The sequence below is a fragment of the Beta vulgaris genome, chromosome 3 (assembly GCF_026745355.1).
Source record: "Beta vulgaris subsp. vulgaris cultivar EL10 chromosome 3, EL10.2, whole genome shotgun sequence".
NCBI classification, from domain to species: Eukaryota; Viridiplantae; Streptophyta; class Magnoliopsida; order Caryophyllales; family Amaranthaceae; genus Beta; species Beta vulgaris.
The window spans coordinates 20,386,973-20,459,061 of record NC_079204.1 but is presented as its reverse complement, the minus strand read 5'-3'; the positions used below and the strand labels follow the sequence as shown (position 1 = coordinate 20,459,061).

The 72,089-nt window shown below is 35.3% G+C and overlaps 1 protein-coding gene, 1 non-coding gene and 1 pseudogene across 4 annotated transcripts; 2 read left to right on the top strand and 1 right to left on the bottom strand.

Moving 5' to 3' along the window:
• Positions 1–12,732: 12,732 nt before the first annotated feature.
• LOC104906966 (uncharacterized) lies at positions 12,733–20,640 on the top strand (annotated as a pseudogene).
• A 12,081-nt stretch (positions 20,641–32,721) lies between these two features.
• LOC104906947 (pre-mRNA-splicing factor ATP-dependent RNA helicase DEAH1) lies at positions 32,722–52,861 on the top strand. 3 transcript variants are annotated; one of them, XM_010695781.3, is made up of 28 exons: positions 32,722–32,886; positions 33,129–33,243; positions 33,329–33,459; positions 34,446–34,655; positions 34,772–34,849; positions 36,323–36,409; positions 36,952–36,985; positions 37,134–37,188; positions 39,741–39,800; positions 39,920–39,991; positions 40,816–40,882; positions 41,235–41,314; positions 41,443–41,513; positions 41,610–41,667; positions 41,761–41,818; positions 41,905–41,973; positions 44,115–44,183; positions 44,272–44,361; positions 47,542–47,628; positions 48,515–48,630; positions 48,721–48,787; positions 49,063–50,103; positions 50,570–50,632; positions 50,809–50,932; positions 51,036–51,136; positions 52,241–52,309; positions 52,415–52,487; positions 52,614–52,861. In XM_010695781.3, exons 2-28 carry the CDS (start codon positions 33,144–33,146, stop codon positions 52,661–52,663), a joined length of 3,180 nt encoding a protein of 1,059 aa, XP_010694083.2. In that variant the 5' UTR covers positions 32,722–32,886; positions 33,129–33,143; the 3' UTR covers positions 52,664–52,861. The 3 variants fall into 3 exon arrangements, with proteins under 3 accessions (XP_010694083.2, XP_010694088.2, XP_048497219.1); XM_010695786.4 differs by lacking the exons at positions 32,722–32,886; positions 33,129–33,243; positions 33,329–33,459 and having other exon boundaries at positions 34,563–34,702; XM_048641262.1 differs by lacking the exons at positions 32,722–32,886; positions 33,129–33,243; positions 33,329–33,459; positions 34,446–34,655 and having other exon boundaries at positions 34,815–34,859.
• A 16,193-nt stretch (positions 52,862–69,054) lies between these two features.
• On the bottom strand, positions 69,055–69,161 carry LOC125496155 (small nucleolar RNA R71). Its single transcript, XR_007272858.1, has one exon. It is a non-coding gene; the product is annotated as a small nucleolar RNA R71 (small nucleolar RNA).
• Positions 69,162–72,089: the final 2,928 nt, after the last annotated feature.

Sequence of the window (72,089 nt, the reverse complement as noted above, 5' to 3'; positions counted from 1 at the left end):
ATTTTTCGAATTCAACATAGATTAACGCATTTTAAATCAAACCTACAATCTTGGGCCAAGAATAAGTATAACCACAACAATAATGAACTTGTCCAAATTGATCAGCGAATTTCATAACTTGAACAACTGGCATAAGCCTTTTAATCCTATTCTTATCAATTATATGAACCACTTGATCCGACAATTAATAAAAGCTCTTAGTCTTAGGTCAAATCACTTGACCTCTTAGAACCGTAAGTTAGGCTAACCCAAGGGGATTGCAATAGCAGATTTTTTCATAACAAAATGAAACTCAAACTTACTAACACTTTCATCTTTTGACTTAAATATTCCTTAAATGATTGGTTAAATTCCCCCTCTGAAATCTCTAATTTCCTGGTGAATTATTTCAAAAAACGTTTTCATTCCACTTCTAACCCGGAGAGAGTTATCAATCTTAGTCATACTAAACCTATTATAAGTAATGATGACTCCGCCTCGCTCTTAGGGCCAGTCTTTAATCTTGAGATCAAAGATGCTTTCTTTTCAATGAACCCACTTAAATCCTTGAGGTTTGATGGATTTGGAGCAAAAAAAATTCAAGCCTACTGGCCCATCATTGGTTGTGATATATGTTTAACCATCAAAAGCTTGATCTCCCATGGCAAACTTCCTACTTCGCTGAACAACATTATTATCACACTCATTTTGAAACAGGAGATTATTGAAACGTCATACCACATTCTTCCAAAAAGCCTTGTTAACTCAATTTACAAGGCCATATTTTAGCTTCTTGTACTCCAATTATGCCCCTTCTTACAGAGGCATATCAACCCTCTTCAAAACGCTTTCTCTCAAGATTGTTCTATTCATGCTAATTGTTCATGAAATTCTCAATACCTTTCATAAATCTATAAACAAAAACTGGTTGGTGCACTTTTAAGTTAGACATAAAAAAATTGTACGATAGAAATGAATTAGATCTTTTGGAAAACTCTCCGGACGCTAGTTTTTTCCACCCAATGGATCTCATGGATTAAGGAATGTGTTACGAGTATCTTCTACTCTCTTAAAAATTAACGGGTCAACTACCCAATGGTTTACACCCTTTAGAGAGTTAAGTCAAGAAGACTCACTCTCCCCATATCTCATTATTTTATGCATGGATGTGCTCATCTAAAATCTCTCATTTGAAAGCAATAAACCTAAGTCAGGTCTGGGTTTCAAACTCTGCTCCAGTTTCCCCCCAAATTCCATGCATGCTTGTTTGCTGATGATAGTCTTGTTTTCTGCAAACCTACGGCTACCGCCTGCAATAATTTGAAATCCATCGTTGACTCATTTTGTCGGTATTCTGGTCCAACGTATTGATTTTCACAAATCGACCATCATCTGCTCTAAGATGACCCCCCCCCGCCGGTCACAAATCTTCCTTAGCCAGCTTTTTAACACGAGTCTTAAATCCTATCGTGGTTGCTACTTAGACGTCTACTTTAGCTCGTACTACCCCAAAAAGAGTGATTTCCTTCACATCCTACCGAAAACCCAAGCGCGAATCCAATAATGGGAATAGAGTTCCTCTCTAAAGTAGGGAGATATACCCTTATTCAATCTAATTTGGAAGACCTCCCTATCTACACTTGCTTCTCTCTTTTACTCCCAAAAAACATTTGTCATTCCATTGGTTCTATGTATCGAAAGTTCTTTTGAAATCAACATAAGAAGAAGAATATCGTTACCTCTCATAGCGTGGAAAACTGTTTGTATAGCCTAAATCCCAAGGTGGCTTGGGGCTCCAAAAATCCTACCCACTTAATCAAGCTTTGAAAGCTAAATTTGGATGGGGAATTCTCTTAGAGCCACGCAATTTTTGGGTTAAGCTCATCAAAGCCAAATACCTTTCCAAATATCCATTTTTTCATTGTTCTCCCAAACTGAAAGACTCCCCCATATAGCGTGGGATTCTTGCTGAAAGAGAAATTCTTCTGGATCGATAATTAGGTTTCAAGCGAACCGTTTGCCAAAGTTGGATCTCGAAATATCTCCACATCAATTTGATCCAAATCTTAAGGTCAATGCTTTTGTTCTTTCTAACGCTACTTGGAACATTGCAAAGCTGAAAACTCTGGTTCCCCCTTACTTAGTTAACAAAATTAAAGGCATCCCACTGCTCTCGCACTCTATGGTGGATACACTTATATGGGGACCCACTTCCAATTGGATTTCTCAGTTAAATCGACTACTTCACTTGCGCACAACTTACCATCCGCTGGTGCATGCTTATTTTTTGAAAAAAATTAAACATAAATTTTAGACTTTTCACTAGTGGAAAAAAAACGGAAGAGTTGCAGTCAAAACAACCCTAAGGGCTGCGTTTTTTGCCAGCAGCCCTTTCCGTAACAGCCCTTCACTAAAACTGAAGGGATGCATTTTTAAACCGTAACCCTTCACAACGAAGGGTTGCAATTGAGGCCCAAAAACGCAGCCCTTCCGATATGGAAGGAAACCAACCCTTCTTTGTACAAAGGGTTGCGGTTTTGACCATAACCGCAGCCCTTTTGACCCAAAAAAAATATTTTTTTTTTGCATTTTTTTACTAAACAGCATGATTAACTTTAGTTTCAAGCACTAAAGAGAGGGATGAAATTACAATAGCTAATACTGACCTATAATGCTTGCTTAACGCAATTGCAAGTCCAGTAAAATAAACTTAAACATCTTTGGATACTATATACTTGACTCAAGTAAAAAAGAGAAAGTTATAACATCAGGAATGAATCAATATATATTTATTTCCATCATAATACAGTAGTACAGAACAAGTTAAAAGCAAGAATACTATGGTTCCTTATTACAAGATGACAGAATTACAGTAATTCAATTAATTGAAGATGCTCACTCTGTCATGTTGTTGTTTCTTTTTTTCGCTCCTTTTGGACTTCGTGTAACAGAAGCAGGAACACTATGGGAATTCCAGCATGAACTTCATCTTCTTCGTCTACGCTTCTGGTATGAAGTCTCTGAAGGGTACAAAACAAGAACTACTTCCATCTTTCCATTTCCTACATATATAAATCCTTGGATTCTACATAAATAAGGAACAAAAATAAAAAAAAAACGAACGGAAATGAAAAAAAAATGAACGAAAGTGAACAAAAATGAAAAAAAACGAACAAAAATGGAAAAAAAAAACGAACGAAAATACAAAAGAGAAAAATTATAGATCTGAAATTACATGAACATTCATCAAAACTAAGATCATGAAATTATAGATCTGAAAAACGAAAAATCTATCACTTGTTGCTGTCATTGTCGGAGTTCGACGATGAAAAAAATGGCCGGAGTTCGACTCGAAGAAGGTCGAAAGACGAACGGAGAAGGACCCGGAGAAGGGCATCGCGAGTGCTGGTGGCGTAGGTAGAGCAGTGGCCAAGGGTTTAGAGTGGTTGTTATGTTCATCTCCTTTTTCTTGTAATGATGCTCGATTTCATTAGTGATGGACGTGAGAGAGAAGAGGGAGGGTGAGAGAGAAGGGAGGAAGGTGAGAGAGAAGAGGGAGAACGAAGGAGGCGTAAGAGAGAAGAGGGAGTTTAAATTGTGAGAAACCCTTAGCCCAGCAATTCTTTTTAAATTAAAGTTATTTAAAAAAACGCCCATAAAGGGCTACGTTTTTTTTAAAAACCGCAGCCTTTTATTACTTATAGGGCTGCGATTTTCGACTAACCGCAACCCTTCACTAAAAGGGTTGCGGTTTTTGCATTGACCGCAACCCTTTATTACTTATAGTGCTGCAGTTTTCGGCTAACCGCAACCCTTCACTATTAAGGACTGCATTTTTAGAAAAACACAGCCCTTGCACCGCAGCCCTTCCGTTTTTTTCCCCTAGTATTTTGCGAATAAATAAATAGTGGTAACAATTTCATTAGTTTCTAGCAACTTGAAGAATCTATCATTGCTTGATTTTTAAAAAAATGAATTGTTGGCACTTTGTTTTCAACTAACAAATAGTTTACTTTACATTGTTTGCATATGATAAATGAAAAGCATCGCTAAATTTTGTTTATCATGGAGCTGATTGGTGATACATATTAGGTTATAGAATTTTGAAATTCCAATTGAGTTGCTCCTTTGAGTTGCTTAAAAGTGGTGTCAGCATTTGTTTATATTTTGTTTATTAGAGTAAACATATGGCTTTGAACTTGTATAAATATGACTAAATGCAAACCCAAAATGAAGGCCTTGTTTATCCTAAATGTTCATCTCATAATTTATAAAGTTTGGAGAGAATCTTCTGAAAGAGGGGAGCTAAATAACTAAGCTTAATTTCTTATTTCCGCGATAATAAATTACCAAGTAGAGTGAAGAGGTATGTCTAATTTATATTTGCGGTAGCTAACATAATGTTAGAATATCAAGTACCTACATAACTAACTCTAACTAACTTGAATGTTATTACCACTCATAGCTTATGCTTTAACTAATTTCTTATGCTAGAACCTAGATATTTTCTGTTGTTTGCTGTTCTTTTGGAGGGTAAGAAAAAAGAAGGTTAAGAGACCCTCCGCACGAGGGGAGCTCCAACCTTATCGTTTACAAGAATAGAAGAAAGAAATGAATTAATACAACTTTCTATATTAAACTGAGAATCAACTTAATGGCTCATTGGCTATATCCAGTTTGCTGCTTTATTTGCTTCCCAGTAGACATGCCGGAAATTCCAAGAAGTGAAAGAAAATAATAGAGCTTGAATATCTTTGATAATATGAGCAATCTGCCAAGGGGGAGACCAAAGACCTTTAAGTGCATTATTAAGGACCAAAAGATTATCTCCTCCAATGAAAAGGCATTGGATGTTATTTTGAATTGCGAGACAGATCCCTTGATAGAGCGCATAGGCCTCGATAATAAAGACTTGGGAAAACCTAAGGTTGAAGGTCGCAACTTTGTGGAGATGACTATTAAGAGAATCCCTGATAATAACACCTGCTGCTACGTAGTTTGCACAAACCGAACCGTCAAAATTAAGTTTGAAGAAGGGGTTGGGAGGTGGCTCCAAAGCTCCAAGGATGGAGGAGGTGTACGCCGGGGTGGAAGGATGAAGAGTAGAGTGATGAAACGGGGAGCCTGAAGAAATGCAGTCGTCCATCACATTCCTCGATTACCATTATGAACATAAAAATTTGGCTTTATGAATTCTCCTATAGATATTAAGAGAAGCATTGTGGAAGATTATGCCATTTCTTTCTTTTCAGATACTCCATATAAGAAAAACATATTTGGCCATGGAGGTTTTGTCTTTTCTTATTTTTGAGAGAGACACTAAGATAGTTGTTGCTTTTAATGATGTTCGTTGCTCTTTCTACGACAGAATCATAAGAAAGCAAAGGGATTGTATGGGGTTCCCTTTCTTCATTATGACACACTTGCTGAAATTTACTCCAAAGATAAAGCAATCGGAAATGCTAGTGAGTCTGTTATAGGAGTTATCAACACATGGATGCTGAGGTTGCTAATGAACCATTGATGATAGAGTGTGATGAAGAAGATGATGCAGATTCTGTGGCTCATTCCAAGAAGCATTCAATAAAAAAGAGTTCAATAATCCAACTCCTTCGAGAAAAACAAAGTTTAAAGATTTCAAGGGAAAAAGGAAAGGGACATGGTAAAGTAAGTGATGTCGATGGATTAGTTAGTTCTATTCAAAGTGTTTCAACTAATATCCAGAAGACATTTGAGAAAATCAATGCAAACTTAGGAACTATGGCTTGTGCTTGGTCGAAAGCGGAAGAAAGAGAGCAAAAGTTGGATGACAAGGTAAACAAAGTGCTAGAAGAAGTAATGAACTTAGATGGCATTTCTGCTTTCGAAGCTTTGGAAGTGGCTACAATTCTCATGGCGGAAGAACACAACCTTCACATAGTTTATCAAGCTCCAATGAACATGAAAAGACAATATGTAATCGATCTTCTCAAGAAAAAGTAGAGCTAGTACAAGACTAATATTACTTAATGCAGAAATCGTATAAGTTGTCATGTTTATAGTTTGATCCATCATACTTTTGATCATATAGTAGTTGTTGATGGTGGATTAAGGAATAGTAGTTAATAGTAGCGATGGACCCTTTAAAAAAGGCTTATGAGAATTCTACATTGTGTTTTATCGCATGTGAAACAAAGAAAAAAAATATCATTAAGTATGAGTTAAACTTTTGTTATTTTCTATTTATAATATATATTAGCTAAAGTAGAAAGCTTGATTTCTTGTTATCAAACTTGTGTACCAAACAAGAAGAAAAGGAATCCTTTACAATTTATAACTGATTAGTTTCAACATTGTTAAACCAAACACTCACTAAAAGTAACAACTATTGTTACCATTCCTTTCGTCTACTTGATTCCATCCCCTTTCCATTCCTACATTTGAACCAAACACTTGCAAATTAGTAGGTGCATATGTCTGTATGGTGAGTAAGATGCGTTCCATGTACATAAGTAATAGGCAATGAATATAAAGATGAATCAATAAACATATACTAATAGATATGTGCATATATTTATTTGACTTGTTATTCATGTATATGAATTCATTTAACTTATTATTCATGTGCATTTGGCTTATTAGTAATGTAAATGTGCGCACATGATTCACTATAGAGACGTTGTGCACCCAACCCCCTACCTCGAAGTATCGATTGGACAGTACCGCTCCTAAATTTCTCCCCCTCTATCTCTGCTACATCACCAAAACACAACTAGCATCTTCTACTTCTCTTACGATCTCTATCACCACCGCATCACCACCTCCAACCATCGCACACAGTCATGCCTCACCGTCGTCGTAACCGCTGCACCACTCACTTTTTGTATGTCGCTACCACAACACGACTGCACCACACCACCTTTCGGCCCTCCGTCCCTGAATGTTGCACTCGTAATTCCCTAACTAGTAAGCTTTGATCACTGTTAAAGTGTTCGAATCCCTTACCCCCCAGTTTTCACTTTCTCTTTCCCCGAACTTCCAATTTTTCACTGTCCTAATCTCCATATCTCGAACAGTTAATCCGTTATGCAGAAAAACCAAGGCATATGTCAGTAGTAATGTCTTAAATAAACTCAAGTGTTGTACTTTGTAGAGAAAATGATGTATATATAAGTACTTTTGTTACATGTTTAGGCCTTGTTTGGTTGTATATGGGAAGTCATACTTCCTAGGAAGTTATTTTTTCCATGTATTTGAAATTCCTAGGAAGTGTAAAATTGTGTTTGGTTGATAATGGGAAGTAGAACTTCCTATGGGAAGCTCTACTTACCTAGGGGGGCCTAGGTAAGTAACTTCCTTCATTTTGGAGGAAGTAGAACTTCCTAGGAAGTGTAAATTCCCATGGTTTTGTCAACTAAACAACTTCACATACTTCTACTTCCTAGGAATTTGCACTTCCCATGATTTGTTTTGTCAACCAAACAAGGCCTTAATTTATATATGTTGTGTTCATGTGGTTTTGTTTGAAGGGATATAAATAAGAGTGGCGGAGCCACATGGTAACAATAATCTGTCGACCGTGCTCCCGGGAGCACCATGTGCTTTGTGCTCCCAGCACAAAATGCAACTTCTAGCAAGCAAAACGCAAACTCTAAAAACTGTAAATATCCAATAGAACATTTAGTGAAACAATATAGAACATATTCTGCGCGGAAAAACAAAGATTAAAAATCAACGTATAAAACCCCAAACTCAATGGAAACTTCCATTTCACTCACTTCCACAAACCAATCACCTTCGAAAAACCTCCATTTTCTCTCACTTTCTCTCTCAATAAAACTCACCATTTTCTCTCATTTTCTCTCTTAAAATCAAATTTCGAGAAATTATATATAAAACGGAAGATAAATCGAAAAAGCAAATTGCACAACAATATGTCAAAACAAAAAGGTATAAACATTGATTATCATCTTCAATTTTACTTTTGATCTTACTTTCGAATTAATATTCTAATTTAGTAAAAATGTCAATGAGAATTTTCGTTGTAACTGAACAGAAAACAAAGTGAAAAATCTGCAAGTTCTATGCAAGAAACTGAAGTGTAAGTTCTACTATGTCGAATGTTCTATTTTCATTACCTATATGTTCTATTTAATATGTTCAAATTTTGTGATCTGAAGTTTCTTTTGATGTTCTATTTTTATATGGTGAATGTTCAGATTCGTATGTTCTATTTCGTATGTGCTATATTGTAAACTGAATGTTTTATTTTCGTATGTTCTATATTCTAAACTAAATGTTCTATTTCATATGTTCTATTTTGTAAACTGAATGTTCTATTTCGTATATTCTATTTTATAAACTGAATGTTCTATTTTTGTATGTTCTATTTTCTAAAGTAATTGTTCTATTTCATATGTTCTATTTTCAAAAATAAATGTTTTATTTCATATGGTCTATTTTGTAAACTAAATGTTCTATTTTGTATGTTCAGTCTTGTAAACTCAATGTTCTATTTTCGTATGTTCTATTTTCTAAAGTAAGTGTTCTATTTCGTATGTTCTATTTTGTAAACTCAATGTTCTATTTTCATATGTTCTATTTTGTAAACTCAATGTTCTATTTTCTAAAGTAAGTTTATATTTCATATGTTCTATTTTGTAATCTAAATATTCTATTTCGTATGTTCTATTTTGTAAATTGAATGTGTTATTGCATATGTTCTATTTTCTAAACTAAATGTTCTATTTCATATGTTCTATTTTGTAAACTGAATGTTTTATTTCGTATGAACTATTTTCTAAAGTAAGTGATCTATTTCATATGTTCTATTTTGTAAACTAAATGTTCTATTTCGTATGTTCTATTCTCTAAACTGAATGTCCTATTACGTGTGTTCTATTTTCTAAACTAAATGTTCTATCACGTGTGTTCAAATTATGTAAAGTCAATGTTCTTTTTGCTATGTTCTATTTTTATTGAACAAATGTTTTATTACATATATTTTGTTATTAAAAGTAGATGTTCTATAACATGTTTCTTTTTAATGACCTAAATGTTCTTTTAAAAATATTCAAATTATAATTTCTATATAACATGTGTTTTTAATGACCTAAATGTTCAATAGAGTATGTTTTAACTGTATGAACTAAATGTTCTAATTATATATGCTTCTTGTTCTAATTCTATGGACTAAATGTTCTAAACTCATATCGACCTATTCACTATTTCAGTGACAAAGAAACACAACAACCAGATATTCTAGTCAATCCAGATATTCTAAAGGAAATTCAAAGGACAGATGCTGAATCATCACAAGAAACCGACCTGTATGTTTTAATTTCTTATGTTCTATTTTGTTGAGATAAATGTTCTTTTGATATTCTACTTTTATCCCTTCAATTTCTATTAGATATTTTCTATTTTCAAGAATTGACTGAATGCACAATTAGATATGCTCTATGTTTTATGTTCTTATTCATGAACTCAATGTTCTATTTCATGAACTAAATGTTCTATTCTTCTGGTATCACTTATTTATTTCAGCAATGCTTCAAATCAAGATATGTTAACAGCACAGTCTGGATCATTACCATCACAGACTTCAACTCTGCCACTAACTCAACCTACACAAACTGATCAAACACAGCCAATCCTAACTGATCAGTCTCAAACACAATCAATAACCTAAACTCAAACACAAGCATTTCTACAAACTCAACCATTAATTGAACCAACACAACCCGCCGAATCAACATCGATACCTATAGAAAAGCCAACTGAAACACACAAAAGAAAGAAACGATAAGAACAGATTGAAGAACCAAAAATAAGAAGGTCAAGAGCACAATGAAAAATGAAGAACAACCAAAATGTGAAGCACCACCATAATCACAACCACAAACAAAGCAATCCTACAACGCAAGACACACATCTTCAAGGTTCATGGAAGTAGCAAAACAACTCACAAATGAGCAAAAGCAAGAAGTGCATGAAATGGGTTTTGCACCACTATTAGACCTTGACTTCCCATAATACAGCACAACATTCACATAATACCTTGTCGACCACTTCAATATTAGTAGATGTTCAATTATGCTGGAAAAATAAGAAGAGCTCACAATAAATGAACAAGATGCACATTGTGTGTATGAACTACCAATTGGTGATCAAGAGGTAAAGGAGGTCACATCAAAAAAATGTGTTGAACCACATGGAGTTTATGACACTTTGGAGACAACATCTAGGTATTAGAAGTGTTAGTCCAACCATTCAACAATTGGAGGCACATTTAAAGGCAAATGTACTTGTGACTGAGCACTTCAAGACAGACTTCCTTGTCTTTGTTGTAAACTGTCTTATCAAGTCAACGACAAATGCAAGAGTTAACACAAAATTTCTGAAATCTGTAATAAATGCAGATGAAATAAGATATCTGGACTGGTCCAGATATGTTGTTGACAGCTTGATAATGTTAGTTAACGAACTGAGTAATGATGGTAAGAGTTATTTCACTGGACCAGTGCCCTTCATGATGGTAAATTCCTTTTTCTCTAAAAAATTTTTATATTATGTATCATAATGTTCTGTTTAAATAGGCATGTTCTAAGTATATATACTAACTGTTTTATATAGCATGTTCTACTTTTATAACCTATATGTTCAATAGAGTATGTTCAATTGAATATTCTATGTTCTAATTATATTGAGTAAATGTTCTAATTGTATGAACTAATTGTTCTAGTTCTATGAATGTTGAGACAGTGTTCTTTTTATGATTTATGTTCTATTTAATAAGATAAATGTTTTATGCCTTGAATAATATTCTATTACATATGTTATATTTTCAAGAACTGATTGGACAACTAGACATGTTTTATGATTATGTTCTATTTTATAAGCTGGATATTCTATTTCATATGTTTCATGTTCTATTTCCTATGTTCTACTCTCAATAGCTCCATGTTATATTTCGTGTGTTCAAATTTTGTAAAGTTAATGTTTTTTTTGCTATGTTCTATTTTTGTTGAACCAATGTTCTACATCATTTGTTCTATTTTGATTAGTTACATTTTCTTTTTAATATGTTCTAATTATATGCACTGAATGTTCTATTTTTATTAAACCAATGTTCTTGTGTTCTAAGTATATATACTACAACTTCTATATATATATAACATGTTCTACTTTCATAACCTATATGTCCAATAGAGTATGTTTAATTGAATATTCTATGCTCTAATTCCATAGAGTAAATGTTCTAATTGTATGAACTAATTATTCTAATTCTATTAATGCTGAGAAAATGTTCCTTTTTATGTCATGTTTGTTCCACTTAGACAATAACCTCTAAATTCCTTTTTTGATTACCAAAAGCTTTGCTATTTTGACCGTGTGAGGGTTCAAAATAAGATATTTCCAAGAGAATCCCAATCATATCATGCTGGAAGAAGAATATGATCAGACAAAAAATGAGAATAGATCAGTAGCAACAGGAATTTGGAAAAGGTCTTCTTCAGCAAGAATTGCGCAACAACCACAACAAGAATCTGTCATTTTACCATCCGCATTTACCGTCCGTTTAAATTTGCAGATGGTAAAGTAAAAATTACCGTCTGAATTAAACCAGAAGCTAAATACCGTTCGATTTCTAAAATTTACCGTCCGTTATGTTGTCCGACACTATTTACCGTCCGCCTTAGACCATTTACCGTCCAGGGGACGGACGGTAATTTTGAGGGTAATGAAAAAGGACGTGACGCTAAATTAAAAAAGTCGGATGCTAAATATTTATCGTCCGCCAAACGGACGGTTTTTGTAGAATTAGCGACCAAGGGTTTTGCATCAGCCTTTTAGCGTCCATTGGCGGACGCTATCCTTATTACCGTCCGATCCCGCATTTTTAGCGTCCAATTTTGGCGGACGGAAAAGAGTGATATTCTTGTTGTGAACATCAAGCAGTTTATGTACTACCATAGCCGCCGCCACCACCACCACAACAACCAACTATGCAACAACAACAAATTCAACATGATGTTCATCAACCTATCCAACAACCATAACAACTCCCACCACCACAACAACAAGTAACAACAAGCACCCACCAAAAGAATGTTGAACAACAATATCAGCCTCCATCAAATTTGAAGTTATGAATGTTCAAACGATAGACAAATTATGTTCTACATAACTTGCATAATTGTTCTAATGAAAATGAAGATGTTCTTTTTCCATACATGTGCAATGTGAAGCTGCAAATCGATCTAAATTTTTAAGGTCTAAAATGTTCTATCCTAAGATCGTATTTTCTTCTAAATGAAATGAAAAATTATTCTAACTGAAAATCAAAAATGTTCTTTTTGACTAAATGTTCTAATTCAAGCTTTATAATATTTTAAATTTACTTCTAAAATGTTCTATCTTAATTGTTAAATGTTCTAAATGAGATGTACAATTGTTCAGAATCTTGTATTATTTTCTTTTCAGGATTTCATAGAGGAGTTCAGTAATTTGATAAAGAATATTGGAGGAAGCTTTTCAAGATTTGCCTACTTATTAAACCTTTCCCAACAAATATTCAAAAACAACCAAATTGAAGATGTAATTAATGGCAAATGTTTTAAATGAGATGTGGGACAAGTGTGCACACAAAGTGAAGCTTTCACAAAGTAGCCAAGAGAAGACCCGAAATATTCTTAGCCAAGATGAGGAACTGTTTGCTAGTGATGAAAATTTTTTTGAAAACAAGCTACCGACACATACTCAGTTTTTAAAATGACTCCTCCATCCTTTTCTCTAGAAATTGATTCCAACCAAACACCACAACCAAGAGAGCTAAATGTTCAACAGCCAAGCTTAGACTTGAAGTTGGGTTTTGACGACTTGGATAATATGATTTCTACGCCAGAACACACTTCAATTGAACACCTCTTTGAAAAAGAAATGCAAGATCTTGGAATAGACCACAATGACAGGTAACTTAATGTCAAAAATTGTCAACTTTTTGTTATAACTTATAGTGATTTTGTACTGATATGAAATAGCAAACATGAAGATGAATTACTAATAAAAATGTCATTTTGTATGGTATAAATATTAATCAGTTCAAAGCTGGTCTTCTATTGAAAAATGTTCTTTCTTAATTTCTGTTTGTTCTATTTCAACTCAAGAATGTTCTATTTTTATATATATTCTATCATACAATTACATGTTCCATTTGAAAAGAAGAAATGTCTTATTTTACTATCCTCTATTCCTTTTGAACTTTCAATGAGAATAGTTTTCTATTCAATATTTAAGCGGTAAATGTTATATATTCAATGCATATATGTCTTAATTATCATGTAAGGATTTGATGAAAAAAAGCAAACGTCCTAAGCAGATAGTAGAAAATCTGCCACCATACTTTCGTTCTCCATTCCTTGCAAAATACGAAAACCTTTTCAAGAACATGAAAGGATTATCAGACTATGCATTTCAAGAAGAAAATGAAGACAAAGTGTAAGTGGTCAATTACAATTGTTCTAAATTAGTATATATAAATACATGCCTAATGGCTTTTTCTTCAATCTTGCGTAGGGAGATTTTGTACCATGATGGGATGGCAATAATCACTAGGAGTGATACGCAAAGTCTATCATTCGAAAATGAAGTGATGAACAATGTAATTAATGCATGGACAATTATACTCAACAACAGAAACAAGCAACGTGCAACAGATGCACCAAACAAAATTTTCTTTGAGACTAATGCATTTGTAAGTGTGTCAATTCTTTCATAGCCAATAATTAAAGTACAATAACAAACAAAATGTTATTTTCTAGTTATTGTTGTGCACAAATAACTATAATGATGAGAAGGTTGATATCCAAGCAAGGACCAAACAATCCATTAAAACGTTGGATAATTAAATGAAAGAAAAAAAAACATACAAAATATTGATCAATTTGATCTGGTAAGTCATAATTCAGATTTGTTGCAAACTGATTTTTAAATATTCTACTATGGAAGTGAATGTTTTATTACAAAGATTTCACTTTAGAAAATGTTTTATTACATATGTTCTATCTTCTATGTTATATTACATATGTTCTATCTTCTATGTTCTATGACAAATGTTCCACCTTAGAATTGAATGTTCTACAAATTCTATTGAATATTCTACATGTTCAATTAAATGTTCTATTTTCAAGCAGTGAATGTTTTTATACATATGTTATGTATTTCTTATGTTCTATTCTAGTGGACAAAATGTTCTACTTTATCCATGTAATTAATTTATAAACTGAAACTTTATACAGATATTCTTCCCCATCCTTGCAAGTGAACACTACTATATCTTCTGCATCAACATGGTCAACCATGAGTGGATAATAGACATAATTGACAACACAAAGTTGGTTAGGAACATCAACTGCAGATCAAAGTACAAAGACTATCCAAAAAAGATGGTAAATATTTATTACTATTGAAAATATATTGTACAGAACACAAAATGTTCTAAATAAAATGAAATATGAACTTTAATAAAAAAAAAATATTCTAATGTTATGTGTAATTTAACATTTGTGTTTTTATTGTATACAGAAAAATGCATTTCAAGAGTTTGTGAAAAAAAAGGGATTAACAACAAGTGATTTGCTTAAGCAAATGAGGTCAAGGATAATAAAGATCAGGGTCGGCCAATGGCCTATGCAAACAGACCATCAGCACAGGGCCCCAAAATTTTGAGGGCTCAATTCCTAAATATTGCAGCCCAGCTTTTAAAAAAAAAAAATTGGGTTTAATTCTCTGTCTTCATCCTTCAATCTCGCGTGCAAACTGCAAACTGCAAACCCAAACCACGTTCTTCTGTAACTTTCCCTAAATTCTCTTCCTTATTTTCAGAAATTTGTTATCTTTTGAAAATCTTCTAAATTCTTAATTTTTCTATTTCTCTTAACAACTTCCCAAAATTCTCTTACTCATTCCTTATCAACCGTTGCAAAAATATGAAAATATCAATTCAAATTTCTCCATTCAATCTTCAATTAACGGCTAATTTTTTCACTCTTTATATATTTCGAATTCATTTCTATTTTTTCATCAATTATCAATTAATTATGAGACAAAAGAAATTAAAATTCATATCTTCAACTTTTTGTTATTATTTCTGGAAATTTGGGGAGGAAGAAGAAGTTGTGAATTCTGAAGATTCTCGGCGTTGTGGCGTTGTGAATATTCTTGAGAAATTGTGAAGATTATGAGACAAAAGAAGTTGTGAAGGCTGTGGGTGAAGATTTTTGGCGTTCGGTCAACTGCTTGTGGGTGTTGATTTTTGGCGTGTGGTCGACTGCCTGTGGCTAGTTATCATTGAGTTGTAACAATGGTAGATTTTTTGAAGGTCAGTGGTTGTTTCTTCATTTAGGGTTTCTTAAACTCTTATAATTTCCTTGAAAAGCATATGTGCAATTAAATTTATTTTTTTTAGGTGAATTGATTCTACTTGGTTTAGGAAAAATTATATTATAATCACAATTTGTTTTTGTGAATTCTTGATGTTTTCTGTTCTCTAATTAGATTCGAAGGTTTAGAAATTTTCATGAGATCATGCTATGCTTCAATTTGTTTTAAAAAATTTGGCGTTGATTTGTGTAATTTGGCGATCTAAATATGTTGTGAATATGAATCGATTGACTATTGTCGGTACCTGTGAGAAATTGTTGCAGACTCATAGATTGAGGTTTTGTTCATTCTTGATTGATTTACGAAGTAAAATCCTCTTGATTTACCCAAGTTTGCTAAAATATTAAGCTCAATTAGGTATTAGAAGAATGCATTTGCAAGAGATTGATAATGTTGATTTTACTTAATTCATTCTTCTAACAATTCATTCGTTGACCATGATAATTGGAGGTTGTGAATATGAATCGATTTTGATTATGAGGTGCTAAATGTATAATTAATTCTATTGGAGGTTGTGTTGGCTTTTGATGTTTATAAGGAGTAATAGACATGATTATCAAAGCTTTTATATGGGGGAATCTCCTCTTTTAAAAAAAATTTAACAAAATCTTCTAGTAAGAATATGTATATTTTCAGCATATACATTTCAGAATGAGAAAGCAATAATGAGATCACAATTATTTTTATAATTTTAAGGATTAATGGTATTGTGTATATTTTAATTTAATGAGATTTTTTTCTTTGATTTTTTTAGGTTGAAATCATTGGATAATAATTAATTAATTGGGGAATATTCATCACAAATTGGAGTATTATTACTTAATTGTCAGGTTGTTTTGCTCCTTTTTTTTACTTACGTGTTAAATTGTTGATCGTGTGATTTACACCTTAGTTGTTTTTTTTCTATACCTCCTAAAACTAGAAAGTATCACTAGTAGAATAATTGATTATTGCTGCGGTGGTATTGCTGCGGTTTTATCCATACGCAACAATATATCACGTAAAAAGAAAATATAAAATATAAAATAAAGATATTGCGTGCTGCGGTTTTTACGAAAAACCACAGCAATATGGTTTCAGTGAAATTTTTTTGAAAAAAAAATTGACTTTTTGACTAAACATATTGCTGCGATTTTTCGTAAAAACCGCAGCAATATATTAAAAAATAATATTTTAATATCCTCATGAATATTGTTGCGGTTCCTCCTAATACCCATAGCAATATATTATTCTTGTTTATAAAAGAGGAGCGCGCGACCCGGTTAGGGTTTCTTTAAAATTCATTAATATAAAATAGGAGAGAGGAGCGCGCGACCTCATCAGCCGTTTTCATCTTCTTAGAACCGTTCCTCTTCCTCACTCTCCTCTTCCTCTCTCATCCTAACTTCTCATCCTTCCTCCATTTCCAAACACGAAAGTTGTGATTCGCATCCTTCCTCATCCTTCCAAACTTCTCATCCTTCCTCTTCCTCACTCTCCTCTTCCTCTCTCATCCTAACTTCTCATCCTTCCTCCGGTTAGGGTTTCTTTGGGACCGTTCGTCGGCTGTGATTCGCTAGGAAGTATTGTTCGACGGCTGTAACTCGCTCGGATCTTGTTGTCGGATGTGATTCGCTCGGATCTTGTTCGTCGGCTGTGACTCACTCGGATCTTGTTCGTCCACCGTGCTTCACAGTTCGAAGTTTCACTACGAGGAGTGATGAATGACGAACAACTATCGTGGTGCGACAGAGACAACAAAACTTCCGGCGATCTTTAAATTTCCGGCGATGGTAAATTTCACTACGAGGAGTGATTAATGGCGACACCTACCGTGTTTTCTTTATTTCGTTTTTCGTTTTTTTGTAGATCTGTAAATTGTTTTTAGGGTTTTTTTATTCAGTTTCTTATTTTCTAATATATTTTTTTATTTTATTATATTTTTTTGTAATTAATCATTTAGTTATAATTATTGTTTTTTATTTTTGCTTTTTTATTTGGGGTGTAAATTTGTGATCGACTAGTTTTAAGGATTTTTTTTGTAGTTCTGATCCACTAGTTATCATTTGCTTTCTCATTTGTGATCCATTTTACAGGATTTTTTTTTTGCTCACTCACATTGTTTTTTTATTTTTATATATTTATGAGATTTACATGTCATTTCATTTTCAGTTTGTCTGCTATCTTGGTGGATAGTGAATGAGTTAGTTGCATGGTTTAATCTTTCAAATTTAATTGCGAAATGCAAAAAAAAAAATTCACTTGTACCAGGACCTATTGCTGCGGTTTTAGCTCAAAACCGCAGAAATACATTGTACTTTTTAAATATAAAATACTTATATTGCTGCGGTTTTACCTAGAAACCGCATCAATATGTTCTAATATTGCTGCGGTTTAAAACCGCAGCAATATAATTATTACCTATTGTTGGCCCCTTAATTGTTGCGCGCCCAAAACCGCAGCAATAGGCCACTTTTTTACCGCAACAATAAGCATTTATTCTACTAGTGTATCAATTTGGGTATGAAAAACGAAAGAAAAAAAAAGGCTTGAGGAGTTAACCCAATCCCAAAAAGGAGCTCTTGATAAACTTATTATAAAAGAGCCTCATATTCACGTTGATATCAAAATATCAAGAAGGGAAGTGATGAATTTCTTGAAAATGAGGTTACTAACGAGAATGTTAATATGGAGAATCAAAATGTGGACTCGGAAAATAGAGGTAATATGCCTATTGAAATTGATAATTAAAATGTTGTTTCTAACAATGACTATGATGAGGATGTGGAGGATAATAATAGTAATGATAATGAAAAGCAAGAAACCCCATTTAAACCTTTGTTTGATATATTTGATCCAAGAAACTGGGATGCCCTTAATTCTAAAATGATTGATGTACTAGTAATGAAAGGTCCTAAAAGAGATGATCTATTGTGAAGGGTCCTAAAGACAAATTTTCTAGACGATTTACTGCTAATTTATACACTAGAGTTTTATCTAATGGGGAGAAGTGCGATAGAGATTGGCTTGTCTATTCAAAAGAGCTTGATAAAGTATTTGTTTTTCTTGTAAGGTTTTCAAAAGAGGGATTGGTAGAGGTCAATTGACGAACGAGGGTTTTAGTGATTGGGCACATATTGGTGAAAGACTTAGAGAGCACGAGACAGGAATGGAACATGTTAATAATATGGCTATTTGGTATGAACTGCGTTTGAGGCTAAATAAGAATGAAACTATAGATAAAACAGCTCAAATTCTAATTGAAAAAGAGAAAGAGCATAGGAAGAATGTTTTGAAAAAATAATTTCAATAGTGAAATTCCTTGCTAAACATAGTTTGGCCTTTCGGGGTTCTAAAGAGAAATTGTACCAAAATAGCAATGGTAACTTTTTGGGTTTAATTGAAATGTTAGCAGAGTTTGACCCTGTTGTTCAAGAACATGTAAGACGTGTTACAAATGACGATGTTCACTTGCATTATCTTGGCCATAACATCCAAAACGAGTTAATACTTTTGCTTGCTTGTGCAATAAAAACTGAAATCATTAAAAAAATCAAACAAGCAAAATATTTCTCCGTGATACTCGATTGTACACCCGATGTTAGCCACCAAGAGCAAATGTCTTTGATAATAAGATATGTTGATGTTTTTCAAATTCTGTTAGCATTGAGGAATCTTTTTTAGGATTTTTAAATGTGAATGATACAACTGGCCAAGGACTTTTTAATGTTTTACAAAGCGAGCTGAAAAATCTTGATCTTAACATATTTGATGCACGAGGACAAGGATATGATAATGGATCAAATATGAAAGGAAAACATCAAGGTGTTCAATAGGAGTTATTAGACATTAATCCAGAGCATTTTATACTCCTTGTGGTTGTCATAGTCTTAATTTAGCATTGTGTGATATGGCTAACTCATGTGGTAAAGCTAAAGATTTTTTTGGAGTTATTCAACGAATTTATACAATTTTTGCAAATTCTACTAAAAGGTGGCAAATTTTGAAAGATAATGTAAAAGGATTGACTCCAAAGTCATTGTCATCCACTCGTTGGGAGAGTCGTGTAGATAGTGTTAAAGCTATAAGATCTCAAATGTCAGATTTATAGAAGCTTTACTTGAAGTATCAGAAAATGATCTTGATTCTAAAATAAAAAGTGAAGCTAAATCCTTAGCGACAAATGAGCTCGGTGATTTTGAGTTCTTAATGGCAATAATCATTTGGTTTGAGATATTATCGCAATTAATATGGTTAGCAAGCTCTTACAATCAAAAGATATGCTTATTGATGTTGCTATGGAAAAAATAAAGGGGCTAATATATTTTTTGAAGGATATAAAGAAACTGTCTTTTATAATGCATTAGACAATGCTAAGGAAATTGCTATTGAAATGAATATTGAGCCAATATTTCCTCAAAGACGTATAATTAAAAGAAAAAGAAATTTTGATGAGGATTCAGATAACCCATCAGTTGAGCTATCTGGGGAGGAGTCTTTTAGAGTTACCTACTTTCTTTACCTTGTTGATCAAGCCGTTGTTTCCCTTGAGAAGAGATTTGAGCAATATCAAGAGTATGAGAGTATTTTTGGATTCTTGTTTGACTTGCGCAAGTTACAATCATTGGATCATCTAACTTTGTTGTCTTGTTGTAATAATTTTGAAGAGGCATTAAAACATAATGATCAATCTGATATCAATGGGAGAGAATTATATGTGGAGTTAGATTTTCTAAGAGGAATATTGCCCAAAGAAAAAATGGGACCTATTGATATATTAAATTTTTTGAAGGGTATAGATTGTTTTCCTAATGTAAGTGCTGCGTATAGAATTTATTGACTATTCCTGTGACAGTTGCTTCTGCAGAAAGAAGCTTTTCAAAATTGAAGTTGTTGAAGTCTTACTTGCGGTCCACCATGGTACAAGAAAGGCTTAATGGATTAGCTTTGATAGCAATTGAGAATGATCTTTTGGAGACCATACAAGGACAACATCAACCATACAAACTGTGGAGTGTTTGTCATGAGACACATGAAAACATATATTGGAGAAGGAGTAGAAGAATGATATTGTGGATTTGGGGTACAAAATATAGGTTCATACTCAATTTTCTGTAACTTTCTCTACTTGTTCTTTTTATAACTGAATAGTCTATTTCTAATGCATGGTGTGCAACATTTGTACAGGAAGAAAAGATAAAAAAGTTGAGAGTTGAATATTGTGCAGAAATCATTTTGAGTAACAACAACCTCCATTGAGATGAAGTGCAGAAAAAGGCAAAAGCAAAGACCAGAGCAAGATCTATCAATTAGCAAATGTTATATTTAAGAGCTAAATACTCTATCTACATTTGCAAATGTTCCATTTGTAAAAGTACAGTGTTCTATCTTAAATAGGAAAAATAGTTGTAAATGTTTCATTCTAAAAGTACAATGTTCTATCTTAAATAGGAGTTCAGTTCTACATCTAGCTGTAAATATTCTAAATCTGTTTGTAATATGTTCTATCTATATAGTTAAATGTCCTATTTCTATCTTTCTATAAAACATGTTTAATTTCTAAAAGTATAATGTTCTAGTTTAAAATGTTTTTTTGTCTTATCTTCTTATAAACAGATGTCCCTTTTACATGAAGAAATGTTCTATTTAAAAAATGTGAATGTTCCTTTACTAATGGAGCAAAGTCTTGTTTCACTATGATAATACTTTATATTTCATAACACATGATCTTCAAAAAGAATTAAGATAGAAATAATTTATCTAAAAATTATACAATATCAAATAATAACAATGGTTCTAAATATATTGCAAAACCCTGTAAAAAAAAAGAACTGAATTGTTCTAAACTCTGAAATGTTCTACATTATATTGTTCTATTTCATATGTTCTATTTTCTAAACTAAATGTTCTATTTCATATGTTTTTTTTTGTAAACTGAATGTTCTATTTCGTATGTTCTGTTTTGTAAACTCAATAATATATATCGTATGTTCTATTTTCTAAAGTAAGTGCTCTATTTTTTTAAAGTAAGTGTTCTATTTTCTAAAGTAAGTGTTTTATTTTGTATGTTCTATTTTGTAAACTCAATGTTCTATTTTCGTATGTTCTATTTTGTAAACTCAATGTTCTATTTTCATATGTTCTATTTTGTAAACTAAATGTTCTATTTTGTATGTTCTATTTTTGTAAACTGGATGTTCTATTTTCGTATGTTCTATTTTCTAAAGTAAGTGTTTATTTTCTAAACTAAATGTTCTATTTCATATGTTCTATTTCGTAAACTAAATGTTCTATTTTGTATGTTTTATTTTGTAAACTCAATGTTCTATTTTCTAAAGTAAGTGTTCTATTTCGTATGTTCTATTTTTATATGTTCTATTTTGTAAACTCAATGTTCTATTTTCGTATGTTCTATTTTCTAAAGTAAGTGTTCTATTTTCTAAAGTAAGTGTTCTATTTCATATGTTCTATTTTGTAAACTGAATGTTCTATTTCGTATGTTCTATTTTCTAAACTAAATCTTCTATAAGAATACAAAATTGTTCTAAATAGAAAAGAAAAATGTTCTACATCAAATATATTATGTTCTACATATAATATTCTTTTTTATATAAGCATATGTTCGTTTTAGAAAGTTACTTGTTCCATTTATAATGATAAAATATTCTGAAGCTAAGTTGATAAATGTTCCTTTTATGAAATAAATATGTTCTATAAATAACAAATAAAGAAATAATATTCTAGTATAAGAGCATATGTTCTTATAAAATATATTGCAAAATCTTGTAAAAAAAACATTGTATGGTTGTGAATTTTAACTATAGTTATAATGTATTAGAAAAAATACAATTTGGTATGATAGTAATTCCAAAAATAGTGAACAAATTGTAACTATATTTATAATATATTTGAAAATTAGAGAACCAATACCATCAGATTGTTCAAAAAAATCCTACAAACTTCTTATGTATTGACCGTTGTTGTAATAGTAACTCCAAAATATTCATCTACACCACATTGATTAAGTTGAGATCCAGTACTTGGATGAATTAAATTGGAACCAGCCAGTAAACTCATCTGCAAAACAAAATATTCCAAACCAAAATTAACAATGTTCCAACCAAGATTAACATGTTCAAAAATAAATAGGGCCATGTTCCAACTTATATATATATTGTTCCAACATGCAATACAAAATGTTCTAATTTGTATGAATAGGGTTCTAATATGAAACTAGAAATGTTCTAAATTACCTTAATAACAGTTTGAGCATTATTCTTTACTTTCAAAGCATTTGCAGCAAATTTCTTCCTCCATCCTTTAGCCTGATTGAATTTCTTCTCAATAATGCTCTTTGGTCGGCTATTGCTTTGATACTTTGGTCGTTGATTTGGATTTTCAACTTTTACACCACTAACACTCTCAACATCTTCTGCAACCAAGACTTCACCAACCTTACCAATAATACTCTCAACTTTCTCCTTAGTACTAGTAAAAGCAAGATCTAATTCATACCTTGCATTAGGATTAGATTGACTAGCTGTTATCAAACGCACAAAATTCCGTGTGATTTGAGCCCTCCAAACAAAAGAAGACACAGAATCAGAATCCCTAGCTTTACTCTTCTACTTTTAAGCACATAACTGATCATGTCCACATCAACAAAAATGTATTGATCAAGAATTTTAGAAACACAATGCAAGTGATCAACATGAAGAGAGTAAAAACACAAAATCCCAACCTCACTATAGTAGTTGCAAGTGCACTCAATGTGATGTGTTACTTCATTATAACCAACTGGATGCATGATCAAATCAACATCGGGACGCCAAATATGGTATATAACAATGGGATATTGACGAAAAAATACCTTCTGAGCACACTCAGTTCCTTTAATAAACTTGTCTTCAAAAATCTTATACACCTCAGTTGTGTAAACCTGACTAGCATGCTCCAACAACTTCAAATGAGCAAATGTCAAATGTCGGTTACCCTTATTACATTGGAAATCCTGACCACTTTCCTTACTTCTCCATTCACCAATGACATCAAGAAATAAGTTGTAGAAATCACATAAATCATGTGTCTTACAAAGTCTCCTTTTCACAGATTTATTTGTTGTCTCATTTCTTTGTGATGAAAGAATACCACCAGAAAAGAACTTTTTAGAATACGCAGAGCTCCACTTCTCCCTAAGCTCATACAAATTATTGAGCCACTTTTTTGTAGAACAATTAAATTGAGTCATCATCCTAAAATGAAAAATAACAAATCAGAGATAGTGTTCTAATATAATAGCATATGTTCTTTTTATAAAGTAAAATGTTCTACAGCTAAGTTGTTGCATGTTCCATTTATAAAACCAAATTGTTCTAAACTCTGAAATATTCTACATTATATTGGGGCTTCTTCTACATCGAATTCAATATGTTCTACATGAGTAAATAATTGTTCTATATAGAAAAAGAAAATGTTGTAAATCAAAAATTCATTATGTTCTGCATATAATGTTCTTTTTTATAAAAGCTTATGTTCTTTTTAGAAAGTTACTTGTTTCATTTATAATGGTAAAATGTTCCGAAGCTAAGCTATTAAATGTTCCTTTTCTGAAGTAAAAATGTTGGGGCTTATTCTACATCGAATTCAATATGTTCTACATGAGTAAACAATTGTTCTAAATAGAAAAAGAAAATGTTCTACATCAAATTCATTATGTTATGCATATAATGTTCTTTTTTTATAAAAGCATATATTTTTTTTAGAAAGTTACTTGTTTCATTTATAATGGTAAAATGTTCTGAAGCTAAGCTCTTAAATGTTCCTTTTCTGAAATAAAAATATTCTATAAATAACAAAATAAGAGATAATGTTCTAGTATAAGAGCATATGCTCTTTTAATAATGGTTACATGTTCCATTTCTAATAGAGGGTGTTCTACATCGAATTCATTATGTTTTACATGAATAAGTTCTAACTAGAAAAATGAAATGTTCCACATCAAATGCATGATTGTTCTACATGAATACACATTTGTTCTAAATGGAGAAAGAAAATGTTCTACATAAAAAAGCAATGTTCATTTCCTGACAGAACTACGTTCAACATATAAACACATTAAATGAGAAAATAAAATAGCAGAAGAATCAAATTATACCTTTTCCAATCGAATTTGAACTCCGCAATTGTATCACTGTACTTCAGAATAGTATTAAACACATCAACAAAATCATCTTGTGCCCTCAAATATGGAATGCTCTTCTTTGAATTCTGACCAATATGGCAAGTACATAGACGATGGTTCATTGATGGCAAAACATCTCTCAATGCCGCTGCCATTGTTGCACACTGATCAATCATCATAGTGATTGGTTTTTTTCCACCCATTGATCTCACAAATGAAGCAAATAGCGAAACGAATGAATCAATTTTCTCATTGAGCAGGATAGCACATCCAAACATGATATCGTTTATGTGATGATTCATCCCTACAAACAATGCACATATCAACTCATACTTATTTATACGATATGTCATATCATGAATCACAACATCACCAAAAATCAAATAATCTCTTTTCATCCTCCCATCTCTGAAAAAAAAACTAACCAAATTCCCACAATTATCCAACTGCACGTCATAATAAAAATCAGCCTCACTTGCTTGCCTTTGTGCAAAAAACTTTATCAACTGATTTGATTCTTAAAAATCAATACTTTTAAACTTCTCAGCAGCAAGAGCATTATAGGCATCACCAGCAGTAAAAATTAGGAGAACCCCAACTTCTTTCCTCATAACCCGAATAACATCCGCTACAGGAATTCCACTTCTCTTCAAGTTTGAAATAAATGCCAACTGCTCAGAACGCACTAATCTATGTGACCTAATATAATGACGCTCATGAAGTGGAACCATTCCATGATTATGTCCCATTACATGTGCAACCAAAGTGTAAACACCATCTTAATCAACATGAAATTGCACATAAGCTCTGCAACCAGTTCTATAATCAACTTTTGAATACAGTTTTTGTCCTACATTATTCACATTCTTGAAACCAACCCTCTAACAAACCATTTGTCTCATACAAACACTACCATCTTTGACCCTGCACCTTGTTTTACCCTTACCAACACCAAAACCAAACTTAAAAACATACTCATTGTACAATTTAAAAGCTTCTTCATCATTTTTCACTTGCTTCTATAGCAACTCAGATTCAAAATCTTCCTCAAACTCAACAACATAAGTCTTCTTCCCTAAATCACAAAATAAAATAAATATGTCGGGATGTTCTACATGAAATTTGTACATGTTCTAAATGAAAATGACAAATGTTCTTTTTCATATATGTAGTTATGTACTGTTTCAAACATTAGAAGTTCTTGATAAGCGCGTTTTTAACGCACTTTACAGACTCCTTTTAGCTTATTTTGATCCTCTTTTTTCTCCATTTCCCCTTCTATTTCATGCACTTTATCATAATGATATTTTACTAGATTTTCAGTCATTTTGACCAAATTTCTAGTAGATATGCTTTCACCATGTTTTATATTCTTAATATAGGTGGAACTACCTAAGATGGATATGAGTTGTAGAGTTGGAAAAATGAAGCAATGAAAATAGATCACACGTTGAGAAATGTTGTGCTTGCACCATGCCCCATGTCCGCTCGCACAAAGGAGCACATAGTGCTATAAAATCTTGTATGAGGAAATTCAAATGGATACAACTTTCCAACCACAAATCAGATGAAGGTAATTCTAGTTGGAGGTGAAAGCTCGTTTCGATATCTAATCCAACGGCTGGTCATAAGCTTGATTTGGATATAAAATGAAGAAGTTATGCTCGTTTAAGTTGAACTGTCCGACCAGAACAGACAGTTTGGTGCGCCCGCACTACATTTTGGTGCATCCGCACTGCATTTTGGTGCGCCCGCACCATCTGACGAGAGATTTTAGTTTTGAGGCAGAAGGCTGAGGTGCGCCCGCACCGTTCGTTTCCGGAAAAGAAAAATTTGAGCTTTATTAAAAATGATAGTTTGGTTTTAGTTAAGAACTTATGCTTTATTCTAGAGTTTTTAGAGAGTATTGCTAGGGTTTATACTAGAGATATAAACACTTTAGTTTTATTGAGATTTGATATTAATTAATCATAGTTTGTGATTCTGATAACATTCAAGGTACTTTTCATTCAATTTAATTTGAAGTTTCAGTTTTTATTTCATTCTTTTCGTGGTTGTTCTTGTTCTTCCTTGTTATTAGTTCTTCATTCTCATAGTCTCATAATTGTTATTTCTATAAGTTCAATTATCTCTTAATCATGTTTAGGCTTAGATTAGTCATAGATTTTATGTTTAATTGCTTAGAATCCATGATTAGTGAGTAGTTTCATATCTAGGGTAGGGTGAAAGTATGGATTAGGGTTTTAAATGTTTTGCTAATGTGATTGTGATGTTTTAAAGAAGTTTATGCATTGATCTTGGTGTTTTGAGACCTTAGGATAGATATTTATCACATTTAAACTTTGGTATTTTGAATTCAAATGTTCTTAAATCGAAATTTGAACTCTTTCATCATCCCCAAGAATCAACTTAATTTCTAAGCCAAGATATTGGGTAGAAATTAAGGGGATCCTTTATTAGGGGTTTTTCGAATTTATCGAATCTCTTAATCAATTGACTAAAGACCATTCGAAAGAGGATTTAGTTGATTGATTAAGTGATTATTCTTGAGGACCATTCGAGAGAGGACTCGAGTATTTTAGAGGAAAACTAAACCTTGCATAATCATCTCCGTTTCTTCACAATCACATTAACATTCATTGTCCATTCTTATTCATACTAGTAACCTTAACCCTAGTGTCTTCATATCTGTTATTTTAACTCGTGCTATTTGCTTGTTCTTGTTATTAGCTAGTCATAGTTGTTACCAAATCTTTTCAAACCCCCAAATACCCTTCAATTAGGTTATTTAGACTTGATAGACTTTAATTAATCTCATTTTTCCTGTGGATCGACCCTTGACTTGCCCTTACTATTTTCCTAGTATTGTTTGTTAGGCTTCATAAATATTGTTTGAAAAGCGATTTTTGGTGCCTTAACGACACATTAAAATCCTCTTATCAGTTCTACAGAAATGTCTCATTGTTCTATATTAAAATGATAATATGTTCTACAAAAATGCCTCATTGTTCAAAATTAAAAGGAAATAAGTCTCATTTCAAGAAAATTGTATTATGTTCCACATCAAACTAATAAATGTTCTACATGTCATGATCGAATATTTGTTCAAAATGAAAACGAAAAATGGTCTTTTTAATTTGAATGAAATAGAAAATTCTATTATGTTTTACATTAAATATATAGTTGTTCAAAATTAACATAGACAATGTTCTAACACCAAACAATAATGTTCAAATTGAAAAATGTTCACATCAAGCTCATTAAGTTCTACATAGTTACTTTAAGTATGCTCTACTTCAATTGGCAATTTGTTCTAAATTGAAAGATACTTATTTTAGTTCAATATATAACGAAAACGAAAAATGTTCTTTTTAGTTTGAATAAAAAAGAAAATTCTATTATGTTCTACATTAAATACATACTTGTTCAAAATGAACATAGACAATGTTCTAAAACCAAACAATAATGTTCAAAATGAAAAATGTTCACATCAAACTCATTAAGTTCTACATAATTACTTTAAGCATGTTCTACTTCAATTCACAATTTGTTCTAAATTGAAAGATACTTGTTCTAATTCAATAACGTATAATGTTCTACACTTTTATATTCAATTATGAATTGATTCACAAAAATAACAGAAAAAATTCATAAAAATTGTAAGCACAAGATGTTATGAAATTACTCAAGATTAAAATCATAGAATTATTCAAAAACTTATCAATTGATTTTGAATTACTCACAATTGAACTAGCAAATTGTGTAGAAGAATTAACAACACAACCTATAATTCGATCGCAAAAAATAACATACAATTCACAAAATCAGCAACAACACAATGCAATTAGCAGCAATTCAACAACAAATTGCAAAACCCAACAACAATAAACCAACAATAAGCAATTAAAATCATTCCAAAGTTACAAATTGATTTCGAATTAGGCAAAATTGAATTAGCATCTTCTGTCGAACTTCCAACAAAAATAGCAGAAGCTAAATTCACAAAGATCGACGAGCAATGATCATCATGAAATCAATAATTCGCAAAGAGAAGAGAGCATTAGAGAAGAGAGAGAATTTCGAACATAAATGTTCCCTAGAGAAATAAATGTTCTATTTGACTATTTTTATAGGTTTCTAATAAAACACAAAACAGTGTCGTTTTGGTATCGGGAGCCCATGTGCTACATGCTCCCGGGAGCACAATAAAATTTTCATGGTAACAACAGATAGCACATGCTACCCCTGTTTTTTCAAAAAAAAAATAAAGAAATTAAAACTTTCTTCTCCGTCGTTTCATTTCACATTTTTCACTCTCTCAAATTGAGTTACTCTCTGACTCGGTGGTAGCCACTCCAAAAACTGATTATCTTTTTTATGCTTATCTTTATTTACAAAAACTGCCCTGTAATTAAAGCAGTTAAGAAAATAAGTGGACAAAAAGTTTAAATCTTTACTTATAAATATATGTGTACAGATACAACATATATGAAGGTCAGGAATGGATTTTACTCATCTATCTATATTTCGTCCAATAGCTCCAACATATAGACCATTTCCCATAAAATGCCCAAATCATCACAAAGCATTAGATATTATATCTGGAGATAGAGATGAGTTCATAAAGGAAGAATCTATTAAATGGAATGTCACAATCAGTAAATGTTTTGGCAATAATCCTATTATACAAAAGGATCCAAAACATGTAAACAAATCTAAGACCTTTCAAATAGGGTCAGATTTAGATTTAATGCAAGAATGAATATTGCCAAAACTAGATAAAGATGATAAAGTCCCTTCCTTATTGGTATGCAAATCATGGGGTAAAACCATAATGGAAGAGATTTGGCAACCTGATATGCCCTGAAGATATCTAAGAAGACTTTTTGTTAAAGGAAACACAAAGAGCATAAAAGTCTTTGGAATGGTGGGTGGATCATCTTCAAGAGATATGGTACAATATATATATGTACATGCCAAATATGGCATAATCTCATGATCCTTGATGCAGATCCCTACTGGATGTTAAATTATCTCATAGGATCACGTCCTAGACATACTTCTTAATGGATTTCACATTGGCTAGAAGAAAAAGGGATGGAATACATGATAAATTATTCTTTTCAACTAAATGCAGCCATCCTAAAGAGAGATTTGTCGATCACCTTAGAATAATGAAAGAAGCTACTTTTAGAATACTATTAAAACAAATTGGTTATAGCCATTGACCATAATTCTCTACTAATAATTCGTGGGTTATGAGCACATCACCTCACAAATCAGGGGGTAATTTGTTACCACCATTACAAAATGGCTAGCATTTATTATGATACATTGTATTAAGCCCCAAAGGGTTTAATGTTTATGTAAATATGGAGGCCCAATCATACTAAGAAGTCCGTAATAAATAGTTAACAACTAGAAGCCCATAAAAGAAAGCTCATAAGTCAAGAATGTTCAGGAGATGGAAGTCAAACAACGCCAAAATGTGGACACAGACGTGGGTAACTATCAACTTGATTATGGAGCATGCAAGTTAGGTGGGTAAAGAGACGTGGCCACTATGGCGCCAGAAGGAAGCAATTATGATTTGAACCATAGATGATTCAAATCATTTCCCTCCAAAAAGGCAAGGAAGTTACGCGTGGTTATGAAGTATAAATACAAGAAGAATGATCAATTGAAAGACAACAAACACAACACACAACAACGTGCAAATTTACTTCCTTTCTAGCGTAGCTTTAACCTAGAGTAGCCAACCCCCTATGGGGTTATAGTTTAGTTCCTAACCTAGACCTAGAGCATGTACTAAGTGATACATTTGTTCATCTCCAGTTTTAGCCGTTACTCATGGAGGTACTCCTCTTCGTGTTTTCCCTTTAATTGTCCAGCCTGGTTTATCTTCATGTGTGTTATGAAGAATCTTTCTAGAAGTTTGTGATATGAGTGGGAATATTCAGCTTTTATTAATAGATTAATTATTGCGTTGATTGTCTTATTTAATACCTATCGCATGAATTTATGAGGCGTTATAGTTTGATTACCATAAGTTATAACAAAGTACGTTAGTAATATTTATCTAATTTAAACTAGTAACCCCCAGGGACTAAGACTCTCGTGGCGCTTAGTATATCTAACTATTGGGTGTGCATTGACTTGTTTGCAAAGTCATCCAACTAATTGTGCACCAACAGGTGCGTTCGATGTACATAAGTAATAGGTTATGAATATAAAGATGAATCAATAAACATATACTAACAGATATGTATATATATTCATTTGACTTGTTAGTCATGTACATGTATTCAATTAACTTATTATTCATGTACATTTGGCTTATTAGTAATGTAAATGTGCGCACATTATTCACTATAGAGACGTTGTGCACCCAACCCCCTACCTAAAAGTATCGATTGGACAGTCCCGCTTATAGAGGCGTCTCTCTCTGCTGCATCACCAAGACACAACCTAACATCTTCTACTCCTCTTCAGGTCTCTGTCACCACCGCATCACCTATCCAACCATCGCAAGCAGTCACGCCCCACCACCGTCACAACCGCTGTACCACTCACTTTCTGTGTGCCGCTACTGTAACACGTTTGTACAACACCACCACCTTTCCGCCCTCCGCCCCTGAATGCTGCACTCGTAATTTCCCAACTAGTAAGCTTTAGTCACTGTTAAAGTTTTCGAATCCCTTACCACCCCTAATTTGCACTTTTTCTTTCCCCGAACTTCCAATATTTCACTATCCTAATCTCCATATCTCGAACCGTTAATCCCTTATGCATGAAAAACAACCCATATGCCAGTCGCAATGTCGTAAATAAATCCTAGTGTTGTACTTTGTAGAGAAAATGTCGTATGTATAAGTACATTTGTTACATGTTTAATTTATATACTCCCTCCGTCCCAAAATATAATTTCTATTTCTTTTTTGTCACGGTAATTTATGCAAGTAGAATCTAAGAGAGATAGTAAAGATTTTTTTTTTATTTAAATAAATGTTGTATGAGAAAATATGATTTTAGGAGAGAGAATGAAGAATAATTGGTGAAAGAACATTAATTGTAAAATTTTGGTTGAATAAACAAAGGATAAAACAAAATTCAAGGAGCAAATAGATGATCGGACACGGTTTTTCTAGATAAACTAGTTATTAGGCCCGGGATATGCCCCGAGTAAGAAATTTTTTATTTATTAATATAATATTTTATGATAATAACACTAAATACAACTTAGTCTAGTGGTTAGAACTTTAGTATATGTACTTGAGGTCTCGAGATCAAACTCTCTACTATGCAATTTCTTAATTTTTTTATTGTACATGAATTACATGAACTGAAACTCCCTAGGAAGAGCGCCACGTGGCACAGTTTCTTGTTTTCGCACGCCTTTTAATATATTTGTATAGATTATGGAAAAGTATGGAACTAAATATGCAAATGGGAACTATATTTTGGGACACCTAAAATGAAAATATCTCATGCATTTAAAGGTTAACCAAACAAGCTCAAAGTGTTGCTGCTTTGATACTTTTGTGTCAAGTGACACTGCTTTGATGAAAGAGAAAATATTATTTTATTACAAATATTGTAAAAGTTATGTATATCTTGAAAAATACAATACCAAAAAATAAAATAAAAAAATATCATTGGTTTTATTTTGTAGAGCTCTTAGAAATCTACATTGCTAGATTTTACAAATATTTTTTTCTCCATATATATATATATATATATATATATGATCTTTTTACTTTTAGTCATTGTTAAAGAAACATATCAAAAAAATCATAGGATGAAATTGTATAGAGAGATAAAGAGGAGAGAGAAATGGATGATTTTTATTTTAAGATCACTATAAGTTGCTCTTAGCTAATATTCTCGAGTTAAGTATAAATAGTAAGAAATTAATTTTTTGGTTATATAAATGCAATGAAGGACCTAAGTTTTTGATGTAATTAATACAATGAAGGACTTAACTTTTCTTTTTTAAGGACTTTAACTTTTCGCTGAACTCAGGTGAGTTAAATGGGATGAGATTTAACTCTAGGTCCTTAAAGGTGAAAAAACAATTCTTAAAGGTGAAAAATATCAAATGTTAAGTCCTGTATTTATGCTTAACTTTTTTAAACAAAAATCGAAAAATCAGGAAAAAGCAAAACTTTGTTCTCCGCCGTTTCATTTCACATTTTCACTCTCTCAAACTGAGTTACTTACCGGCGACTCGACGAGGCCTCTTGCCCTCTTCCACTTCATTTTAGCCTCTTTGCCATCTCAACACCACTGGCAGCTTCGCACGACCGCACCTGGCAAGTGGCAAGGTATCATCTCTCTCCTTCCCCATCTTCTTCTTCTTATTTGTTGTTAATTTTCTCATGTTTTTGTGTAAGTAGGAAGTTGGTGCTAAATTTATCTCTACCTTAAATGTTTAATGCCTCTTATGATTTTTGAGCTGGATTTTTGGGGTTTCTTTTTTGATTTCTCATGAATTTATAATTGTCCTTGATTGTAATTCAGTTTTGATTAAATAACAATATAGTTTTAAATGGGTTGATTTGTGCAGCTTCAACTTGCTGTTATGGGGAGTGAAGCGAACTTAAAATCATGGGTCTCCGACAAATTGATCTCCCTTCTCGGTTATTCTCAGCCTACCGTCGTCCAATACGTTATTGGTTTAAGTGAGTGCTGAATTTTTTTTGTTATATATTCTTATTTTAGGTAAAAAGAAGATATTTGAAGTTGTTAATTTTGTTTATATGGCAGCTAAGCAAGCTGCTTCCCCTGGTGATGTTGTGGGTAAGCTTGTGGAGTTTGGGCTTTCAACGTCTAATGAAACGCGTGCTTTTGCTGAAGAGATATATGCCCGGGTTCCTCGTAAAAATGCTGGAGTTAATGTAAGTTTGGCTTTGAATTGGATGTAAAATTTTCAGTTGTGATGGTTAGTAGTGGTAGTTTTGGACTTGTGTAATACACATGATACTATTACTAAGGAGGTGTAAATAGAAATAATATTCTTTCATTTTTAAAAATTTTTAGTGCTTTTGTTGGGTTTAATATTGCTAGCAAATTATCTTCTTGCCTTCAGGATTTTTAATAATCTAGTTGAAAATTTTCCAATCAGCCAATACATTTGAATAGACCCTATTTCGTCGTAAAGTCATAGTTTTGGATATTTTTAACTGTGTTGTTTGATACTAGAGATTGTGTTTTGATATTTTTGAATGTGAAACTCATTACTTACAACAATTATTGAATCTCTCTAATCCAAAAGTTGTCCCACCTGGTTGATACTGAGTTGTTCCTAACTCAATGAGGATATAGATGAGAGATAGATAAGCTTATGGATTTGCGATTGAGTTGAAATAAGTAAAGATGAATCATAAGAAAGCCGTTAAAATTTTTGGTGAGAGGGTCAGATGAAGAACAAGTTTGTGTTTTTACATGCTAGTGCTATTAAGACTATTAACGAGAAAAACATATATTACCATAATGTGCTACCATCATAACCGATAATGAGTAACGGGGCTCCTTTCGTAAGCTTGGTTTGCCTAAGTCTTTATAAAAAATAGGTGTGATATTTCGATATTTTGGTTGATCAATCTTGAAGCTGAAGTATTTCCAAGAGTAGATTTTTCAGCTCTGTTGTGTTGACATTTGTTATACTTGGTGTACCTTGTGGTTGACATGGAAGCATGGGTAATCTGTGGTCATAGGCAGTGTTGGTTAGGAACATAAGTTTCCTGTTCCATTTTATTCCCGCTGTTATTTGTCATGGTTACAGATTATCCTGACATGATTCGTTAATTGTTGGAAAAGAGGATAGAGCAGAAACTATAGATCTTTCAAAAACTAATCAAGTTTGTACTGTATCTTCTATCAGCTTTATCAGAAGCAAGAAAGGGAGGCAGCAATGTTGGCGAGGAAACAGAAGTCTTATCAGCTATTAGATGCTGATGATGACGATGATGAAATGCCAATTACTGAGAAAACATCTTCTACTACCGTTGTTTCCGAGTCAAAGAAGCTAGATTCTCGTAAGAAACGGTTCAGGAAGAAGAATGACGATCTTGACGATGATGATGATGATGAGGCATAGTGTTAACCTTTTTACTGATTGATTCAGTTTTCTTTAGTATGGTAAGCTGCTAGATGATTTAATTATGTATTAACTTGTCACCTTTCTGTTGACTTAATACCATACTGCAGGCCATGGCAAGCAGAGAACAAGAAAGACAAGTGAAGAGAAAAACTTCTGATGTCGATGATGACGATGATGGTTCTGAGGTATGCACAGGTTGTTATGTCTCAATTCAGTGTATCTGTCCTCCTTTCCACTATTCTCATTAGTCTGTATCTTTTTTTAGTACTTATTACTTATTAGGGAAAATGTGATTGGTCCATGGAAATTGATTTTACAGTAGTGACCTAATTACTTACTTTTCAAGTGATCCTATTTTTTGTGAGGATTTATATTGGGATAAAATAATTTAGTTTCTCGTTGTGGACATGGAAGTGGTGATTATATAGCCTTCTCTTACCAATGTTTAGTGAGTTAGGGTATCTCTAATTTATACTCTTGCTTATTGGAAATTGTTAAGTTAATTCGCCAATAAGGTTATGAAAACACCGTCTATAGAATCCTACAAGACTGGCTTACATGAAGAACAACCAAACATGTTTCCACAGCTAGGGTCTGGACACATGAAAAGCACGCTAATGGTGCAAAACGATAAGGGTGCTGTGTCTATTAGCGGGACTATATGAATTCTTTGATTAGTTGCATGACAGTCATTGTGGTTAGTTGATCATGTGAAAAGAGAAATCTTATGAGGCCTAACTAAGATAAGCAATAGTTTTCTAGGTTCATCTGAGCTGAGTAAAAAAGTAGACCTGAAATTTAAGTCCCCATTAACATAATTGGATTTATTTAGTGCAGGGCTAAGTTTACTTTGCCTATTATGAGTCATCCATCAGTCGCATGCTATTTTTCTCGTTCTCTGCAAACAATGCTCCTACTAGTTGGAAAATAAAGCTTTTGCTCAGAATAGCCTGCTTTTCCCAAATCTACGGCCTTTGTGCCTACTTCTTAAACTAAAGCATTAAAGGCGCTCATACATGTATTACCTTGTACGATGGAGTATGACCTTTTTTTTTGTTTATTGGCAACTTTTAGATACCTTTCGATATATGGAATGTATTTGGACAAAGAAGGTCTTTTAGTTGAGTATATTGAACTTTGATTGTGAGTACGGGTTCTGATTACTACTGGCTGTAATGCTATCATCTCATAATACATTACAGGTCATGAAGAAGTCAAAATCTGACAACGTTCCCCCATTGACAAAGAAGGGATTTGACGACTACTTGAGATTATGAAGATAATACCTCGTACAAAGGATTACAATCCCCCCCTTCTTTTTTACTGACTTAATGAGGTGTTTACTTATTCTCCGTACGAGACATAGGATATGAAGTGTTAGGTTATAACTTACAACTATAGGTACTATAGCAAATTACTTGGCTAAGTGGATTCTGTGCCTCTATCTGTGTTATTCAGTCGTCTAATAATGCTAATATGATCTCAAGAAAATATCATGTATGGGAAGAACAACTTTATGGTAGAAGCTTACGCAAATAATCGTTGCTTTCTTATGAAAAGTAATTATAAATGCATGACATGGTGTACATTATACGCTGCATTTCTAAATAAGATTTCTTTCCGTGATGTTTTGCTGATTTGTCTGTTTAATTATACAGTCAGAAGAAGAAAGATTACGAGATCAAAGAGATAGGGAAGAATTGGAAAGACATATTAAAGAACGGGATGCTGCTCGAACAAGGAAGGTAACCTTCTTATGCGCAGGATTGTTTCATACTATTATCTCATCCGTGCTACTATATCTTAAATCTGCAAGATTGGTCCTTCTGAGTTCTGACTTATGACACTGTTATTACTTATGCTTCGTGTACCATCCTCTGTTGCTTATCTAGAATGCATGTCTTGACGAGATTCATTACCCTGATGCCAAGATAAAAAATTCCTGAATCACACTGGAAGAGTGGAATCTATTTATTGTTCTAAAATTTCAAGTGAATTAGCTATTACTTACTCTTTAGGATCTATTTTTTTTCTACGCTGAAGGCTGTTTCTTTGATGTGCTTTAGTTCTGTTTCTTTCTGGCATTGCCTATCTGGCTTTTTTTCCTTGCAGTTTCATGAGTAATTCATTCTGTAATCATGTACAATCTATTGCATTGTACTTGGTTGATGCATAATAGCTTTTAATTTTGGTTATCATTTGGTTGTGAGGTTTCCCCTCTGTTATTTCTGTTTTATGTTCTTTCCGAGTTTTTGCATTCTCCTATTGATATTGGTTTAATTTGCAGCCAACAGAGACAAAATTAACGAAGAAGGAGGAAGGTTTGTTATAGATGACTGCATTTCTGTCTTAAAAGGGGGAATTTTTCAAGTTTGAATTTTGAAATTATTCCATTGTTCTTTTTTGTTTGTTTGAGAAACGATCGTTATATTGTTTTATTGTTTGAGAGTACATTTCATTTTTTTACAGAAGAGGCAATCCGGAGATCCAAAGCTTTGGAGCAAGATGATATTGATGCTCTTAGGTTAGTTACTTGTTAAATATGCAGTCAAGCTCAACTTTTTTTTTTTTTTGCTTGCATATTGCTTTACTTTGAGCTTATAGGGGACGTGCTATTGGAAATATTAGTAGACATGATAGCAAGAGAGCCTCCATTTTAATTTTACTTGTATCTGAGCACCTGCTCTACCACTATTTATTCTTAATGCTTTTCTGGTCCCTACATACCTCGTCCTCCCTCTTTCTCTTGTGTGCTCTTTCTAAAATTCTACTGAAGCATAAGAATAAAGAAAATCCTTTTTAAACTGATTTTAGTTGTACATTGTGCTCTCGAAGCTTCATCTTGGACCACTATTTGAGACGGTGGATATCTTATCAACGTCAGAAGAAATATTGATGGAGCAGATATGGTGAAGGGTCATGAAGCTATCGAATATTTATTATGACTTCAGAGTAGGACTCCTAGTCATTCGAAACCAACTTAATCTTATAGGCTCTGTCATCATGCCAAGGATAGGCAAATGATTTCTTTATTTGTTGTGAGATCAGAATATGGTTAATGCGGATTGGGGGTGCTCTAGAGGTTTTGGGTAAGAATGCATTGCGGATATTTCTTCATCTGATCTGGTGTCTCCATTTTCATATCTGTTCTTTAACCTTACTCCAATCATCCGCTGGACTACGTAGCTGGCGTTGCTTTTTCATTTTTATATTTTCTTCCTAGTATCATCAGACATTAATGGACTTTGAGTAGACCTTGTGGTAGAGAGGCCAACTTATGTTTCTCTACCTTTTATAAAAGAACAAAGTCGTCATTTGATGTATTGAATGCATCATTTTTTTGTGGGATTTTCTTTGGGGGAGAATTGCAGAGATATATCTTAAAAAACACCAAGGGAGTGTTACCCATGTACAAATTGAGGCTAAATGAGAAACCTCATGCCCTCAAACTATCATGGAGCAATTTATCTTATCATGAACAATCAAAGTTTCGCTTCTCAAACTTGACTCCAGCTATACAAAAGCCTTAAATTATTTAAGTCAAAAGCTAGACAAGGAGGGGTATGTCCGAAATAATTCGCTGGTAGAAAAGATACACGCAGTTTATTGCAGGAAATGATAAATTAGTCTCATAGAGGGGCAATTACTATCGATTTTCATGTTGGGTTGTGTAGTTGGTTTTCAATGAATTGTGAAAGAGAAGCAAATTTGTTAGTATGACTTCCCATGCACCCTATAGGCCTATATATTAGTTTTAATGAAGTGGCACGTCTAGGGGAGGGGCAAGACCAAATCCATCCTTAAAGTTGGGCGCAGCAAACTACGGTGCCAGGATGCGTGCACCATCAGCTGCCTTCAGCAAGGCCCAAGGTGTAGTTCCTAATAAGCTTTTATGAAGAGCTGATGAAGGAGGAGAAGATCTGAGTTAAAACCAAAAAAACTCGCATAAAATTATTTTTATGTTCTACTAGGCTTTAAGACACTGATTAAAGTTAAAGCTTTCCAGTAATTGCATAAATTTGCTTCAATTTGGGGTTCTATCAAAAGCCTTAATTTAGTTTAAACTCTAGTTAAGAATTAGTCAAAATTGGAGAAAGCAGGTGACTTGAACTATGACAAAAAATTCCGGCTAGTGTTTATCGATGATCTTTGCCTGTCATTGTTTCTCTTTTGACAAGAATTAGTCAAGATTAGCCGACTCCTCTTCTGAGAAGAAGTTTTTTTGCTGTCTCCATATATTGCATTTCTCATGCTTTTGACTTTTTTTTGAAATCTCTTTGTTCATTTGTATTTTTGTAACTCATTGCTTCAACTTTAATTTTTTTTTATAAATTTGGGCTTTATATAACAAGTTGAACTTTTATACCACAAAAACCTGAATAAAGTATTATAAAATAAGTAAAAATTAATAAAGGTGTGCCTCGCCTACAGGATGCATGTGCCTTTGCCTTGCGCCTCACTCCTAGGCTTCAAGGACCCTTTGCACCTTGGTGTTCGTGCTGCCTTGTAAAACTATGCTCTATATGCATCTAGGCAATGTAGATTCTGCTTTTATATCCTTGTAATCTTTCTGAGTTAGTATGTAGAGTACATGCTAATTTATTGCATAGGATGTATTTAGCTCCACCGTATCAAACTATTATTTGCAACTGCAAAACATACATTTCTCTGATCAAGATTATTTGCTTTCTTCCCTTTTATGTGTATTATTCTTTTAATGAGTTTTCAATCTCTTTTCTGGAGACCTTTTCACTCTTTAGTAATATTCTTTAATTAGTTTCAGAATTTGTAATTAATTTTCTACGACTGCTCCTTTATGTTCTAATGTTGTCAGTGAAAGACCATTTCTTCCTTTACTCTTTTCTGCAATTTATTGCCTTGGCTCATTGACTTTGTTGTATGGCACTATGACTCCTTAGCCCTTGCTGCATGCAATTTGTGAACTTGACATAAAATTCACTTTTGGTCACTATGACGTCTCAACGATATAGTAAAATAGGTTTAAAGCTCAAAAATCTCTGTTTTTTGTTAGCTTTGCTAATGCTGCTTCACATATGTTTTACTCATCTCCTGCAGAAAAGTTTCAAGACAAGAATACTTGAAGAAAAGGGAGGAAAAAAAATTAGAGGAGCTCAGGTACACTGCAATATCACTTCCTTCCCCCTCCCCCCTTTTCTAGTTTTCTACTTCACATTTTTTTTGAGTTTTGACTCGTCTCTTTGAAGTCTGACCTTTGAAAGTTTTTAATAATGAAGAGATGAGATAGAAGATGAACAGTACCTATTTGATGGTGTTAAGCTGACTGAAGCAGAACGTCGTGAATTGAGGTAATACATTGTCCATGTATTTATTGATGGCTTATCTTTTGTGTCACCATTGTAAGTTTGTGGCCAAGGATTTGCTAACTTGTTTCTTGTAAATGTAGTTTTTAGTGTGTAATGTTTCACAACTGTAATTAGATAGTCTTACGGGGTTTCTGGTACTTTCGGAATATGTACTAAAAATTGGCCCTTGCCCAATCTCCATGGAATTCGCTGAGAGCTTCTCAAGATCCCTTGCATGGTTTTTATTGATTTCTCCTCAGCCAATATATTTGCGGTGTTTGAGTTTTGGATTATTTTGGATCTAATGCTAGAACAGCATTAATTCAAGGATGGAGATCAAAATTTCCATTTGCAGAATCTGATTGCCCAGGTCATAATGAAGAAAAGTCAATTTTTTTTTTTTTGGTGTGGGGGGGGGGGGGGTTGACAAATTTTTTTTCTGACTCTCCATTATTTCACCAGCTAGTGTCAGCTTTTTTAATCAAGAACTGGATTCTTCAGTTCATGTTGTCTTTTTTTCTAGTTGTGTCTTCTGATTAAAAAGTTAAATTCCAGATGCGGACTGTGCTTTTGAAATGCTTTATCTGTTTCCTTAAAGGTTTCCATGTGTGCTATTAGTTGCTGGCCTATTGTTTTGTTGACAATATGGATATCTTGTTAGCATAATTTGATATGGTTTCTCAGACTTTTAGAACCTTTGAAGTTTCTTGAATTGTGATCTGGTTTGTGTTGCTGAAATGTATCTATGTTTGTTGGTTGGTCGAACTTCTAAGAAGTTTTCTTTAATTTGAAAATTTGAGTTGCTCATGACGTGTACATTGTGACAGGTACAAAAAGGAAATTTATGAGCTTGTCTCCAAAAGGCGGGGAGAAGATGCGAGTGAGATAAGCGAGGTGATTTACCACTCGAGTGCTTTTGAATATGTGATAGCTGTATCTGAGGCCCCTTTTAATTGATATCAAGTTTTGAAATTGATTCTTTAGGTTCATTTTTTTTCCCTCTTTTTATTGATCATGTAGTTAAACTTCTGGTTAGGATACAACAGTTATCATGTTGGTAGTGTTCTATGGATGCAGTCCTTTGAAATGAGTTAATGGACATGTTACATTTAGCAATGAAATCAAAATAAGTTCAATTGATCTCCATCTCAAATATTGGTTATAAATTGAGTTTTAGCATTGTATGTGAATATCTCTCTGTGGATTCTGATTGCTTCTTCTACATGTGACTGTTTCTTAATTGCAGTACAGAATACCGGATGCGTATGATGTGGAAGGAGGAGTGAACCAAGAGAAAAGATTTGCTGTTGCTTTACAGCGTTACAGGTCTGCCATTGTAATGTTTTATCTTTGCAGTTGACACAGTACCTTTTCTCTACGTGGAGTGAAAATAGTTATTAAAATATTATTTCCCATCTTAATATGCTTTATGTCTCCTCATTTTTGTGAATTAGAGATGGAGGTGAGTCTGGGGGTAAGATGAACCCATTTGCTGAACAAGAAGCATGGGAGGAGCACCAGATTGGTAAGTTAGCATATCAGGAAAATTCTGAAGCATAGTTTCACATTCTCAATTGTCTTTACCTTTTTTTCCCCTCTAAACTGAATCCCTTTCTTCCAGGAAAAGCAACCCTCAAATTTGGTTCTAAAAATAAAACGCAGAATGCAGACAATTATGAGTGAGATATGTTCTTTTGTAGATTGCATATGGTTATGTTGCTAATGTTTGAATATTTAACTAAGTACTTCAGTCTGTTCAAATTATAATGCAGATATGTCTTTGAAGATCAGATTGACTTCATCAAGGCCTCTGTGATGGATGGGGATGAGGTAGACTGGATTACGTCATAATGAAGTTTATACTTGATTGGTGGCTTGTGCTCAATCCTGCATTTAGTTTTCTTCTCTTTTTGCAGTTAAAAGATGAGATGTTAATGGAGGCAGATGAGGACTCCAAACCAAAATCCGCTTTGGAGAAGCTGCAGGTTTGTATTTTGCTCATGCATTTCGGTTCATACTTGTATTTTCACGGCTTTCACCTTCACCATCAACTGAAAAAAGGACATAGTTAGCAGGCTGCTCAGGTGGTGATGGAGGGTCTAATGTCGTATTGGCATAAGATGAATAAAATTAACTGACATCCTAAAATTCTGACATATAAAACGTAGAATTTGAAACATATCGATAAATTGAGTTTGAATAATGTAAAATGTGCAAATTTCCAAATCTGTATCAGTTGAATGTTTTGAATTAAATTGCTGTAATACACGCGCTTCATTGGGTCTTCCTGGCTTCTATTGCTTATGTCCCCATTCTCGCTTCATTTTTTTGGATTTCCCAAAGGTCAGGGATTTCACGTTGGTTTTATTTCCATATATTTTCTACTTATCTAATTGGTTTCTTTTCATAAGAACTGTGTTATATTGTACAAACAATAGTAGATCTATTTTGCAATGAAATTTTTTTATATGCCCATGAACCTTTTGTATCAAGAGGATTCATGGTCCTCTTCCATGAGTGCCCTAAGCTCATTTAACTTTATAATCATTAGTTTCATGTCTCTCTCTATCTTCATCTTGTTCATCTTCGTGACGCTTTATCGATAAAGAATTGTAGAATATCAAGGGTTGTACCACTCGGAGTATCTTATGCATCAACCCGTTTAATATGCAGGAGCATTTAGAAGCTAAGCAAATCATATATATAACATCCTAGCAGCCATCATTATATTGGTTGTATGGAGCAATGTTGATTAGGATATAAAGCATTCTTGAAATTTACAGTACAGGTTTTTCTTTGCACAATGCATTGCTTGCTTTCTTTTTCCATGTATGTATATATGTATTAGAAACATGGGACTTCTCGTTCTCTGTTAATTATTTGAACCATGGACTAAATTGGAGTGAATGTGCTCAAAATTTTGATGTCTACTTTCTGGAAAACGAGGGTTATTCGTGGTTTTGAATGCTGCAAATGTGGCTCAATTTCGGATTGTCAGCCAATTGTCCTTTTGTCATGTTTGTAGCATATTTTTGGTTAGCAACTGCCTGCTAAATGTCGACTTTTGAGAATAACTACGTCACAGAGCTATGTAACATTCAATAACTAGCTTGAAAATAACAAGTGTTTTGAGTAGCACTACCCATAAACGTTTATCACCAGTGGGGCCACTTCATGAGTGAGAGTTCGAGATGGAGGTAGAAGAAAAGTATCAAATTAGAGTCAGAGTTGACTACAGAATCTCTTCATTGTGGTCGAGAAACATGTGGGAGCTAGATGACACTAAAAGGAAGGAAGTTGAATGGGATAACAAAAAGAATGGATGGAGGTCCGTGAAGGAGAAGTAACTGAGGCAAAAATGGCTTCTCATTTAGCAGTTATTGGAGGGAAAACCATGAAGATGGCCTCGCTGATGGACATAACTTACGAACTACGTTTATGTGTAGTTCTTGGGAGTCCCCTTCTAAATTATATGTGCTGTACTTTGGATGCTTTTCTCGTTTTGAATTCGGCCGAAAGCTTCTTTTTGGTTGTTGGAGAAGTTATTATTGTTGAAGTATGATTTGCTAATTACAGGGATAGTATGTCTGCTTGTGTTCCTATCTTGCTAATGTCTATGAACTCACATATGCAGTTCTGAGGCTCTTTAATGTCTTATGACTCTTTAATCTTTAGGATTGTTATCTACTTCCTCTGTTCTTTTTCTATTGCAACAATCACTATTTAGGGTAGTTTCACATCTATTGCAACAATTTCACTTTTGGTATAAAAGCAACTTTGGTTGACATTGTTAACTTCACTTTATACTACTAAAACTCTCCTTAATTATTCACGAACCCACCTTTTATTGTTAAAGGGGTACTGATACTTTATTAAGTGATCATTCTCTCTCGTACTCTCGTAAATTAAAGGGTACCTTTATGCTTAATTACCCACCTTTTTCATTTGCTTAAAAACCGTGTCTAAACCTATTGTTACAATTAAAAAAAGAACGGAGGTAGTATATACTTTCAGAGACATGCAGCTTTAACAGATTTGCTGGATCTTTTTCATAACGCTGCTTTTGTTTGAGCACTTAATTATATGCTCATGAATCCTTAGCTAATTTTTATTTGTCGGTGTTCAGGAAGAGCGCAAAACCCTGCCAATCTATCCATATCGAGAGGAGCTACTGAGTGCTGTCCGCGATCATCAGGTTTTTCTAACGTTTGTTGCATGATGTTTATTGTTAGTGTGATGTGTGGTATTGTGGGTTATGATTTGACCCCCTTATTGTGTTCTAGGTTCTCATAATTGTTGGAGAGACTGGTTCTGGAAAGACAACTCAGATACCACAGTACCTCCATGAAGCTGGATATACAAAAGTTGGAATGGTAGGAATTTTGTGCTTTCTTTATGTATTCTCTTTCTATTTCAGAGAAAAGTTGGTGTAGTCTGAATTCTCCAGCCATTGTTTGTTTTAGAAATCTCTTTGAGCGTAAGGATTGATTTATTATCGAAAGAAGAGTTTTCTGGCAATTCTGGAATCTCCTCCAACGGAAGAAATAGAAGCTCGAGAAGGTAGTTTACCTGCTTAGTGCTTGCATTCAAATGAAAATCAGTTTTTGGTTGTCAGGTTTTTTTTTTTGAGAGACTTGAAACCAGGTCATCTGGATCATGAAAGCTAAGAATCTCTACTACTCCTTGATAATGGTGAGGCTGGACACCAAAGCAGTCATGGGCATACTTGTATCCTAGAGAAAAAAGAAAATAAGATAAGTTAGCATAGCATGCTTGACAGGGCCTTGTTAACTGAGTTGCAATTTAGGAGTCCCTCGTGGATCCCGCAAACGGAGACATGAACCAAGCAAGAGATTTTAGGGTCTTCTCCGTGGCATCTATCTTCCGGGGACAGGTACCCGTCTACTGGAAAGGACAGTTTCCCATACAACATTGTAAACAACATTGGGTGAATAGTTGAATCCACTGATGAGTATTCCACTTTCTTAGTTAGAGTCCCCCTTTTAGGGACAATCCCATCCGTCTATTCCCCAGTCAAAAAGATGTGCTTATGTCTGTACTTTGATGCGGTCAAAGTGACTCTAATTTGCTTTCAACGTAGACCCGGAGACAAATCTTCCATTCACAAAGAAGTGAAAACTTGTAACTAGATCATCCTGAAGCAGTGCCCGCGTTTATGAGTAGGTGTCCAGTTGTCAAGTAAGCCAAGAGGCAAGACTCAAATCAAACTCACTTATCCTTTTTGGACCTTCTGCTCGCTTAGAAGTGGACTAGACTCAAATGCACACAATGTGTGCTTCAAGTTATAAAAAAGATGTACGATAGTCATAGTATATCAACATTAAATTGTAAGATATTTTTTTGAAAAACAAAGGGTATTTAAGGTATTTCAAATAGATACCAAACTCCTCAAGTGTTGCCTTATATAATAGAGATTTGAACCAGTGATACAAGGGACGCGGGACGCTCGTCTGATCTGCGATCCAGATCGTTCGTCCCCAGTCGCAGAACAAACATGACTCAGGTCGCCTCTGTTCGCGAATCAGATCACCTAAGGCGACGTCCCTAATTTCAGGGTAAGAAACCCAACCAATTGAGCCCCATTGCAAAACTAGGGTTTTGTTCGACAATTTTAGTTGAATAATTGAGGCAATGTTCGCCTGTAATAGATCATAAAACCTTAGGGCTTTTGTTTTTCGAAATATATATCATATTTTTCTGTCTTTAATTTAAATTTTTGGTTTTTTTTTTTTTTTTGCGGCTTTGGAGTTTGGAAGTTGAAGGTTTGATAATGGAGGTTATGTTGATGAAGGGGAAGAAGAAGAAGTTCTGAAGAAGGCAGAGGAGAGAGAAAGAGAGGTAGAAGAAAGTGGTATAAGTGGGTGGGGCTTTTACGGACCACGTGCCTACTTGTACTTCTATTTTGCAGCTTGCAGCCTTACATGCAAATCCAAAATGACTTCTTCCTCCTAAAAAAAAAAAAGAAAAATGGAATTTTAATAAAAGAGCTTATATGGGCTTATGTGATTTGTATTTGCCTTTCCTTCTGATCTTTTTAATCAGTCTTCTATTCAACTTTTAATCTTGTATCTGAATTCTGAAGTTTAAAAAAAAATCAGTAAAAATAACCCAACGTTCCCGATTCACCCAAGGTAGTGTTTCCCGTACCCGTTTCCGTACCACGTTTCGCATCGACTCTCTCGTTCCTTGTATCATTGATTTGAACCACGGAGATTGGGCTTTAAGGATGACGGGTCTGGTAAGCTAAGGTATCTCTCGAACGCATTCAAGCAAGCTCTTATTCGTCCAACCCATGATGTGTATGGCTGTTTTAGGGTGTATACAAATGGCCTAGTAAATAGATAGAAAGCACCAACTGTAGATCACTTGCGGAGTAAAAAAAATGAGTTGTACGTGGTCATCGAAATCTGCGCTCTAACATTTGTTTTTTTGCAGATTGAAGAAGACCTTAGGCTGGAAACAGCTTCTGCGCAAAAACGAAGTAAACAGTGACTTTTTACATCTTGAGCAGATGATGTAATGCTTCTTTAGTTTACCATGGATTTGTATCTCACAGTCATGCTACTTGTAAAAGTAGGACTCTGGTATAACTAGAGCTGACAAATAATTGGTTTCAGAATCTTTGACAATAAGTTGACCCATCTAATTAAACCGGTCGAAAAGCTTGACTTGAACCCCACATGATTATTAAATGGGATTGTTTTGTTGCTCCATTACATCCATGTTAGTTTGATATATCAAGAAATATCGATGATAAATATAACCTTTTCAAGTTCAATTTTTCTTTGACCATTGTTCATACTTGCTGACATGTATACTTGCTTCTATGTCTTTTTTCTTGAAAATTGTATGTATATCTGCTTAAGTTCAAATTAGCTGTGTAAATTTGAAATATCTGCTTGAGTTTAAGTTGCATCATACAGCTGTGTAAAGGCCTGGAATTGACATGTATACCTGCTTCTCAGTCTAGTTTCTTTTAGTGGGTTACTAGTCTTACATGCACGCGATGCGTGCGAAAACATATTAAAATTTTCATATATAACAAAGATAGATATAGGTGATCTTAAATGTTTTTTTTTTGTTTAACTAAAGTAGGTAGTTAGCCTTCTTTTTTCTTCTATATTTTATTTTTTGGTGTCTCCCATGTGTTGCCATATATAATAGAGATTTGTATTGGTTTTGTAATATTTGTTGGTAGTTGGGGGTATTTAGGTACTTAAGGGTGGACACCAAAGGGTTAGGAGTTCAAAATCCAAATATAGAATAGAGATGTACTTATGTGAAGTGAGATGACCCATGGATCTTCTCCTTGAGAGCTCATTTTACCTTCATTTGAAATATACATCTGAAAATTTTGATTCGGTTTTTCTTGTATCTTGTTCTAGAAGTTCTTCTTGGTAATTGCCTCGATAATTTTCGCGACCACTGTTTTTCTAACATTGGTTCAAGCCTCACTAATGCTTTAGATATGTGTGATTGCATGCATTGAGATTTTTCCATGAGTCTAGAATAATTGCTTCCCTGTGATGCAGATTGGATGTACTCAACCAAGGAGAGTTGCTGCCATGAGTGTTTCGGCTCGTGTTTCCCAAGAATTGGGTGTGAAACTTGGGCATGAGGTAAGCCATGTTCACGAGTTGCTGGATCACCTTACTTTCTGATGTTGTGGCTTGTGGTTATTTGGTGCTTTTGGAAAGAGAAATTGCCTATCCTTTATTTTTCTTGTTAGTTTCTCCCGTCTTTAAACTTCTGAATGTTCTCTGATATGGAGATGAATCAGATTTGTAATTAAACTAGAATTGGTGTTCCTGGGACTTATGTGGCTCAGACATCATGGTACTGCGTCTATAGCTCAATATATGAGCTGAGATATGGTATTATGGCTCTAAATCTGGATTAACATAGTTAATATCTATTGCTCTTTCTGTTTCCTCAGAGCAGAAATGTTCACTAATATTTGGCGTTAAATTATAGTTGGCTGAGTCCAATTGAGTCTTTAAATTGTTTGCTCTTAGATATTTTGAAGTAGCACATTTATCTTGCTTTTCGGATTGAGCCCCAAGTGCAGACTGCAGACAACCTCTCATTGTTTAGGGGGGAGTTTATGTTTGTTCTCCCCTCCTTCCTGCCAGGGGTAGGCACCTCTTCAGAGGTACCGGGGTTATACTATTGATATTGAACTGTATTATTGTATATTGTAGCTCTTTCTAAATTTTGAAATAAAGGTAATGATTTTGGTATACATCATGTAATACGTGGTGCTTACGAATTTTTAAAATAAGGGTATTAATATGTTAGCAATTAGGGTGATTTCAACAGAATTCTATCAGCATTGAAGTACAAATTAAGTACTGATAATAATTTATCCTTTGGAATATTGGAAAGTTATGTTGTGTTTGGTGGCGTATCCATTGTAATTTATGATCAATCATCTTGCAGCTTCTAGTACAATATTTTGTGCGAAATGATGGTGCAACTAACAGTTTTTTTTCCAATTATGTACAGGTGGGTTATTCCATTCGATTTGAAGATTGCACATCGGAGAAGACTGTTCTTAAGTATATGACAGATGGTATGCTGCTTCGTGAATTCCTTGGTGAGCCAGACCTTGCTAGCTACAGGTGACTTGCTATTTTCAGATTCACAAACTCTATGCTTCTATTTAAGTAAATACCCAGACATTCATCTGGTACATCACTCTTTTTTCCCAGTGTTATCATGGTGGATGAAGCACATGAGAGGACCCTTTCTACTGACATATTATTTGGTTTGGTCAAGGTTGGTGCAATCTCTCGTTAGTCAGATTCCCTTAATAGTTTTCTTGACTTGAGCATTGGTTACCTGCCCGGTCACTAACGGGGTTTATCTGTTCTGCTATGTGATGTTCAGCGGTTGGATAGATTTTGGTTTGTAATATTATTCCAAGTATCCTGTTAGCTAGTCAAAAGGAAGTATATAGATTTTCAGCACCGTGTGTAGACATGGAAGTCAATTATATGTGTTTCTGTGCTTATCTGTTGGTACCTACTCAGACAAGTGCTCCCGTGTGATAGGATGTTGCTCGCTTTCGGCCGGACTTGAAGTTACTCATCTCAAGTGCAACACTAGATGCTGAAAAGTTCAGTGACTATTTTGATTCTGCTCCAATATTCAAAATTCCTGGGAGGCGTTACCCTGTTGAGATTCACTACACTACGGCACCAGAAGCGGATTATTTGGATGCAGCAATTGTTACTGCATTGCAAATACATGTCAGAGAACCACCTGGTGATGTTCTGATTTTTCTCACTGGACAAGAAGAGATTGAAACAGCTGAGGAAATAATGAAGCAAAGGACTAGGGGGCTTGGCACAAAGATTGCTGAACTCATTATATGCCCCATCTATGCCAACCTACCTACAGATCTTCAAGCCAAGATATTTGAACCTACTCCTGAAGGGGCGCGTAAGGTTGTGTTGGCCACTAATATTGCAGAGACATCTCTAACGATCCATGGGATTAAATATGTTATAGATCCGGGATTCGTCAAAATGAAGTCATATAACCCACGAACTGGGATGGAGTCATTGCTGGTGACACCTATCTCCAAGGCATCTGCAAACCAACGTGCTGGACGATCTGGACGAACAGGTCCAGGAAAGTGTTATAGGTTATATACTGCTTACAATTACCAGCAGGATTTGGAAGATAACACTGTCCCAGAAGTTCAGCGAACAAATCTTGCAAATGTTGTGCTTTCTCTTAAAAGTCTTGGGATTCATGACTTGTTGAACTTTGATTTCATGGACCCACCACCGTCTGAAGCATTACTAAAAGCTCTTGAATTGCTTTATGCACTTGGTGCTTTGAATAAGCTTGGTGAGTTGACTAAAGTTGGGAGGAGAATGGCAGAATTTCCCCTGGACCCCATGTTATCGAAGATGATTGTTGCTTCTGAGAAGTATAAATGCTCTGAGGAAGTAATTACAATTGCAGCAATGCTGTCTATTGGAAATTCGATTTTTTATCGACCAAAGGATAAACAAGTCCATGCAGACACTGCAAGGATGAGATTCCATGAGGGCAATGTTGGAGACCATATTGCTCTTCTCAAGGTATAAATGGGCTATACTAATTGTATGACTTGTTTTGAGCACTTAGTTCAGATGATTCTTTGATTAGAATCTGAAACTTGAAAAAGGGAGAAAACACACTGGTAGGTGTAGGATAAAGGCCTTTATATTATTGAATATATTTATTAATTCATGCAGACCATTATATCTTCTGCAATACTGATGCATTAGACACATTAGACACAGTATTCTTTTCCATGGATGCAGACTTCTTCTGAGCTTCACCTTCTTTCTTAGACATGTGAGAATGCTCTAAGAAATACCATGGCATAAATTTAGATTTTATACCAAGCATGATTGACGTTTCTGAAGGGCTTCAGCAGTGTAGCCTGATTTCATTTTGACTCTAGATGCTTGGTTCTTATGTCTTAAAAATATCCTTGCTAAATGTTCTGCTTATTTCTGTGAAAATTTTGCTGAATTTTGTCACTCCTGCCTCTTTTCCTAGATATACAACGATTGGAAATCATGTGACTACGGAAGTATGTGGTGCTTTGAGAATTATGTTCAGGTATATATTTGAATTATCTTAAAATGATCTTGTTATAAATAGGTCTTCCTGTTCTTATCTAAATTCTGGAGTGTTAATCATTCTATTTAGTGTTGAACTTTTATGTCATTTGTAATTATTTGATTCATCTTTCTCCTATCTATGGTAAATATATTATTTTGGATCCCTTGTTTCAGGTCAGGAGTATGAAACGAGCAAGGGATATAAGAGACCAACTCGAGGGGCTCTTGGAGAGGGTCGAAATTGAATCCACATCTAGTCTAAATGATTTGGAAGCAATAAAAAAGTCCATCACAGCTGGTTCATCTGCAAATGCCTTATTCAGCTTTTCATCAATTGTGTTTATGGCTTGTGCTCTGTTTAAGATGATTTTCTAATTGCGATATTGAAATAATTGCTTCAGGTTTCTTCCCTCACACAGGAAAGTTACAGAAAAATGGATCTTATAGGACAATTAAACATTCTCAGACTGTCTACCTACATCCTAGTTCAGGTCTAGCCCAGGTAAGCTGTTGTATGTTGGTAGTGGCATGCTTTCTCTTGGTGACTTCAATGCGGAGTCTTATCTGATGATTGTTTGATTTAAACTTTTGTTTCCTAATATGTTATCCAGTTTTCTTTCTTTTTTTTTATCTTAAGAAAAGTTTCTCATGTGACCCTTTTTGTGAAGGTATATTTGCAAATGTTGTGTAAATATTTCGAATCATAGTTTTTTTCACAAGAACATCCAAAATTTTTCTTCTTTCTGCTTCTTTTGCTGCTGCTGCTTCTCTTTTAAAGAGTGTCATAAACCCATAATTAGGTGTGCTGTTGATTTCTGTTCTCTACAATGAATTTCTGGTTCTTTTTCTTTCTTTTTTAGATTGCTTCCTGTACATTTTTAGGTAGGTTACATCTCATAACAAAGGTGAAAATACAATTTCAAATGTCTCATTCCTCTAAATTCTGAACCCATCCCTGCTCCTCTGTTTCAATCCTTTTCTTCCTCTCCCAACCAAAAAGGGAAAAAGGTAGTGCTTGCATTACCAAATTCGCAATTTACAGTTCAGTATAGGGTTTGTCTTATCTTCAAATTTACTGATGCATTTCTTGTAATTCCTTGCACAGAAAGATACTCCTCCATCCTTGTTTATTTGCCCCCATTTCCTCAATAGATGGACTTTCCCTTGAGCGAATAGCGGGAATCAAACCTGCATCTTCTCCTTGGCAAAGAGAAATTTTACCGTTCGACTATATCTGCATTTTTCCTTCTTGGGAAGGAATATATGTCTTTGCATATACACATATATATTATCGGAAAGTCCTTAAAAATACTAAATTGATCATGGAGGTCCATCACTTTATTCCCACATTCACGACACTTGGTCCCAATAATTTTCTCTCTTATCAACTCCGCCTCGCCAAAAAAAAAGCAAAAAGTAAATTCAGCCCTAATGGAGCAAACAGGAGATGGAGAGAGTAGATATTTTCTGCTTGTCATGTGTCATATATTTTTGTCATGCCCTGCCCCTACCCTCGGACTCCTACTTTCCATAAGCCTGCAAATAGAATTTGTGTTTGCTTTTTCTCTTGGAAGTTGGAACTGAATGGTGTTACCTTTGTGAACAGATGGAGCCACAACCAAGATGGGTTGTTTACCATGAACTGGTTTTGACAACAAAAGAATATATGAGACAGGTAGATTTTCCATCCTTCCCTTCGTCCCCTAAAATTATTTTATTTAAGTTTCGTTTTCATTATTGTGTAAATGCACATATACATTTAACTTTGCGACAATTACAGGTAACGGAGTTAATACCCGGGTGGCTGGTTGAGATCGCTCCTCACTACTATCAGACGAAGGATGTTGAAGATAGTATGTGTTCTTACTGTCACTAGTCACGCTTTCCTCTTTTTCCTTGAACTTGGTGACCTTTCTATGTTTCTTTCAACTATTAGTTGATTGAATGAGCTGCTAACCTGGGATTTAATATTTTTGCAGCCAGCACAAAGAAAATGCCACGGGGTAAGGGGCATTCTGCTGCTAGTTGAAGAGGGAGCTTTAGAAGAAAAGAATTTTTGTTAGAAAGAACCAACTGAATCATAAGCCAAAATAGCTGATGATTTATCTCCTTTTTATAGAGCCTAAATTTGTATGGACGATGTAAATATAACATTGGTGGTGTATTGTAGAGTTTCCAATTTTATACTACCTCCGTTCATTTTTAATAGTCACACTTACACTTCTAACGCATGTCGATGCACTACTTTAGTCTTTACATCTCTAATTTGTATTTAAAAAATATATAAAAAGTCGATATTCTAAAAACACGTCTCTACTTCACGTAGTCTCCTTGGTGTTGTTACCTAGACTTGATGTACGTAATATTCTAAATGGGTTTTCAAATCATGATTTTTTCTGAGAATGTACTCTCCACATCTCAATGTACTTCAATTTCGGTTTTTCCACTGTAGATTTTTGACAAATTTTTTTTTGCACCATGTACCATTGTAATTTATAGAAATCACCATAATTATATAGCCTCGATTTTCCAATAAAATCACATAATGTCCTTAATGACTAATAACCATTAACTTCGCCAGTAATTAATAGTTAATACCTTATTGATCTAATTATCACACTAATCCTTGACTACCTCCATTAATCTCCCTCCTCTCTCCCCCAATCAATTAACCCAATTTTCCCTCTCTGTCCACCATTAACATTTAACACCACCATCGATTAATCTAGTTGAACTAGTGTCGTGCACCTCCACCACCCCATTCTCTCTCCTCTCACCATCTTTCAATTCTCCATGTTTCTCTCTCCTGACAAACTCACCTCGACCACTAGACAATCCACCACCACCAAATTTCCCTTCTCTCTGCTACAAAACTATTAGGGAATCATGTATTAAAGGAAGCATTTTGATTGTAGAGTTCTTGGCATATTTAGTTTCCTAGTTCGTAATAGATATATATGGTGTGGTAATGAATGAGAAAAGCAAGCTTCAAACCCTAAACACTTTCTTGACATGGTATTGGAGCCATAATACATTTTTGTTTTCACTTCTCTCGTGAGGCATGGCCGGCGATCAAGATAAAGAAAAGTCGCCGGAGACTCCCCTATCTAAAACTGATATTACCCACCCTTTTTTCCTTGGAATCGGCGATCGACCGGGTGATTTTATCACTCCCACACGGTTACGTTCCGACAACTATGATGACTGGGCTAGTGACGTTCAACTCGCGCTTGAAGCATGCCGCAAGTACGGGTTTGTTGACGGTTCAATCACAAACCCTATTTCCCCTTACACCGCGTCGGTGTGGACCACCGTGAATGCCATGATAGTTTCATGGCTTCTTAACACCATTGATGTTGAAGTTAAAGGTACGTTAAGTAAGTTTAGAAAAGCCCATCAATTATGGACTCATTTAAAGACAAGATTTGCCACTATTAATGCCCTAGAATGCACCAACTAAAATCTGCCATAGCCAAATGTGAACAAACAAAATCTATGAGTATTTCCACATATTACGGCAAATTAAATGTTTTATGGTAAGAATTATTCAAGCATGAACCATTGATTGTATGTACTTGTGTTACTCCTTGCTCGGCTGGCACTTTTCACGTTGAAAGACATGAAAATCAACGCCTTCATGATTTTCTCATGGTCCTTGACTCAGACTATTATAGTCGTCTCCGTACGCAAATCCTCTCTAGTGATCCATTGCCTTCATTAGACCGAGCTTACCAACTAGTAGTACAAGAGGAACGTGTTCGTTCCATTAAAACTCCCAATGATGACAAGCCCGGTGTTCTAGGTTTTGTTGCCCGCGCAAGTGCTGGGCATGGGCATGGCTCCATGGACCGTCCAACATGTCCTCAGTGCCATAAAGTAGGACATCCAACATGTCCTCACTGCCATAAAGTAGGCCATGAGGCCTCTCGCGGCTGGTCCCTTTTGGTTTGTACACATTGCAAAAGGAGTGGTCATGATATTGGCCAATGTTATGAGTTGGTGGGTTATCCGGATGGTTCCGATTCCAAGGGTCGAGGCTCTCGCCTCCCTACTGGTCGTGCCCGCGGCAGCATCAAAGCTAATGCTGTCGTGAGTGCTTCTTCTTCGGCTTTAGCTTCGGGTGTCGTAGGTTCATCATCTTCACCCACTCTCTTTACTCTTGAGCAATGAAAGGCCCTTGCTGGGCTCTTTGGTTCTTCTAAATTATCTGATGACAGGTTAAGTGGTACGTTTCTTTCCAGTTCATGGATTATTGATAGTGGTGCTACACACCATGTTACTGGTAATGTTGCTTTTATGTTAGATTTATTTAGTGCCCATTTCTACTTGTCCTGTTGGGCTTCCTAATGGGAACATTTTTGTTGCTACTCAACAAGGTTTTGTGCGATTATCTTCTCATATTACTCTTCATAATGTGCTTCTTGTTCCTCAGTTCAGTTGTAGTTTAATTTTAGTTGCTCAACTTTCTCGTGATTTGGATTGTTTTGTGCAATTTAACTCTTCTATGTGTGCTATTCAGGACCACATGAAGGAGCTGATTGGAAGGGGTCATAGAGTGGATGGACTTTACTACTTCAACGGGGATGACAGTGTATCGTTGGCTGCTGTGCATGGTGGTTCTTCTGCATTTGAGTTGTGGCATCGTCGCATGGGTCATCCTTCAGAGAAAGTGGTGAAGTTGCTTCCTCCTCTTTGTGGTCATCAGGGTAGTTTGAATAAAGCATGTGATTTTTTTTTTTTCGTGCTAAACATTCTAGAGATGCTTTTCCTTTGAGTGATACTAGGACTAGTAGGATTTTTGAGAAAATTCATTGTGACTTGTGGGGTCCCTACATACATGTTTCTTCATGTGGGGTCCGTTATTTCTTAACTATTGTTGATTATTTTTCTCGAGCTGTTTGGATTTATTTGATGGAGGATAAAACTGAGGTGTTTCGCATGTTTATGACCTTTATAGCCATGGTTGATAGGCAATTCTCACAAACAATTAAAGTTGTTCAAAGTGATAATGGAACTGAATTTAATTGTTTGCTTGATTATTTTTCTGCTAGGTGAATCATTTTTCAAACCTCTTATGCGGCTAGTCCTCAACAAAATGGGAGAGTAGAACAGAAACATCAACATATTTTGAATGTTAGGCGTGCTTTGAGATTTCAAGCTCATCTTCCTATTTATTTTTGGGGTGAGAGTGTCCTAGCTGCTGCTCACTTAATCAATCGCACTCCATCTCCTCTATTGAATAATAAATCTCCCTTTGATGTTCTTTTTGGTTTCTCTCCTCCTTATGAAGCCATTCACACTTTTGGTTGTCTTTGTTTTGCCTATAACCATAAGACTAAAGGGGACTGATGGGTTTTAAAATATACCGCAAGTGCACGGTGTCTGTTTAGCAGAAACTGGCAAATACGGGTCGATCCACAGGGAGAGGAGTTCTACAGATTTATGCTCAATTATCTAACTACTTCAAGAGAAGAAAATAATTGAGGAATTAATAACTAAACTAGAATAAACTAGAACGCAGAAAAATGAAATATCAAATAATTAAAAGCCTAGGGCAATCGATAGGTCCACCATGCTTATACCAGTTTAATCAATATAATAAAGTTTAACAACACTTATATTAAGGTTCGAATAAATAAAGTATTTCGTTAATCCTTGGTCAGGCATTAACAACTCTTAGATTAACATATGCCAGTACGGTCGCTCAACATAATCAAATCTACCTATTGTAACAAGCCTCTAATGAATACGATCTTTCGATTCTAATTCTTATTAGCTAAACATAACTCATGATATTGCGCAATTACATGAATTAAACAAGTATAACAAATCAACATGAATTATTCTAATTCAATCCAAATATCAAAGAACATCAAACCACAATAAAAAAGGTATAAAAATGGCTTCCCTCTCTAAGCCCTAAAAATAGACTACTCACTCATGATAATATTAAACTCAATAAACATGATCAAAGTAAAAGAATTCATTGAATTAAAGAAAGTAAAGAGTAATAGCGAATGATTGAAGACCAATGAAAAGGAAATCAACGATCTCTATAATCTTGTAATGTATAAGTTCAAACAAACCTAGAGAGAGAAACTAAGTGTTTAGCCCTAAAAACGTAGAAAATAAGATAGTCTAAACGAAAATACTAAAAACCTATTTATACTTTTTACAAAACCGGCTGAAAAACCCAAAAAAACCCGTCTCGAAAAACCGCCCGGTCGGGCGACAGTGAATCAGAACTTACGACAAATAAGCAAATCCGCCTGGTTGACCGGGCGAGACCGCCCGGTCGAGAGCGTAAGCGAATTTCTCTCTTTGGTCGCTCGGTTGGCCGGGCGAAATGAAGTTGGTGGCTTTGAGTTCTTGATCCGCCCGGTCGACCGGGCGATCCCGCCCGGTCAGGCGCGTAAACGATTTCCTTCTTTTGGTCGCCCGGTTGACCGGGGGAAATGATATGCAGCAACAGCTCAAGTTTGGTGGTTCGCCCGATCGGGCCACACCGTCCGGTCGACCGGGCGAATATGTTTTCTTGCCTTTTCTTCGTGCAATCCGACCGAATCGCTCGTGCAATCTTTCGGATACTCCTTGGATCTTGTGTGACTGTTGGACTTCCGTGTCGCGACTTAGATAAAGGCAAAAAGTGTCTAATATGCACCAAAACCTGCAACATACTAAAAGAACTCCAAACGCAATTAATCCACAAGAAACAAGCTCAAAAGAGCTCAAATCGACTATAAAAACTAAGGGGATTAGAGTAAATAATCGATGAATAATAAACACATCAAAATCCCCCAAGCTAACCTTTTGCTTGTCCCTAAGCAAAATCATGACATGAACAAGAATATGATTGTCTCACCCCTTTATATATGAAAACTGAGATAAAAATCTTTTATAAGGCCCATAAATCGTTCAAGCAGGCACAATTCAAGTTCAATTGTTCAGATTACTCTATTTACCCATCGCCCAAATGAGCAATCAAATGCAGCTGCCTTATATGACATACAATATCTCGAGAAGGCTCTCACTAGGGTGTCACTCCTCTCGACATTTTTGTGGCAGGCAAAAGATGTGCCCGATCACTCACCATCCCAACCATAATAACCCTTTCCCACTCACACTCTCATGTGTTTCGAAAGGTAATAATGCCACTCAACCTAATCATGTCGACTCAAGTAGCGAACGTACTCTTTAACCTTGATAAACTGACTCCACATCAATCCAATAAACAATGTAAGCACAAGCTCAAGAGGACTTTTTCAGGGTTGTAATGGGGCTTAGGTACGGGTAGAGATTATGTATGGGAAATGTGGTGGAAAAACCAAGAATAGGAGAGCACAAGTCACTAGAAGTATCAACCTGAATATAGCCAATAACAATGTCCCAATTCTATAAATCACAAAATTTTCAATAAACTCATCGTTGAAGCAGTGTGATGAATTTTTTTCTTTGCAAGCATTTGTGAAAGAAAGAATTTTTAACTTTTTGTTCATTTTTTCAATCTTTCTTTTTCTTCTCTTTGCATTTTTCCAATCCAATAATCACATGTATTTCACTTTGCTCATTCTTTTCTTTTTCTCAACTTTTGTACCTTATTACAATCATCTCCATCCAAAGTAACTCATAAAAACTATCTCAGATACTAACTCAGACATATGCTTCCCCAAGCTAGGCTTGGGATTAATATCAAAACAAGGGTCATGGGCATGTAATGGGGTTTAGTAACATGAAATAGTCATTAGGCTCAGCGGGGCTAAGGAGGATAAAGTATATCACAAAAATCACTTTGAGGCTCAAGAATCAGACAAAAGAACGCCTCTATCACAACAATTGCCACAAGTCATCAGATATCAATGAGTACGTTGTCAAAGTCAAGATCAATCAGCTAATGAGGAACTAACACACAAGAAAACAGAATGGATATAGAAATGAATCCATTGGCAAGAATGAATCCTCACAGTCTAACCAATTCAAGTATGTAGTCAAGATAAGCGCATTATCATCAAAACTCATTTAAGGTCAAGGCATTTAGAGTTCACATTCCAGCATCACAATATCAAGTCCCCACTATCCAGATAAAGAGCCCAAATACATTTTCAAAAGAATATCATGGGGACAGGGAAGCAATCACACCAAGCCAGTCAAATCGTATTTTTGGTATTTTTTTCAGCAATATATGATTTTTTTTTTTTTTTTTTTTTTGGAAGGCAATGAAACTAAACTATGAAAAAAAAACTAAATAAACTGACTACACTAAAAAGCAATAAAGGGAGGGGGTGTAATTACAGCAAATCCCCCCCCCCCCAAGCTCTCGGCAATGACCTCATTGCAGCAAGAGGGAAAAAGAGAGGAGTCACGTCTCATCATCGGATGTCTTGGCAGTAAAACCGCCACCAGAAGTACCTGCAGCACCAAAAACAGCATTGCCAAAAGTACCCTCCCCCACATGGTCAGTGGGGTCAGCTACGTGTGGCGTATACCAAGACGGATGGGTAGCATCATGGGCAATAAGCCCTTGGTGGTAGTAGTCATGGTAGATGGGGTAGAGTGTATGGCGCATGTCGGACTCCATGGTGGTCAACCGTGTGTCCAGGGTGGTTAGGTGGGTCTAAATGGTGGCCTGACCGAGCTCAAGACGGCCCAACTGTGAGGTAAGAGACTGTTGTCCCTGCTCAATGCGGGTAAGGGCGGCCATCATAGGGTCTACAGAAGCGAAGGAAGAGGCTTCCCCAGCGGACTGCCTATGCTAGGTCCTCAAAGGTCGTCTGGCAATGGGCTCCTGACCCCGCAAAGGAAGTAGGTATGAACCTACACCAGGCTCAAGGCGGGTCTGGGCACGGTCAAGCATAACTTATGATATTGCGCAATTACATGAATTAAACAAGCATAACAAATCAACACGAATTATTCTAATTCAATCCAAATATCAAAGAACATCAAACCACAATAAAAAAGGTATAAACATGGCTTCCCTCTCTAAGCCCTAGAAATAGACTACTCACTCATAATAATATTGAACTCAATAAACATGATCAAAGTAAAATAATTCATTAAATTAAAGAAATAAAACAATAATAGCGAATGATTGAAGAACAATGAAAAGGAAATCAACGATCTCTATAATCTTGTAATGTAAAAGTTCAAACAAAACTAGAGAGAGAAACTAAGTGTTTAGCCCTAAAAACGTAGAAAATAAGATAGTTTAAACGAAAATACTAAAAACATATTTATACTTTTTAAAAAACCGGCTGAAAACTCGAAAAAACCCGTCTCGAAAAACCACCCGGTCGGGCGACGGTGAATCATAACTTACGACAAATAAGCAAATCCGCTCGGTTGACCGGACGAGACCGCCCGGTCGGGGGCGTAAGTGAATTTCTCTCTTTGGTCGCCCGATTGGCCGGGCGAAATGAACTTGGTGGCTTTGAGTTCTTGATCCGCCCGGTCGACCGAGCGAGCCCGCTCGGTCGGGCTCGCAAACGATTTCCTTCTTTTGGTCGCCCGGTTGACCAGGCAAAATGATATGCAGCAGCAGCTCAAGTTTGGTGGTTCGCCCGGTCGGGCCACACCGCGCGGTCGACCGGGCGAATATGTTTTCTTGCCTTCTCTTCGTGTAATCCGATCGAATCGCTCGTGCCATCTTCCGGATACTCCTTGGACCTTGTGTGACTGTGGGACTTCCATGTCGTGACTTAGATAAAGGCACAAAGTGCCTAATATGCATCAAAACTTAAAACACATTAAAAGAACTCCAAACGCAATTAATCCATAAGAAATGAGCTCAAAAGAGCTCAAATCGACTATCAAAACTAAGGGAATTAGAGTAAATAATCAATGAATAATAAACACATGAAGGATAAATTTGCAAGTCGTAGCCGGAAATGTGTGTTTGTGGGTTATCCGTTTGGCAAAAAGGGATGGAAGTTGTTTGATCTTGATTCACAAGAATTTTTTGTTTCCTAGTGATGTAAATTTTTTTGAGGATGTGTACCCATTTTTCTCTCCAGAGGATGTTAATATAGATTTTGCTACTTTGGTGCCTGATAATGGTTTGATACATTTTGACTTTGATGATGACTTTGGGTCACCTATTTCTACTCCCTTATCTACTGATCCCAATCCAACTCAGTTGTCTTCCACAATCTCTCTTGAAAATCCAACTTCACATGAGCCTCCCATGTCTTTTTCTGACCTCAATCCACAAAATTCTACCCCTCCTTCTACAATTCAGCACAACTCCTCTATCACTTTATCTCCTCCAACACAAATTATTCGGCCCAACCCAAATCCTTCCCCCAGCCCTAGTTTTTTCCGCATCTCCTGGCGCCTTGCCCAGTCCATCTGTTGTGGGCTTGCCCACCCCCAGCCCATTTGTTCCGGTCTCCTCGCGCGCATCTAACTAGGCGCCTGGTCCTTCTATTGGGCCTTCAGCCCCCTATGGCCCTACTGCTACGGATCCAACTGCCACTTTGGGTCGTGGCTTGAGGGGAAATTTTCCCTCCACTAAGTTGAAGGATTTTGTTACTCATGCCATTGTCTCTGAAAGTCCATCTTGCTCTACTTTCGCTCCCTCTGCTTCTTCAGGTACTCCTTATCCCACAAGTCACTATAATTGTACAAAATTTTCTCCAAGTTATTTGAAGTTTGTTGCAGTTATTGTTTCTAATACTGAACCAAAATCATTCAAAGAAGCTATGAGAAGTCATGGTTGGAAGGAGTCTATGTAGGCTGAGATTCATGCTTTGGAAGTTAATGGTACTTGGACCTTGGAGGAATTGCCTCCAGGGAAACGTGCTTTGGGCAGTCAGTGGGTTTATCGCACCAAGTATTTGTCAAATGGTGAGGTAGAGCGTCTCAAATCTCGCCTTGTTGTCTTAGGAAATCATCAGGAAGCAGGTATTGATTACACAAAAACTTTTGCTCTTGTTGCTAAGATGACTACTGTGTGTACTTTTCTTGCTATTGTAGCTTCCAAGAATTGGGAGCTTCATCAGATGGATGTTCACAATGCCTTTTTTCATGGGGATTTGGAGGAAGAGGTTTATATGAAACTTCCTCTTGGGTTTGAGTGTTCTAATCCCAATCTTGTTTGTCGTCTGTGCAAGTCCCTATATGGCTTGAAGCAGGCCCCTCGATGTTGGTTTGCCAAGTTGGTTACTGCACTGAAAGAGTATGGTTTTCTTCAATCCTACTCTGATTATTCTCTTTTCACTTTCACTCAGCACTCTATTCAAATAAATGTTTTGGTGTATGTTGATGATATTGTTATCTCTGGTAATGATACCGCTGCGCTTTCTTTATTTAAAGCATATTTGAGTGATTGCTTTAAGATGAAAGATCTTGGTCCTTTGAAGTATTTTCTTGTCATGGTTGCTCGCAGTTCTTCCGGTATTTTCCTTTGTCAAAGGAAATATACTCTTGATATCATCTCCGAGGCTGGTATGTTAGGTTCGAGGCCTAGCAGTTTTCCCATTGAGTAGAATTATCGTGTTGCTCATGCTTCTGGTTCTCTGTTATCTGATCCTGCAGCTTATTGTCGGCTTGTGGGGCGGCTCATCTATTTGGTTGTGACACGGTCAGACCTGGCTTATTCGGTTCATGTTCTCTCTCAGTTTATGCAGGACCCTCGTGTTGAGCACTGGGAGGCTGCTTTGCGTGTGGTTCGTTATTTGAAAGGTACTCCTGGGCAAGGTATTCTCTTAAGTGCTGATAGTGATCTCTCTCTACAGGGATGGTGTGATTCTGATTGGGCTGCTTGCCCTCTCACTCGTCGTTCTTTGTCCGGTTGGTTAGTTTTCTTGGGCCATTCTTCTGTCTCTTGGAAGACCAAGAAACAGCCTACTGTGTCTCGCTCTCTATGAGGCAGAATATCGCTCTATGGCTTCTATCACTTGTGAGTTAAAGTGGTTGAAGGCCTTGTTGTTGACCTTGGGCGTGCATCATCCCAAGGCCATCCCCTTGTTTTGTGATAGCCAGTCTGCTCTTCATATAGCTAAAATTCTAGTCTTTCATGAGCGCACCAAGCATATTGAGGTTGATTATCAATCTGTGCGTGATGCGATTAATGATGGTCTCATTCTTCCTTCGTATGTCCCTACAAAGACTCGGCTTGCTGATATGTTCACCAAGGCTCTTGGCAAGTCGCAGTTTGATCTATATTGTCCAAGTTGGGCATTTATGATCCTTCTCATGCCCAACTTAAGGGGTGGGGGGTGTTAGGGAATCATGTATTAAAGGAAACATTTTGATTGTAGAGTTCTCGGCATATTTAGTTTCCTAATTTGTACTACATATATATGGTGTGTTAATGAACGAGAAAAGGAAGCTTCAAACCCTAAACACTTTCTTGACAAAAACCCATCCTAACCACCAGACAATCCAACATCCGTCCATCATCGTGCACGACAGCCTTCAATCCCATTGATGGTCGTGAAAGAGGTCATGAATCGCACCATATGTAGCTCAATACCACAAAGAAGTCCAAATAAAAGGCAAAGGCTCAAATTTGGGCAACAATTCTAGGTAACCACACCAAGGAGACTTCAACCCTAAGCTTCTCTTGTACATTAGCGCAATAGAGAATCCTAATAGTCCATCAAAATCAGCAGCTTCAATTATTGACGAAGTGTCGGAGATTTGGATCGTCAAGCAAGCAATTTTAGGGATTGTAGCAATGAGGTTTCCCTTCTTTAGGTCGCATTTGGATTTTTGACGCAGAATTTGGAGTTTTCTATTTCTAGAAATTCTAGGGTATCGGCGAATTTAATGACGTTTGAAAGCACGAAGTTGCCTATTGAGAAGAGCGAGAAAGAGTAGTTAGTGGAAGAGAAGAATGAGGAGGATGGAGAAAAAAGAGGAGTGAATGTATACCTTGAACTGGAAGCCATTGTTGGCGGAAGTCGTCCAAGGCAGAGGGAATTTTGAAAGGTTTTAGTGCCCGTGGTGCATAGCATGGTGGTATTAATGGTGTTCGAGAAAGAGGGTAGTCAGTTTACAGGAGAAGATGAAGGATATAGAGTGGAGAAGATGGAGGAGAGAGGGTGGTCTTAATGGTGGAGGAGAGATGATGAGGTGGAGCTACGTAGAGAGACAAAAGAGAGTTAGGGTTTATTTGGGACTAATTGGAGTTATTCAGGGGTGAGGTTATTAATGGGCCTAATTCAGAGAGGGTGGTCTTAATTGGAGTTAATTCATGGGCGAGGCTATTATAGGTCCTCCGTTTCACAATAAGTGAAACATAGAGAAAGTGGGGAGTTACCATGGAATTTAGAGAGAGAAAGTTGGGACCACAATAAAGTAGAGTGGAGAAGTATTGAAGTTGTGGTCCTCTCTTACTTTTTGGTGGCATATTTGTAATAACAAAAATTATTAAAAGAGACGGTCTAATTTTGATATAAAAGTAGATCTAGTCACTAAATAGATTAAACTATTCACCAAAAGAAATTATCCTAGTCACTATTGGACTAATTCTCTTTTTAATATTGGGCTTATTATTGCCTAATTTTAATTTAAAAATAGGTGGTCTCTTACAAGACAAACTCTTGTAATAAAAGTGAACTTTTTTTTACCATTTGAAGCTTGGTTTCACTTATTGTGAAAGGGAGGAAGTATAAGAGACCCAAATATATGAAAATTAGGAATTCTAGAAAATGGCCCCTCACAATGTAATAATAAAAAGGAAAGTATACTTGGCCCTCCACCTAAACCTAGTCTTCATTCGCCCCTGAGTTAATTAGAGGATAACTAGGTTTAATTAGGACTTAGTATTAAATTTGAGCTATTAATGACTAATGGATTTAACGACCTTTAGTCTTTAAGGATATTTTGTGCATTTTTTTTAAAAAAAAGTGGGTACATGGTGAATTTCGAAACTTGCAAGAGTATATGGTACAAAAAAATTTGTCCAAATTATATGGCGAAAAAACCATTCAATTTTGTGTGGTTGGAAATGAATCGTTTCCCAATCTAGTGTTTGAAATTAAAGAAATTCCCAATTTGGTGTTTGCTCAAAACTTATTCCATAATCTAGTGTCCATGTAGGCTTGGAATTACAAACCTAATATTTTTACTTTAACAACACTGCAACCCTCTTTTTTTTTTTTTTTGTGAAACTCCAACCCTCCTTATCATCTTGTAAATTTTTTTTTGTCCTCCTCCCTTCATCCGCACGCCAGTTTGATTTTTTTTTTTTGTTTTTAAAAAAATTTCCTCTAAAAAAAAGAAAGAATACTACTGTTCATTTAGGACCAAATTACAAACAATCTTCATATTTACTAATTTAATCAAGCTGGTTGTCAAAATTGAGACAAATACATAGTGTCACCAAAATAATTAATTCCTCATCCTCCTCTGTCTACTCCATCAACATCAACATTATTACGACTCAAAGACACAAACTCAAGCTCATCTAATCCGATTGGTTCATTTTGTAGTTGGTTGGCCATCATGGATGTAGAAGTCCTTAACTGACTGTTATGTTGAGTTTCATATTCAATATTCATTTGATCGATAAAAAATTGGTCATCGTTGAGCATCCGTGTGAATGACCCAATTAATGGATAATCTGAATTTTTCATTTCTGCAAATGATAAAGGAAATGGGTGTATGAATACTAGTGGCATACAAAGATAAATCAAATTCAAACGAACTTTTTATATATATTTGTAATATGAGTTTTTCAACTATATTCAAAAGCAGGGACTATCCATTTCTGCAAATGATAAAAGAATTGACTTTTTCTTTTTGTCCTCTAAAAACTAAAATAAGATCAGGAAGTGCAACACATTGCAATGAAACCATGGAAAACGAAAACCATCACTTCGATGTTCAATTTGACAAAAATCCAATTGACTTTGCAAGATAAATAAAATAAGTAATTCATGATTCCTAAACTTAATTCAAGAAACCATTCGAAGACCATTACTTTGATGTTCAAATTTTTTTCCCCAAAAATAAAATTCCATACCAATGTTTTTAAGAATTAATTGAAAAAATAGGATGAGTAGCTGGAAGGGGAGGGGTTGCGACGGCTTGAGGAGATGTGCCACTGCGGTTGCCGGTGGGTGGTGCGGTGAGTGGCGTGGTGTAAACTACGGCGGGTGCAATTGTAGAAGAGTGTAAGGAACAATAGTGACAGTGAAATCAGACTTTTTATTTTTTACTGGAGAGAGAAAGGTAAAGGGAAGTAAAAACAATAGGTTTGGGATTCCAAGCCTATGTGAACACCAAAATAGGGAATTAGTTTTAGACAAGCACTAAATTTGGAATTTCTTTTATTTCCAACACTATTTTGGGAAAACATTCGTTGGAAATATTCATTTCAATATACTATCTTAATTTTCCTTCTATCATTCTGCTGAGTTGACACAAGTGCTAACTAATTTTGATAATCATTTACCCTCAGCGGTTCTACAACTGTTTATAAATAAAGATCTACTGTTGTCCGGACACTAAAGCTTGCATAAGTAATTTCTACTTGCACTATGATTATGTGATTACAAATCTAGGATAACTTAACCGGAGATTGGAGAAGCATCAGTAAAAAAAAACATATCTTTCAAACTAAACTAGACAAAATACCCCTAAAATAAAACCTTGTATTTTACACAATACTCAAACCAAAAATAAACTCCTATTTCAGATCCTGGCTTTAATCATTTTTTGGAAACTGAAAACAAATATGTGAAAACGAAAAAAAATACTTTCTAATTTTCTAGTTGTTAGTTTTCATAATTTGATAGAATTAGTATAACTTTGACTTATTTTAAGTTCATTACATCACTCGATAATAAAACCAAAATCGAGAAAGCGATAGAGATACCAAATGTAATCTATTATTTTAGTTTTGATGTCTTTGATTTTAGTATTTTTTTTGAAAAAACTGAAAACTAAAAATAGAAAACGATAAATAACCAACTCTATTTTTTTTTTTTCATTTTCAGTGTCAGTTTTCAAATGCAACTAAAATAAGTTCGACTAATTTTTGTAACCAAAAACTAAAACTCACTGTGGTTAGGGGTGAAAGTTGAAAGTTCAATCTGACCCGAAAAAAATTTGGACTTTAATTTTCAAATCCAAATTCAAACCAATTAGAGTTCGAGTCCAAACCAATCCAATCCAATCCGAATTTTTAGAAACTAGATTGAATCCGATCCAAATTATCCATTTTTTTAAACTCCGTTTTACCATGAAATAAATTTGGTGCGAGCATGATATGTCATAATTATATATGGTTTTTAGATGCATTTGATTGCATTTGGAACTCCCTTTAGAGCATTTAGGTGCATAATGGCATGAATTACGTAAGTTGTGCTCTACTACTCCCCGTTTGCGTGTTTTGATCATTTTCAGGTTACTTTGATGCAAATTGATTATGATTACCTAAGATCAAGCCTATTAATCATAGAAGATGAATATATCTTGCACAAGGGTCACAATGCATCCTTTCGGGACAATTTCGAGTTAGAATGAAGCAAAGAGTTAGTGAAAGAAGTGTCAAAACTGACACATGTTCACTATTTTGATCATAAATTTTTATATAAAATTAATAATAAAGAAATTCCAATTGGGTTGAAAACTAGACTTCAAAGGCTTTCCAATGATAGGTCACACGCCCAAATCCGACTTCTGGTTTGAAAGATACAGCCTTCGCAAATTGACGCAAAATCGCAGTTTCCTCGCCCGGTCGACCGGGCGGTTTCGCCCGACCGGGCGAAATCAAAATTTCACTACGATGCAAGGAAAATTAGCCCGGTCAACCGGGCGAGAAAAGAGCCAAAATCGCTTGCGCGCTCGATCGGGCGGGCTCGCCCGGTCGACCGGGCGGATTTGCTTCTTTGTCGTACTTTCCTAATCACCATCGCCCGACCGGGCGGATTTCGCTCGGTAGACCGGGCGGCTTCTCGGGACGCGTTTTTTCGGGTTTTTTAGCCAGTTTTGTAAAGAGTATAAATAGGTTTTTAATATTTTCGTTTAGACTATCTTATTTTCTACGTTTTTAGGGCTAAACACTTAGTTTCTCTCTCTAGTTTTGTTTGAACTTTTACATTACAAGATTATAGAGATCGTTGATTTCCTTTTCATTGTTCTTCAATCATTCGGTATTCTTCTCTACTTAGTTTAATTTAATGAATTTGTTTACCTTAATTATGTTTATTGAGTTTAATATTATCATGAGTGAGTAGTCTATTTCTAGGGCTTAGAGTGGGAAGTCATGTTTATACCTTTTTTTTATTATGGTTTGATGTTCTTCAATAATTGGATTGAATTAGAATAATTCCTGTTGATTTGTTATACTTGTTTAATTCATGTAATTGCGCAATATCATGAGTTATGTTTAGCTAATAAGAATAAGAATCGAAAGATCGTATTCATTAGAGGCTTGTTACAATAGGTAGATTTGATTATGTTGAGCGACCATACTGGCATATGTTAATCTAAGAGTTGTTAATGTCTGACCAAGGATTAACGAAATACTTTATTTATTCGAACCTCAATCCAAGTGTTGTTGAACTTTATTATATTGATTAAACTGGTATAAGCATGGTGGACCGATCAATTGCCCTAGGCCTTTAATTATTTGATAAATTCCCATTTTTCTGCGTTCTAGTTTATTCTAGTTTAGTTATTAATTATTCAATTATTTTTCCTCTGTGGAAGTAGTTAGATGATTGAACATAAATCTGTAGAACTCCTCTCCCTGTGGATCGACCCGTATTTGCCAGTTTCTGCTAAACAGACACCGTGCACTTGCGGTATATTTTAAAACACATCAAGTTTTTGGCGCCGTTACCGGGGAGACGGCTAGTTTCTATAGTTTTCTGATTAATTATTTGACTATTTATGCTCTCTCATTGGAACTTCAAGTTCCAATTGAGGCCATCTCACTGCACATTTTTCTTTGTTTCTTTTATGCCCAGGTCTAAAAGAACAGGTTCTCCAGTTCCGACTGATCCTGATCTTGAGAAAACCATCCGGCAGCTCAAGAAGACACAAAAGAAGAAAAAGTAGTCTGCTAATCAGGGAAAAACCACGGAAGAACCAACAGAACCAATTATGCCTCCTAAGTCACGGAAGTCTTATGGGGTACCTTTTCCTGGCAATGTTCCCACAGGCCCTACTATGCCTGATATACAAGCAGTCAACTTCGAAATCAAGCCTACCCTCATTAATATGATCCAGCAGAATCAGTTTGGTGGGCATCCATCTGAAGACCCTGCAAATCATTTACAACGGTTTCAACAACTATGTCGTACCGTTAAGCACCAAGGGGTCACTCCTGATCAGTTGAAAGTCATGGTTTTCGAGTTTTCATTAAAGGACAAGGCACATAAGTGGCTGAACAATGTCAATGAAACTGAGTGGAGTGCTATATCTGAAGCATTCCTGAAAGAGTACTACCCTCCCACCAAGATTGCAGAAATAAGACATAAGCTTGCCACCTTCCAACAAAAACCCGATGAAACACTGAAGGAAGCATGGAATAGATTCAAGGATCTGCAGAGAGAATGTCCACACCACAATCTGGATAAGTGGTTCATCACCCAAGCATTCTACAATGGTCTACAATCCCATATCAAGAGTACAATTGATTCATCTGCAGGGGGGGTCTTCTTAGATAAGGAGGTGGATGAAGGGTATAATTTTCTGGCCAACTTAGCAGCGAATGATCATAGTTTTTCCAGGTCTATTACAAAGAAAAAGTTGGATGTTGATGCATATGCCTTGTTGTCTTCACAAGTAGCCCAGTTGAGCATGAAGATGGACTAACTGAAATCTTTGCAGTCTAGTATTCCTCCTATGAGTATTAATGCAATGTCTTCCATGGATCATATTACTTCTTCCTTTTGTGAAGTGTGTGGTGTTCAAGGCCACTTTGGTCATGATTGTTGCTACAATCAACCTGATCCGAATCAAATGGTGCATGCAAATGTTTTCCAGCAGAGACCTCCACACAACCCATACTCTAACACATACAACCCAGGTTGGAGGGATCATCCTAATTTTTCTTACAAGAACAACAATGTTCAGAATCGTCAACCTCCACCACAATCTTCCTACCAAACCACCACATGCTGCTAGACAACAATATTATCAAGGGGCTCCTCAGAAACCCCCTCCTGGTTTCATTAGGCCTTCACATCAAGGCTATCAGCAGCAAGCTTCTCACAATGTCAACTCTCAAGAACCTACTATGTCTGATCTAATGAAAATGATGGTTTCTATGCAGAAAAATCATGAGGAGAGCATCAAGGAGTTGAAGAACACTACCAAACACTTGGAGGCTCAACTTGCTCAAGTAACCGAAAATAATGCACAGAGGTAACCAGGTCATCTGCCGGGGCAACCCATCCCCAAGGAGACTGTCAATGCCGTTACAGTAGCGGCACTGTTTGTGATGCTCCTCCCATGCCCATCGATGATGCTGCTTCTAGCAAGGAGAAAGAGGTGGTAGAGGAAGAAGCGAAATAGAGTTCGATGTCTGAGGTCGAACTAGCTAAGGAAGATCAGACAGGAAAGCAAAAGGAAAAGGTTTATGAAACGCCTATTTCACCAAGGCTACCTTTTCCCCATAGGATGCAGAAGTTGAAGGTCGATCAACAACTTGGTAAGTTCTTGACTATGGTCAAGAACCTTGAGGTAACAATTCCTTTTACTGAACTTATTTCTCAAGTGCCTGTTTATGCTAAGTTTTTGAAAGACATGATTACAAAAAAGAAAGACTTTGGTGGGGTAGATCGAGTCGCTCTAAATGAAGAGTGTAGTGCTGTTTTACAAAATAGAACCCCACCTAAGTTGAAGGATCCTGGTAGTTTTTCCATCCCTTGCCATGTAGGTGCATTATTTATAGATAAGGCATTGTGTGATTTAGGTGCTTCTGTGTCTGTCATGCCTTTATCTGTTTATAAGAAACTGAATATGGAAGCACTTAAGTGCACTCAAATTACTTTGCAAATGGTCGATCGTTCTATAAAATACCCTCTAGGTGTTTTAGAAGACGTCCCTGTTAGGGTGGGAAAGTTTTATATTCCTGTTGATTTTGTTGTGCTTGATATGGAGGAGGATGCCCAAATTCCTATTATTCTTGGTAGGCCGTTTTTGTGTACTGCTGGTGCTGTTATAGATGTCAAGTCCGGGTCTTTAACATTGAGTGTTGGTGATGATAATGTTACTTTTAAACTAACCAATGCTGTTAAGTCTCCTATGCTTGAGCAAACTTGCTGCAGGAGGAAAATGTTTGATGAGGGAGGCACTCATTGCCAAGCCCCTCCGATTTGAGATTGAGGAGGTAATATGGTCGTGCGGGACCTTTATAAACCAGCGTTGTGCGGGAGGCAACCCGTAGTTTTTTTTTTCATTTTTCCCTTTTAGAGAGTGAGAGAGCGGGAGAGTCCTAACATTAATTTTTCTTCTGAGCATCGTCATATAGTTCATCTTGCGGCACTGAGGACATTGCCACGTTCAGCTTGGGGGAGGATTTTTGTATGTATTTTCTCTCTCTTTTACTACCTTTTAGTGTAGATTTTTTGCTTTCTTAGGCCATATTTATTTGCTTTCAAACAAAAAAGAAAAAAAAAGAAAAAAATCATATATTGCTGAAAAACACAAAAATAGATTTGACTGGATTGATGTGATTGCTTCTCTGTGCCCATGATGATTTTTTGAAAGTGTATTTGGGCTCTTTATCTGGATAGTTGGGACTTGAGATTGTGATGCTGGAATGTGAACTCTAAATGCCTTGACCCTCAATGAGTTTTGATGATAAAGCGCTTATCTTGACTGCATACTTGAATTGGTTAGACTGTGAGGATTCATTCTTGTCAATGGATTCATATCTATATCCATTCCGTTTTCTTGTGTGTTAGTTCCTCATTAGCTGACTGATCTTGACTTTAACAACGTACTCATTGATATCTAATGACTTGTGGCAATTGCTGTGATAGAGGCGTTCTTTTGTCTGATTCTTGAGCCTCAGAGTGATTTTGCGATATACTCTTATCCTCCTTAGCCCCGCTTAGCCTAATGACTATTTCATGTTACTAAACCTCATTACATGCCCATGGCCCTTGTTTTGGTATTAATCCCAAGCCTAGCTTGGGGGAGCATATATCTGAGATAGTTTTTATGAGTTACTTTGGATGGAGATGATAGTATTAAGGTACAAAGGTTGAGAAAAAGAAAAGAATGAGAAAAGTGAAATACATGTGATTATTGGATTGGAAAAATGCAAAGAGAAAGAAAAAGAAAGATTGAAAAAATGAACAAAAAGTTAAAAATTCTTTCTTTCACAAATGCTTGCAAAGGAAAAAAAATTCATCACACTGCTTCAAGGATGAGTTTATTGAAAATTTTGTGATTTATAGAATTGGGACATTGTTATTGGCTATTATTCAGGTTGATACTTCTAGTGACTTGTGCTCTCCTATTCTTGGTTTTTTCACCACATTTCCCAT

Bases quoted from the DNA above. Each gene is read 5' to 3' on its own strand.
- LOC104906947 (XM_010695781.3), top strand. From the start codon at position 33,144: ATGGGGAGTGAAGCGAACTTAAAATCATGGGTCTCCGACAAATTGATC. The intron at 41,668-41,760 runs GTGAGATATGTT...ATTATAATGCAG, and splicing joins CAGAATGCAGACAATTATGA to ATATGTCTTTGAAGATCAGA. The intron at 47,629-48,514 runs GTAAGCCATGTT...AATTATGTACAG, and splicing joins GTGTGAAACTTGGGCATGAG to GTGGGTTATTCCATTCGATT.